Genomic DNA, 72,089 nt, shown 5'->3' with positions numbered 1-72,089 from the left:
TGTCATACAGCCGGGACAGTGCGTCTGCCTTCACATTCTGGGAACCTGGTTTGTAGGACAGGGTAAACACAAAACGGGTAAAGAACATGGCCCACCTTGCCTGACGAGGATTCATTCTCCTCGCTGCCCGGATGTACTCCAGGTTGCGGTGGTCAGTCCAGATGAGGAAAGTGTGTTTAGCCCCCTCAAGCCAATGTCTCCACACCTTCAAAGCTTTAACCACAGCCAACAGCTCCTGGTCCCCCACGTCATAGTTCGCTCCGCCGGGCTGAGCTTCTTCGAAAAGAAAGCACAGGGGCGGAGCTTTGGTGAAGTGCCCGAGCGCTGAGAGAGCATGGTTCCTATCCCAGCCTCGGACTCATCCACCTCGACTATGAACGCCAAAGAGAGATCCGGATGGGCCAGCACGGGAGCCGAGGTAAACAGAACTCTTAGGTGTCCAAAAGCACAACCGTCTGACGTACAGGACCCCCCCTTCAGCAGTGAGGTAATGGGAGCAAGCCACCTGGCCAAAACCCCGGATAAATCTCAGGTAGTAATTGGCAAACCCTAAAAACCGCTTCACCTCCTTTACCGTGGTGGGAGTGTAAAGAATTGCTATTATGCAGGAGACCAATCTATTGCTAAATACATGGCTATTGCATTGTTATAACTGAGGTAACACATAGCAACGTATTTTCACAGTAAAGCCTGTGGGGTCCCCTACAGGATAGCTCCCACATTACACACATAATCTCCCTTTTAAACGAACACTGTGTGCCCGAAGAAGATTCTACGATGACGGACAGACAACTGAGCCAATGGCGGAAGACTACAACCAGCTGAACCAATCCGGAGATCCGATCTTCCTAGAGTCAACCTACTTTCTGTGACGTATATAAGGGCTGTGCTGACTGTTTACATTTACATTTAAGTCATTTAGCAGACGCTCTTATCCAGAGCGACTTACAAATTGTTTACACGCTCTCTGCCTGCTGTTCCAACACGAACTAACGGAAGAGCCGTAATTACGCTGTACTACATATTTTCACTCTGAATAAACTGTTTACTTGTCATAAAATTTACCACTTAGTCTGAATCGATCCTTGACCGGCTCACCCATCTACATATCCAATTGCTAACAGGAGTCGGCCAATTACGCACGGCTGAAATGCAGTCACTGACCATCTCCACCCCTGATATGGAAATGCGATACCCTAGGAAGGAGACGGCCTGCTGAAAGAACAAGCATTTCTCAGCCTTGACTTACAGGTCATGCTCCAACAGTCGTCCAAGTACCCTGCGCACCAAGGACACATGCTCGGCGCGTGTAGCGGAGTATATCAGAATGTCATCGATATACACCATTACACCCTGCCCTTGCAGGTCCCTGAAAATCTTGTCTACAAAGGATTGGGAGACTGATGGTGAATTCATCAACCCGAATGGCATAAACGCAGTCTTCCACTCGTCTCCCTCCCGGATACGCACCAGGCTGTACGCGCTCCTGAGATCCAATTTAGTGAAGAAGCTCGCCTGGTGCATTGACTCAATCGCCGTGGCGATAAGAGGTAGCGGGTAACTGTACCTCACCGTGATCTGGTTCAGACCTTGATAGTCAACGCACGGGCGCAGAACTCCATCCTTCTTTAAAGTATACAACTTTATAGTGGGCCATTAAACATAGGATGTGATGCATACATGTATGGGGGATCGGTTGTATTTTATTGTTGTTTGCAGTGATTTGCAGAATGATGCCAGTATTCACCATTCACTTGTAGCCGTTTAAGCCAAAAATCAGGCCTCTCAGGCAGGCAGACTCTGCTACTGTCTGAGCTGGTCAGGCCAACCCAGAGTTCATGGATCCCCACTGCCCCAGAGTGTGAGCACCTCCACTTTCACTGTGTAAAATCACATTACCCTAATGAGAAGCCAAATAATGAAAGCATAGTGCTGTGGAATGGCCATAGACAAATGAGTTGTCAACCAGTTATATTTGCTGCGATAAAGAGAGAGAAGAGTGTTGGGGGAGAGAGGAGGAAGGAGAAAGAGAGAGAAGAGAGTGGGGGGTGAGAGGAGGAAGGAGAAAGAGAGAGAAGAGAGTGGGGGGAGAGAGGAGGAAGGAGAAAGAGAGAGAAGAGAGTGGGGGGAGAGAGGAGGAAGGAGAAAGAGAGAGAAGAGAGTGGGGGGAGAGAGGAGGAAGGAGAAAGAGAGAGGGGGGGTTAAAAGGAGAGAGAGTTCTCTACAAAGTAATGCTTTCTGTGTTATCTTCCTGTTATAGTGGCTGGGTGCCAGCGATGAAGCCATCTTGCCTCTACTATGTGTCACTCTATTGTGATCGCTGCTTCTCAGTTAAAGTCTGAAGTGTGTGTTTCTCAACCATTGCAACTCACTGACTACACACACGACAGTAAAAACAACAGAGACCATCCTGATGTTGTATCCTAATTATACTGACTGACAAAATGAGCCCATCTTTACACACAGATCTCTCTCTCTCGTTGAACCTCCTCTGTTGCTTTAAAGTGAGGACGGAAAATGTGAAGTGAAATCTGCATGTGTGTATGGTGAGGATGATTCAAATTGCCACTCGGCTGTGTGAGGACAGCCTTTATACATACACTCATCACACAGTGATGTTGTTGTCATGTCCCTCACCCTTGTTGTGTGCTAAGTGGTGTCGCCAAGCACCATCAAATACATATAACTGTAGGCTACACCCACTAACATTCATTTCTACTCCTCCTCTTCACCTAGCGAAGCTAGGCAGAGGAAAAGTAGATATTTGAATGTGAGGGTTTTCTGTGGCCGCACAGTTGAGTCAACATTCTAATAGCAGAGATAGTGATTCTGGGATAATGCTATGTCAACACATACACAGTATACAAATCATATATGACTACATTTTAGATGATAGTCAAAAACCATGGCTTAGACGTTTCATTTGACTAAGCTTTAAGTTCCATTCTGAGACAGTTATATTACAGTGCTTGGCGTTATTGCAGTCCCTGTTTAGGTCACTAGTCCATTAAGGCTGTCTCCAGTAGTTACAATGGAGCCAGTGAAGACATGGCAGCCCCATTACAGCTTTAGTCCCTCCATCCCCCAAATATCTCTTCTCATTACCTGATCGACCTGGAGGGACCGAGGGAGTGCATTCGTTACACAAAAAGCCTGGCCAGGGCTCCCTGCAGAGTAGTTCAGATAGATTTCCCATTTGAGATCAGAGCAAACTGAAGTCAGCTTCGATTGCACCAGACAACTAGGAGTTCTTCGGGGCAAACCAGCTGTGACTGGGCTGATGTGTAGCTGTCACCGCGCCGTGACATGAAATAATATGAAATGATATTGAACAACACCAGTTTGGCACTAAATTGTTAGCAGGGCTTTAGCTCTGACAGCAGTCAGTTTACGACTTTAATTCCATTCCATTTTAACCTTGGTTGACATAAATTGAGTTTGGCTTTTGGAGAGAGAAAAAAGAAATGACAGGAAACAATTGATGTCTTTCTTCGCTTTTGCCTCAGCTAAAAACGTTTTTTTCCTGATCCAGTAATGTACTTTGTTTTGTTCTTGTCTGAGCCAAGAAATGAGATTGAGATGTAAATGCGTGTGTGTGTGTGAGCGCGTGTGTGTGTGAGCGCGTGCATGCGTGTCCATGTGTACATCAGAAGAGGCTGGTGGGAGGACCTATAGGAGGATGTGCTCATTGTAATGGAATTAATGGAACGGTAATAAACACAACAAACATATGGAAACCACGTTTGACTCCGTACCATCAATTCCATTCCAGGCATTTTCAATGAGCCCTTCCTCCTATAGCTCCTCCCACCAGCCCTCTCTGGTGTATATGCATGTGTATATGGTGCGTGTACATATACAGTATGTTTGTGTGTCTACTAGACCATATGCATGCATGACAGAGAGCTCAAGTCAGATCAAGTGTCGCCATCTGAATGTACTATAGCAGGACCTCAGTGTCACATCGCACACCTCTACCACCCCTAGAGAGTCGTGTGTAGCTGAACCAGCCCAGCCAGCCCCATCCCACTGTGATCTATGATTGATCTGCTATGTAAAGCGTCAATGGAAGCCCCTGAACACAGATCAGAAGGAACATTCACCATGAATAATGTCCCTGCTGACAGGGAAAGATAAGAGTCATCCCTCAACTCACCCAAACCCATTTCTCAGCACTAACGCTTCATAATGTAGGGCTCCCGGCCAGGTCGTTATTGTGTGAATAATTTAAATGGTGATTTAAGTTATTGGGGGCTGAGATGAGGTCAGAGTCAAAACACCTCAATGAGATGAGATATCGCTTCATTCTGAAAGACGTCGGACTAGGTGGAAATGTATCTAGAGTTACAGTACAGAGAGAGACAAAATAGCACAGACCAAAGAGCTCCAAAACATGGTATGTTACTTAGCAAGATGTTCTGGTGGCATCTGTTTTGAAAGGGAAACTATAACTACTGCACATGAATTCACAATGAGTAAGGTGTCAGACAAAGATTCAGGCCCTGAATTCAGAAAGAGGAAAGTATGTCTGCTGTGTGTACAGATATAGGATCTTAATTTGATCACCCTGTTGCAGGATAACCTTTTTTATTGACTTGTTATTAGAGGTTTAAAAGGCTTCTGAAGTTTGTAACTTCCCCTTTGAAATTTCAGACTTGATCTTCCCTTAAGAAAAATATGTCAACCCCTACATAAATGTCCATGAATTATAATCCACATAATAATTCACATTTCCTGTTGCTGCATAGTTTTCCTGCTGTAGCAAACGGGCTCAAATTAAGATCTGTGATGCTGTGATGCTTTCCCATCTGTTTGGCAGAAATGCTGCATGCTCCTCAGGTACAAGAAGAGAAGAGGGATTCAAAATGGCTTAATGCTGATTGGTATGTCTCTGAAGAGGAAAATGGAACCAAGATGGAGTGGACATTACACCACTGAATCTTAGTTAAGGACGCCTCAAAAGTGGGTGACAGTGTCATTAATCTCATGATATGAACAAAGAATCCAATACAATTGAATCCGGGGACTAATAGAATGCAGTCCTCTATGTGCACTGCAAAAATACCCAGTGAAAAACATCATGTGAGCATCAGGTTTTATTTCAGTATTACTATAGCCTTTGGGCAATGTAACATAAACACAGCCTTCTCTGTTTCTGTCTGACTAGATGAAGAGGGCCTCAGCCAGCATTTCCAGCCTGTGTGGCACTGAAGTCCAAGGAGACCACTTGGCATATGGAGTGACTGCATGTCATCAGCGTGTTAAGATGGAAATCTGAATTATGTTCACTCACTGATAATAAGTGATGGGAGAAAAAAAATCGATACAGTTACGTATCGGGATATTATTTTCAACGATATATTGCATCATTTTGACAATATCGCAGTATTCTTTTTGTACTAAACACCAGTATTTCTCCCTCAAAGATCCCTCTTCTTTTTAAATAGGGAGCCAGTTGGTTTTCAGCACTTTTATTTCCATGACTGATCAAAACTCGTTTTATCATGGCTCTCTCTTGTCCCTCTGACGCAGACATACAGTATGGTGAGAAATATGTTTGGAACATCGAAACGCAATAAAATCACAGTATTGAATCGCAGTACATACGTGATAATTGCAATACACATCGTAACACCACCTAAGTATCGTGACAATATTGTATCGTGAGGTCCCTGGCAATTTCCATCCCTACTGATAATGACAGGTGATATACGATACGGGCCACATACAGAGTGGTTTATGACACATGGCAAAGTCAAGGGGAAAACTTTCCAATCCCAGAAAATGGAGTCAGTATGAAAGATGAGGTTGGTACAATTGGCCTCCATGATCTGTATGTATTAACAGGCAGCTTTGCCCTCAGATTTCTGGCTGATGAGATATTTTCAACAACAAATCCCTCTCTTAAACTATCTTTCCTTTCTATCTTCACACCTTTCTAAGCCCAGGAAGATCAAAGGGTAATTGGTGAATATGATAAGAAATACGAAGGGGTATTAAATACTTTTTGGAGGGTGTGAATTTATGAGATTATTTCCAAGATTGTTCAACCAGCATGCTTTTGCCTAAAACTCTGAAAAACTCAACTTGTCAAGGTACTGTACTTATCAAGGAGTTCCTGATTGGCGCAGCGGTCTAAGGCACTGCATCTCAGTGCTAGAGGTATCACTTCAGATCCTGGTTCGATCCCGGGCTGTATCACAACTGGCCGTGATCGGGAGTCCCATAGGGTGGCGCACAATTGGCCCAGCGTCGTACAGATCATGGGAGGGTTTGGCCGGGGTAGGCCGTCATTGATAAAAATAAGAATTTGTTCTTAACTGACTTGCCTAGTTAAATAATGATGTAGATGTATGCTGTGGATGCCATGTAGGCCTATTCAATGTCAAATAACAGCTGATGTATTTTATCATGCAAACTTTAACCGTATCCATACCTATGTGATTGTGAGTGGGAAGAAAGTACACTTTTTACACCTTCAAACATCACAGCTTTTAAATGACAGAAGTCATAGAAATCAGTCATTGATTGAAATGGTAACTGTAATGGCCTCCCTACCCCTCTGTCACCCTCTCTCCTTCTCTGCTTCCCTGTCTTCTGGATCCATCACCCTCTCTCTGGAGGAGTGATGATGCTGTCTGTTGTCTCAGCTCTGATTCCCCGGCCTCAACCCGACATCTCGACACGTGGAAAAAGAATGTTCCTGTCTCGTCACATCACAGATGTCCTGACTCCACTCCCTCTCTCCCACCCGACACTGTGATTCTTTTATTTTCAAATCTGCCTGTCCATCATAAACATGTTCTCTGTTATGTTCCCCACCTGTCTCAGACAGGAAGAAGAAGAGAGAAACCTGACGTCTCACAATGTCCAAACTGACAGCAATGGCTAACAGTAGACTGATATCTGAACTGATGCCTGTTTTATATAGTGTGTTGTCATTAAACAACACCACACAATTTTTCTGAAATGCTATTAATATACATCCTAGTCCTTTAATCAGTCTCCTCCCAAAGGATCTGAGCAATAGTGCCCTGAACCTAAATTAAATCCTTCACCTTGACTCTCCATATAAATGTAATTCTGTCAATATAAGAGATATAAATAGATAGGCATGTAACCATTCATAATCTGCCTGAATATTTAATGGGATCTTTGGGCGACGAGAGAGAGAAAAGACTTGATCAATCGTCTGAGTTCCACCTCCACAATCAGAAACGTGCTAATTAGAACTGTGGTATCATCTATTCTACCACATGTTAACACCATGTAGTAATGATGAGACTCAGTTCAGTAGATTTAACATTACAGTAGTAGCATGATAGCCTGGGCACCAGTCTGTTTCTGCTCTCTTGTCAACTCCTTATGAAATTGTCTTGCCAAACATGTGAGCAGTCCAAAGGCTAGTAGCAACGCACATGAGGCTAAATCTAAAAGCTACTCTCCTATTACAAATACCTCTAATAATCTGTCCGGGAATTGATAGAGACATTGATTGAGACAGTTAGCTGTTGTTGTCTAGGGAGGATTTTTCTGCACTGAGAAATATTAGGGAGACCTTTTAACTGTCACACTCAGCACAGTGTGTGAATGTTAATGTTCCTAATGAAGACATTAGCAGAAGTCTCTGAACTATACAACCTCATGAAAAACAAAACAGGGAAGAAACGGGACAGGGAAGAATAATTTGATGAATACTGTAGCTACTGGAAAAATGACCAAAAACAGTTGATGAAAAATAAATGAATATGGGATAGTAAAGTATGGGAATATGATAGGATGGGATATGATAGGATGGGAATATGATAGGATGGGATATGATAGGATGGGAATATGATAGGATGGGAATATGATAGGATGAGATATGATAAGATGGGATATGATAGGATGGGATATGATAGGATGAGATATGATAGGATGGGATAGTAACGTATGGGAATATTATAGGATGGGATATGATAGGATGGGATATGATACGATGGGATATGATAGGATGGGATATGATAGGATGGGATATGATAGGATGAGATATGATAAGATGGGATATGATAGGATGGGATATGATAGGATGAGATATGATAGGATGGGATAGTAACGTATGGGAATATTATAGGATGGGATATGATAGGATGGGATATGATACGATGGGATATGATAGGATGGGATATGATAGGATGAGATATGATAAGATGGGATATGATAGGATGGGATATGATAGGATGAGATATGATAGGATGGGATATGATAGGATGGGCTATGATAGGATAAGATATGATAGGATGGGAATCTGATAGGACGGGATAGGATAGGATGGGAATCTGATAGGACGGGATAGGATAGGATGGGATATGATAGGATGGGATAGTAAAGTATGGGAATATGATATGATGGGATATGATAGGATGAGAATATGAGAGGATGGGATATGATAGGATGGGATATGATAGGATGGGATAGTAAAGTATGGGAATATGATAGGATGGGATATGATAGGATGGGATAGTAAATTATGGGAATATGATAGGATGGGATACGATAGGATAGGATATAATAGGATGGGAATATGATAGGATGGGATATGATAGGATGGGAATATGATAGGATGGGATATGATAGGATGGGATAGTAAAGTATGGGAATATGATAGGATGGGAATATGATAGGATGGGAATATGATATGATGGGATATGATAGGACGGGAATATGATAGGATGGGAATATGATAGGTTGGGATAGTAAAGTATGGGAATATGATAGGATGGGATAGGATGGGAATATGATAGGATGGGATATGATAGGATGGGAATATGATAGGATGGGATAGTAAAGTATGGGACTATTATAGGATGGGATATGATAAGATGGGATATGATAGGATGAGACATGATAGGAAGGGATAGTAAAGTATGGGAATATTATAGGATGGGATATGATAGGATGAGATATGATAAGATGGGATATGATATGATAAGATATGATAGGATGAGATATGATAGGATGGGAATCTGATAGGACGGGATAGGATGGGAATCTGATAGGACGGGATAGGATAGGATAGGATATGATAGGATGGGATAGTAAAGTATGGGAATATGATATGATGGGATATGATAGGATGAGAATATGAGAGGATGGGATATGATAGGATGGGATATGATAGGATGGGATAGTAAAGTATGGGAATATGATAGGATGGGATATGATAGGATGGGATAGTAAATTATGGGAATATGATAGGATGGGATACGATAGGATGGAATATAATAGGATGGGAATATGATAGGATGGGATATGATAGGATGGGAATATGATAGGATGGGATATGATAGGATGGGATAGTAAAGTATGGGAATATGATAGGATGGAAATATGATAGGATGGGATATGATGGGATATGATAGGACGGGAATATGATAGGATGGGAATATGATAGGTTGGGATAGTAAAGTATGGGAATATGATAGGATGGGATAGGATGGGAATATGATAGGATGGGATATGATAGGATGGGAATATGATAGGATGGGATAGTAAAGTATGGGACTATTATAGGATGGGATATGATAAGATGGGATATGATAGGATATGATAGGATGAGACATGATAGGAAGGGATAGTAAAGTATGGGAATATTATAGGATGGGATATGATAGGATGGGATATGATAAGATGGGATATGATAGGATGAGATATGATAAGATGGGATATGATATGATAAGATATGATAGGATGAGATATGATAGGATATGATGGGAATATGATAGGATGGGATAGGATAGGATGGGATATGATAGGATGGGATAGTAAAGTATGGGAATATGATAGGATGGGATATGATAGGATGAGAATATGAGAGGATGGGATATGATAGGATGGGATAGTAAAGTATGAGAATATGATAGGATGGGATATGATAGGATGGGATAGTAAATTATGGGAATATGATAGGATGGGATACGATAGGATGGGATATAATAGGATGGGAATATGATAGGATGGGATATGATAGGATGGGAATATGATAGGATGGGATATGATAGGATGGGATAGTAAAGTATGGGAATATGATAGGATGGGAATATGATAGGATGGGAATATGATATGATGGGATATGATAGGACGGGAATATGATAGGATGGGAATATGATAGGTTGGGATAGTAAAGTATGGGAATATGATAGGATGGGATAGGATGGGAATATGATAGGATGGGATATGATAGGATGGGAATATGATAGGATGGGATAGTAAAGTATGGGACTATTATAGGATGGGATATGATAAGATGGGATATGATAGGATGAGACATGATAGGAAGGGATAGTAAAGTATGGGAATATTATAGGATGGGATATGATAGGATGGGATATGATAAGATGGGATATGATAGGATGAGATATGATAAGATGGGATATGATATGATAAGATATGATAGGATGAGATATGATAGGATGGGAATCTGATAGGACGGGATAGGATGGGAATCTGATAGGACGGGATAGGATAGGATGGGATATGATAGGATGGGATAGTAAAGTATGGGAATATGATATGATGGGATATGATAGGATGAGAATATGAGAGGATGGGATATGATAGGATGGGATATGATAGGATGGGATAGTAAAGTATGGGAATATGATAGGATGGGATATGATAGGATGGGATAGTAAATTATGGGAATATGATAGGATGGGATACGATAGGATGGGATATAATAGGATGGGAATATGATAGGATGGGATATGATAGGATGGGAATATGATAGGATGGGATATGATAGGATGGGATAGTAAAGTATGGGAATATGATAGGATGGGAATATGATAGGATGGGATATGATGGGATATGATAGGACGGGAATATGATAGGATGGGAATATGATAGGTTGGGATAGTAAAGTATGGGAATATGATAGGATGGGAATATGATAGGATGGGAATATGATAGGATGGGATAGGATGGGAATATGATAGGATGGGATATGATAGGATGGGAATATGATAGGATGGGATAGTAAAGTATGGGACTATTATAGGATGGGATATGATAAGATGGGATATGATAGGATATGATAGGATGAGACATGATAGGAAGGGATAGTAAAGTATGGGAATATTATAGGATGGGATATGATAGGATGGGATATGATAAGATGGGATATGATAGGATGAGATATGATAAGATGGGATATGATATGATAAGATATGATAGGATGAGATATGATAGGATATGATGGGAATATGATAGGATGGGATAGGATAGGATGGGATATGATAGGATGGGATAGTAAAGTATGGGAATATGATAGGATGGGATATGATAGGATGAGAATATGAGAGGATGGGAATATGATAGGATGGGATATGATAGGATGGGATAGTAAAGTATGGGAATATGATAGGACGGGATATGATAGGATGGGATATGATAGGATGGGATAGTAAAGTATGGGAATATGATAGGACGGGATATGATAGGATGGGATATGATAGGATAGTAAAGTATGGGAATATGATAGGATGGGATATGATAGGATGGGGTATGATAGGATGGGATAGTAAAGCATGGGAATATGATAGGGTGGGATTTGATAGGATGGGATATGATAGGATGGGATATGATAGGATGGGATATGATAGGATGAGATATGATAGGATGGGATAGGATAGGATGAGATATGATAAGATGGGATATGATAGGATGAGATATGATAGGATGGGATAGTAAAGTATGGGAATATTATAGGATGGGATATGATAGGATGGGATATGATAAGATGGGATATGATATGATGGGATATGATAGGATGGGATAGTAAAGTCCACACTGGGATAGTAAAGTATGGGAATATGATAAGATGGGATATGATAGGATGGGATATGATAGGATGGGATATGATAGGATGGGATATGATAGGATGAGATATAATAGGATGGGATATGATATGATGGGATATGATAGGATGAGATATGATGAGATATGATAGGATGGGATATGATAGGATGGGACTGGATTGGATAGGTTAACAAATTCTGAATCCTCATCAGGTTTTCCCAAGCTTTTCTATTTTGAGTGTGAAACTAATGAATCTGGTTCTGGAAATGTTCCTCTGCAGGCTTACAATGAGCAATGATGAGAGATTATTTTAGCAAAAAGATCAATGACAACGCCTGAAAGGTAAGTGTGACTGTGAAAGCTAAGGAATGAAAGGAGATACGTAACCCAAGGCAAGACAGTCATCTCATGCTCCCTCTACCAGTTAGTAAAAATACCCCACGTCATACACCGCCGATTTATGACCATCAAGTTATTAATAGTTAGAAATGCATATATTAAACAAAATGAGTAAAGGTAGCTTTAATTATGTATGTATTATGAAACGTGTTTAACTTCAGTGACTGCTAGGCTATGGGACTGGTTGTTTTGGGCCATTCATTATTACTCACCCACAACAACACTAGGGTTGGCAAGCAGACATAAAAGTCTGTTTTCCCAAGTTACTGATCTTGTGATTCCAATGATCTGATGGTCAGATGCACCCTGAAATGTATGTCTATTTCAAATCATGCCTTTTTTCACTATATTGAAAACAAATTTAGAAATGTGTGCATTTTATTTTAGGCCAATTTTCTTGCCATTCTGTTTTCTTTCAATGTTATCATAATTCAAAACATTAAAAAACTATTTTAAACAATAACAGATTGAATTTATGTTAAAATAAATTGAACAGTGATACCGGTGTAGTACAGTTTGGGGACAGTAGGCCCTACCAGATGACTAGAATGGCCCCCTCTGGTGTTTGAGAGGGACATTGCATTGACCATGGCGTCACCTATCCCCTGGGGGATACCGCCATGTGATTTGTGGTGCTGCAAGACTGATGAAGTGCTGTTGCCACCCTGCTTCTTTAATAGATCAATTCTACATGTAGGAGTGGGCTTTATGAATGATGGAGACCTCCTCAAGTCATCCATACAGCTGCCCAAAGACACAGCCCTGGCCCCTGTAGCCCTCAAAGGCCAGAATAAAGCAATCACTCTTCTCTACAGGACGATGCATTACACAGTACACACCCACACAATGATACACACACACACTTCTGTATGTATGTCATTGAGATACAGTGTGAATATATCTCCTGAATATTTATCTAATTCAGTATTTCCAATCACATTGCTGAAAATAACCAGATAATTGTTTACAATAACGAATATACAATCTATTTTTCTTCGACTACTTTAGTTTAATTCTACTTTTTTAGTTATATCCAGTTGGGACTGATGTGCCTTCTTCTTATGAGAGAAGAGCACAGTCATAGTGCAGTACACTCTGGTATGTCTGGACGGGCCCACAACTGGGTGCAAATGCATTAAGAGAGATCTGATGGTATTGAGGGATCACTGGCAACACTCCTCTGAAGGCTGAATAGCATCTTGAAACAGAGCGGCATGCATACAGTAGAATGTCATAAGTCCTGCCTCCTGTGGAGAGGTTGAAAGAGAAAAGTAGAGCGCAATGAATACTTGAGTGTTCTGGAGGCTATGGAATTGAAAGGCCTCTCCCCATTTTGTTTCAGAAGATTTCAATAGAAGAAAGAAGCAGCGCATGCTTTTTAATCACAACTTTTAGATTGATTGGTTGAACTTATGTGTGCAAATCAATGCAACTCTGACAGACGTCCTCTTTTATGGTAATCCTCGTGTCGAGAACAAGGAGGAGAGAACAGAAAGGCTACCTCACGCACAAAGAGGAGCACACGGGCCTTCTACAAAAATAACTAAGAAATGATCATCTCTAAATCAGAAAAACCTGCCATGATGTAAATTATATTGTTTGACACAATGTGAAACAGAGTTAAAATGAAAAGTGTTGTTTGTGCCTTATCAAAGAAACAAATGGATTTTCCATGCTTTTTATTTTACAACTATCAGAGCATATGTTTTATTTCATAATTCATCATGTTTTATGCCCATGATTCAAGGACATTTACAGAATTTGTAACACAATATGTAAATGTAATGTGTCCCCCCATTGGGGTACAGTGTAGGTTATCTATAAGGTTGTATATAGGCTAGAAGGTATTTTATGTGCAGGTGTTCTACAGTCTCCCCCAACAAGACATAAGGCGCAAATATTGGAGGAAAAGTGCATAGGATGCTGCAGTATTTATGGGTTAATCGATACACCTTCGAGATGACACCATGTTCCTGTTACTTTCTGTCACCATGATGACTCACTAATTTTGGAGAGGATGCTTTCCCCGCCTCCGACAGGCCCTGAGCCAGTTTAATTTGGCCATAAAAATGCCAATCAGCCAGTTACTTGTTTTTCCTTGGGAAGGTCATGATGAGGGTGAATCCATGGGAGAAAATATATTCACATACTGCAACAAGACAACTCTAACCTCTGACGTCCCTTTTGGGTTGTAATTTCATGTTGTTAAAGTGACACTAAGGCTGAGACTGCAGCCACGGTGCTGTTAGAAGGGGGCACGGCCAGATCAGGGGCTTAATGCTTTTTAATGCTTTAATCATTTGTGTGTGTGTGTGTGTTTGTTTCAATTTGTGTGTATGTTTGGGCAATAATTGTGTGTGTGTGTGTGTGTGTATTGTTGACATGGGTCACCATTGGTCAAAGGCGAAAAGGGGAATCCAAGGACCTTACCCCCCTTGAAGGGTAGGGGAAATTAACATGGCCATGTAATCATTATCCTAGTCCAACACTAAAAATGCATCCTTCCATTTTCAGTTGCATCCTTCCAGTGCCATAACTGGTAGTTGACTAGAAAAAAACGCAGCACCATACTTTCTTTTAGTTTTCAAATGCACTTTGATTATTATGACCTTATTATAAAGAGGAGCATGCAATATTGTCACCTCTGACCACTTGCATATCTAGTAAATTGACTTCTATTCTATCTGAAAATTATGTGTTATTGTAGTTATTTTATTCTATTATTTTCTACTCTTGTGGTGGGAACTCTGAAGAAAAAAAACACAGACACTCCATTGAATAGCAGGTTAGCGTTAGTGGTTTCTTTGCAACACTTGCAGTTAGCCACTGATTCCTTCCAAATGAGTCATTGTTGAATTTCTGATTTCCAACTTGTTGTGTAACCTTTATGTCCAATGGCCAATGAGCACCGATATGTTTTATCTATAATTTCTCTTCATATGACAGGGATTAAAAAGGATTTGTAAGTAGATTGTCGACTTGATGACAACTGATGATGACTGCTAGCTAAGACTTTGAAAGTAAGATGTTGATATGATCATCCCAATTAAAACGACTGTAGACATAATGTGATTTGAAATCATTTTATCTGTGTCCAATGAGCCTTCTTGGAAGGGCACTTCTATTCTAAATCTATGGCAGAACCCAAAGGGCTCACATTCTTGATGTCTACCCTTACTAAAGGCGGGTGATGTAGTGTCCCCATGAGTGACAGAACACTGAGCCAATCATGGTGCAATGCTGAGCCAATCACAGTGCAATGCTCCTATTTTCTGCTGGCCTGCCTCACCACCACTGAAAGCACTGAGCTAGGCTGAAACACCTGCATTTTGGAGCTGCCTGTTTGTATGCGGCTTTATTAAATGCCCCACCTGACCTAAATGATGGGTCGCCACTGTAAAAGTGAATCGATTCTCAATTCCGGTGTGGTTCTAGAAACATAAATCCCTCTACTTTCATATCACATCAAAATAATTTCACAAATACAAAATACACAATTACTTTCCACTATTTCAACACAGTTGCAGCCGAGAGTATTTCAGTGTCTCTACGTTTGTTGCGTCCTTCTTTCGTTTACACACAGGTACGCAAATAGCTAATTAGCACAGGTAAGTCGGTCCACTATTGTCTTCCATCTGTTTTCTGTAAACAATCACTGTAACATGAAAATATGTGGCAATGTGGGAACCCTAAAAGGTGTATCAATTTAAAATATATATATTTTTTTGTATTATCTCGCTGACATGAAAGATAAGGTCCTTATACTTCCAAAACCATACAGCAAGCAATGTGTGTTAGGCTAACGTCGCGGCTCTTCACAAAACTTCATCCAATGATTTATGTGTAATGGAACTGAGAGTTATGGTCAAGTGTAAAGAACATTGTAAACTTTCATTTGTATTGAATTTTTTTATTTCACCTTTATTTAACCAGGTAGGCCAGTTGAGAACAAGTTCTCATTTACAACTGCGACCTGGCCAAGATAAAGCAAAGCAGTGCGACACAAACAACACAGCGTTACACATAGGATAAACAAACGCACAGTCAATAACACAATAGAAAAGTTTATATACAATGTGTGCAAATGTAGTAAGATTAGGGAGTGAAGGCAATAAATAGGCCATAGTGGCAAAATAATTACAATTTAGCAATTAAACACTGGAGTGATAGATGTGCAGAAGATGAATGTGCAAGTAGAGATACTGGGGTGCAAAGGAAAGAAGAAAAAAAACAATACGAGGATGAGGTAGTTGGGTGGGCTATTTACAGATAGGCTATGTACAGGTTCAAAATCAGTAAGATGCTCTGACAGCTGATGCTTAAAGTTAGTGAGGGAGATATAAGTCTCCAGCTTCAGTGATTTTTGCATTTCGTTCCAGTCACTAGCAGCAGAGAACTGGAAGGAAAGGCGGCCAAAGGTCGGAATTGGCTTTGGGGATAACCAGTGAAATATACCTGCTGGAGCACGTGTTACGGGTGGGTGCTGCTATGGTGACCAGTGATGACCTGGAGCCAGTGGGTCTGGCTATGAATTTGAAGCTAGGGCCAGCCAACGAGAGCATACAGGTCGCTGTGGTGGGTAGTATATGTGGCTTTGGTGACAAAACGGATGGCACTGTGATGAACTACATCCCATTTGCTAGAGTGTTGGAGGCTATTTTGTAAATGACATCCCGAAGTCAAGGATAGTCAGTTTTACTAGGGTATGTTTGGCAGCATGAGTTAAGGATGCTTTGTTGCGAAATAGGAAGCCGATTCTAGATTTAATTTTGGATTAGAGATGCTTAATGTGGGTCTGGAAGGAGAGTTTACAGTCTAACCAGACACCTAGGTATTTATAGTTGTCCACATATTCTAAATCAGAACCGTCCAGAATCGTGATCATGAAGGTATAGGCCTAATGTAGACTAAACTAAAATGATGTCCCTATCAAAACATAAACTGTTCTAATTTACTAGTCGTGTTCCCCATGTCAACATACGTAACGTTAGCCCACACATTATTGACAGTAAAGAGAATAAAACAGACAGGCTCGTGTTATAATGTCCCTCCCCTCTCGAGGTGTAAAGTGGGTTTGCCCAGTCTCATGCTTTGAATGACGCTATCGTCTCGCTTTCGCTGAAGTTTGCCTGTTGCCTCGACAAGAGAGGATCCGAGGTGATCGCGTTTAACGCTGTTGATCATTACCTGTGGTCGCGCATAGGGGGACGAAAGACAGATAATTCGCAGTTTTGACCCGACTTACTTCGTTTTTCTGTGCTATTTGGAAAAACAATGCTCTTAGCTTTTTTTTTTACGGATAACACTCACTGTTTCGTGTATGAAGGCGTAATCGTTGTGTAGTGGAGTAGCTCTGATTCTGTGAGGCCAAAGATAACTCTTCTTTGGGAAACCAAACATGCCGCGGAGGAAGCAAGAAGCGCCCAAGCGCGCTGCAGGTACGTAGGCTACTACGACGGGAATGGTTTTATATGTAGTTATAGCAGCTGAAAGATTTGTTCTCAAACCTCTGGATTTCCGTTTCCAGTATTTTTTTTAATAGGATTGCTAGTGCTTTCACTCGATGTATAGGCTAACTTGATTTGTAACACTAATGCGAGCCTACTATCCCAGGAGTAGCACGCTACTGTAACTATCCCTCGAATGTTGCCATTTGTTTCCCCATGTTACAAAGTAGCCTTACTATTTTTCTCAGTAGTACTCACATCCGATAGCTACAGTCAACTTTCCTCTTCCCATTGTTCCCATGGATAGCTGACTTTCCCGGTAAACGTTAACTTGCCGTGGTGGAGGAATTAGAATATGGGGAAACGGTACTCAGTCTGCTATAACGGAATGCCCAAGGCGGTGCCAGAGCCTACTGTCTCTGTAGTAGGGTCTTTGTGAACATTTGAGCCAAGCGGCTAACTTTGGAATTGGGAGGTGGAAGAATGACCTCTCTTTTTTTTGATAAAATAAACAATTGGGTACAGACAAAGGGATTATGTGGACTGGAAGAAGCTATAATCGACAGTTGCCATGTCTGATTTGACGGTTGATTGATTGGCTGTCATCCGGCTTTGATCTGTTCCTTCCCGATCTACATCAGGAATTCACTCCACCATGTGATGCAGCCCCTTGACGTCACATTAAAACCACTTTGAAAGCATTGTGTACTTTTTCCTCCCTCTCCTCTGCAATGGTCAAGTGACTCACGAATAAGCAAAGGGGTAAAGTGGTTTCACAGTCAGACATCACCGGCTCTATAACACACACACACACACACACACACACACACACACACACACTGGGAGGGGGTTGTAAAAGGAGACGTGCGCTATGTAATGGAAGGGAGGAATGGTTTGCTCTGTCAGACTGGCCGTCAGGACGGCTTTGTTTCATGTTTGATTTAATTCTCTCCTCTGACAGCCCCATTCATCAATGGCTTTAATGGTCAATCAGAGACAGGCTGAGTGAGTGCTCCCATTCTGTTTAGCCATACGCTGGCCCGGGCTTTTATTTCATCAGAATGCCCCTGCCTAATGTACACCCTCAATCTCTCCCAGCGAGAGAGAGGTTGGGGGGAGCACATAAAGAATGACTGAAAGCTTTCTGATTTGAGATCAGTGGAATATCTTGTTTCTCCTTTTTTTTTTTCCTATCTGCTTGTATTGTTGTCTCTGACGCAGGATCATGGCACGTTGTAATATAGACCCATTCTGTGTTAGTTGTGGAAATGTTAGGAAACTTTATTTTATTTCTTTGTTCATTCATCCATTGATTCTCTTTGTTTTTTTACCTCTTAGTCAGTGGGTCCCTTGCAGCTGCAAGTTATAAAGTTGTCAACTGTTCAGTTGCACACAAAGGGTGATGATGAATTGATTGCAGCACAGAAAATAGGGATGGAGAGAGAAAAGGATGACCGATGGTGGGTCTTGATTAGGGACTTCGGGAGAGAGCCGGCCCAAAGCAACCTTGAGACTTCCATGAAAAACCTCTCTCTCTCTCTCTCCCCCACTCCTTTCTCGGCCCCACTTTTCTCTCTGCCTTGTTCTTGGCTGGTAGAAAAAGCTAAGTTATTTCGCTAGCTTAATTAGAGTTAACCTAATTAGTTGGAAGGACTGATGGAGTCTTGACGGGCTTAATGATTGGAGATGACAAGCCTTGGTGTGCCCGGCCCCAACCAACTAGGATTTGCCACCACTTTGATGTAATCAAGTTGATATTACACAGTGCCTCGGTTCCCGGCGCAGCACTCACATTTGGTCGTGCTGTAACTCAATTTTCCGCTGCAGGTGACAAATGGTCCAGTGTACCTGCATGGGTCAGGTTGAGTGCTCTGAAGACAGCCTAACGGGAGAAACTCAAACAGCTGGGGAGGAAACTCGGGATGCATTAAAATGGCTTGTGATTGGCTTAGACTATAGGCCCAGGGGCTATGCTTTTTGCTTTTAAAGCATTGTAGTGAGTGTACTCTGTGTAGTGACTGGAGCTGGAGCCTAACAGGATGGCCCCTAGGTTAGCCTCCTCACAGTTAGTGGCTATATTTGGTGTGTGTGGGTGTTTCTATGGATGTGAGAGTTACTCTGTCCCAGCCAGGTATCGAGTCTCATACTCAGGCCAGCATAGTGAAATCCAGGCCATTGCTCAAATCCGGCCTGTGCTCCAGTCGTGTGTGAGCAGAGCTAGTGACAGGAGGTGGGGTTTTGGTTTAGACTGGGCTCTATGGCTAGAGGTCTCCTGTTTCTGCAGGGTCAGGCCTATGGCTTCCAGGTCAGCTGTGCCAGAGTGGCAGCAATCAGTCTTGTGTGCAGTTTGGATGGCAGGGGTAATGAAAGGAATGGCAGCCATAAAGTCTGCAGTGAGGAGGGTCAGTCATAGGTAGAGGTCGACCGATTAATCGGAATGGCCGATTTAATTAGGGCCGATTTCAAGTTTTCATAACAATCAGACATTTTTGGGCGCCTATATATATATATATATATTTTATTTATTTATTTTTAAATTTATTTTATTAACTAGGCAAGTCAGTTAAGAACACATTCTTATTTCCAATGACGGCCTAGGAACGGTGGGTTAACTGCCCTGTTCAGGGGCAGAACGACAGATTTTCACCTTGTCAGCTCGGGGGATCCAATATTGCAACCTTACCGTTAACTAGTCCAACGCTCTAACCACCTGCCTCTCATTGCACTCCACGAGGAGCCTGCCTGTTACGAGAATGCAGTAGACGCCAAGGTAAGTTGCTAGCTAGCATTAAACTTATCTTATAAAAAACACTCAATCAATCATAATTACTAGTTATAACTACACATGGTTGATGATATTACTCGTTTATCTAGCGTGTCCTGCGTTGCATATAATCGTTGCGGTGCGTATCGTTGCTCCAATGTGTACCTAACCATAAACACCAATGCCTTTAAAATCAATACACAGAAGTATATATTTTTAAACCTGCATATTTAGCTAAAAGAAATCCAGGTTAACAGGCAATATTAACCAGCTGAAATTGTGTCACTTCTCTTGCGTTCATTGCACGCAGAGTCAGGGTATATGCAACAGTTTGGGCAGCCTGGCTCGTTGCGAACTAATTTGCCAGAATTTTACATACTTATGACATAACATTGAAGGTTGTGCAATATAACAAGAATATTTAGACTTAGGGATACCACCCTTTAGAAAAAATACAGAACAGTTCCGTATTTCACTGAAATAATAAACATTTTGTTTTCAAAATTATAGTTTCCGGATTCGACCATATTAATGACCAAAGGCTCGTATTTCTGTGTGTTGTGTTATAATTAAGTCTATGATTTGATAGAGCAGTCTGACTGAGCGATGGTAGGCAGCAGCAGGCTCGTAAGTATTCATTCAAACAGCACTTTCATACGTTTTGCCAGCAGCTCTTCGCAAGCACAGCGCTGTTTATGACTTCAAGCCTATCAGCCTAATGGCTAGTGTAACCGATGTGAAATGGCTAGCTAGTTAGTGGGGTGCGCGCTAATAGCGTTTCAAACGTCACTCGCTCTGAGACTTGGAGTAGTTATTCCCCTTGCTCAGCAAGGCCTGCGGCTTTTGTGGAGCGATGGGTAACGTTGCTTCGAGTGTGGCTGTTGTCGGTGTTCCTGGTTCGAGCCCAGGTAGGGGCAAGGAGAGAGACGGAAGCCATATTGTTACACTGGCAATACTATAGTGCCTATAATAACATCCAATAGTCAAAGGTATATGAAATACAAATGGTATAGAAGAAATAGTCCTATAAAAATACTATATTAACTACAACCTAAAACCTCTTACCTTGGAATATTGAAGTCTCATGTTAAAAGTAACCACCAACTTTCATATGTTCTCATGTTCTGAGCAAGGAACTCAAACGTTAGCTTTTTTACATGGCACATATTGCACTTTTACTTCTCCAACACTTTGTTTTTGCATTATTTAAACCAAATTGAACATGTTTCATTATTTATTTGAGGCTAAATAGATTTTTATTGATGTATTATATTAAGTTAAAATAAGTGTTCATTCAGTATTGTTGTAATTGTCATTATTACAAATAAAATTAATTGGTTTTGACTTTTTTTGGTCCTCCAATAATCGGTATTGGCGTTGAAAAATCATAATCTGTCGTCCTCTAGTCATAGGCCATGGTTTCTCTGAACCCTTTTCGCCCTCTATCCCTCTTCTCTTGCTCCTCCCCCCTCATGCCTCCTCCTCACCCCATCCTCATCGTCACTCAACCATTGTCGTCATTGCAGAATCTCTTATACTTAGACAGATATGTGCTCAGATACTGTAGATTATCATTAGCGCACATTACACAAATAACTAAAATGTACATTGAAAATGAAAACTCATGCGCTCACTTACAAACTTGCTTAGAGACATATGGATTACAGAGACCAACAGCTATTGTAGACAGACACATTTATATAGTGTCTGGATTGGAAATCACACCAAAACAAAACATTGTTTTTCTCTGTGGGTGACTGGGTGTTGTTTGTATGTGTGTGTTCTGTATATGTCATTATGGGGGATATGGGCTCGTAATTGTTCCACTAAACAATAGATAGGGCTAGACGGTGCAGGTCCGAGTCTTGAGGAAGTCTTGTTTTTTACACCACTCAGCCCATTGCTAATGAACGTTACTGTGGTTAGATTCCGGCGAGGTTGAGTCATGTCTGTGATCTATGTGTCTGATAAGTGCATACCTAATGAGTGCTCCACGCCTGTCTGCCAGGCCATGGAGGGGTGGGTGACAGAGTGCTTCCCACTGGTATTGACAGATGCCTTTTTGTTTTTGCCATAGGGCCTGACTCCATAAATCCACCCAGTGTAATGATAACAATGCCACCCTGAACTGCCAGTGAAAGAGGGAGGAGAGGTGGAACGGGCTCCTCTCCCTTTTAAACCCCACTTGACATATGTCAGACCATAGGGCCGGGCTCCAGAAAAGAAAAGCCAACCTTGTCACAGAAATAAACAACTTTCACCATCCTCATCTGTATGTCAGAGACCTCTGTCTGGACTGGAGTAGGCCTATGTAGGTACTTTATAAAAAAAACTTTAGCCATCCTCATCTGTATGTGAGAGACCTCTGTCTGGACTGGAGTAGGCCTACGTAGGTACTTTATAAAAAACGTCCCACCGTTTGTTGTTGTTATAGATGCAGCTGTGCTATGGTGACAATTGGAGCAGGTTCGCTCACTCAAACCCCCCCCCGGGGGTAACGCGTCAGAGCCTAGTGGGATGTGTGCTCTTTTCAGGAAACTGAGCCCGCTCTGGTCTTTAGGGGTCCTGAAACCGAATCCAGGAGGAGAATAGACTGGCCGTGCCAAAAAGCCGATTTTCCTTTTCAACAGAGTCATTTATCACTGGCCCACCCTTCGCTCCTGACAAACTGACATGTGTCATTTATCATACTGGCTTTAGCAGACACACAGGGAGGGGGTGAGGGAGATAATGAAAGAGGAGAGAAATAGACAGAGAGGACTGAGAGAAACAAAAAGAAAGAAGGAATGGAGAAAGAGGGGAAGGGTGAGTAGTGAGAAAGGGAGGAGCAAGAAGGAAAGAGACAGAAGAGAGCACTTTTAAAAGTTTTTCACAACAGTGTGGGACTGTACAAAGCACTAGAGGGGATGGGGGAGGAGGACACGGAGGTGTTTTTGGATGACAGAGGATGGGGTTACATGATTTATGTTTTGATGAGTGACAATGTTTTTCCATGACGATCTCTGGATGTTTGTACAAATCTGAACAATATCTGGTTCTTGGATATGTGTGTTATCTGTGTGTAATTACACCTTGTGTAATGTGTGCTGTGTAATGGGAGTATGTGTGTGTATCTGTGGCTGTGCGTGAGAGAGGGAGATGGTGTATCTGTAGCCTAACTCTCTGATGAGCAGGCTGACGGGTATCACTCATGCTAGGCTGGCCTCAAAATGAACCCAAGCTGCTCTGCTCTCCTGTGGTCCTAACCGGGGATGCTTCTTTAAAAGGCAGATTAATGATGGATCCCAGGCTTATAGTGCCATTTATCATGGAGAATATTATTTAGGCTGGCCGTGTAGGGCGGTAACTGGAGAGCAGGACGAGCAGAGGCAGGGTGGAAAGCCTTAGACAGACACTCACTGTGTGATGGATGACCATGCTCTCTGCCTGAGTGTAACTAGACACCCGTGCCACAGCAGTTGGGCCGAATCAGATGGCCCAGCTATAGTGGATGATATGATGTTTATCCTTCAACTACACTACCCAGGTTTCTTTGCTTTGCCAGGTGGGTTCTTCCCTTTTGAAAGAGTAGATCCCAGTCTTTTAAACGAACAATGTGCTTGCAAAGCTAACAATGTGCTTGCAAAGCTAACAATGTGCTTGCAAAGCTAACAATGTGCTTGCAAAGCTAACAATGTGCTTGCAAAGCTAACAATGTGCTTGCAAAGCTAACATTAAGTGTCAGACCAAAACCCTTTTTGACTCTTTCCTGAGGAGGTCGTCAGGCGTCTGACCAATCGTGCTCCGTGCAGTTACACCACTATCACCAATAAGAGCTCCATTAGAGGTCAAGGCAAGGCCAGCACCACTACCTCTTCCATTCTCTTCCACAAAGAGAGAAAAGGTTATTTTGTTTTTGTCCGTCTTTCTTTAGTTTCTCTCTCTTCTCTTCCCCCCCCCCCCCCCCCCCCCCCCACACACACACACACACACACACACACACACACACTGGTGTTGTGTGATTTATGGTGGGCATCCATCTTAGGGTCGTCCATCACCACCTCGTTGCTAGGCGATCATCGCAACAGCTGTTTGTTGGGAGTGAAGTTGGCCCTATGTCCTGGCAGAGGCTTAGGTACAGGCTAAGTCAGAGACAAGTGACCTGTGCTGGAGTCACACCATCAGAACATTCATCTAAAGAGCAGTTAACAAATGACCTATGGAGCTAGCTATAGTGGGGTGGACAAGAGAGATGAGAACAAACACAAGGAAGTAGGGGTTATGTGGGTAGAGCAACTGTAAGACAAGTGTACTGGAGTGGATAATATATCATCCTATCATACATGGTAGATCTTGAAGGATATATGATTGATGTAGAGCTGAAAGGAATAACTGGGTGATATGGGTAGAAAACTCTACAAGTACTGGATAATATGTGACCCTATGTTATAGTGCTTGGTCTTGGCTGATAGGTTTGGGGTAGATCTGAGAGCACAGCTTTCCCGTAAAGTAGAATTCTTCCACTCTGATGTTTGAACTTGTGAACCCATTGCCACTTGATTCTGAACCTGTGTAAGCTGTTTATGTAGTGTTCATTAGTTTGTTTCCATTTATCCATCAGTTATTGTGACTGGGTCTAGTTCTAAACAATTTGACAGGGCGAGAACATAACATCTGAAACGGTCTCTCTCTCCCTTCCAATCTTTTTGTGTGTGGAAGATTGTAATGTTTTAACTGTACCCATTTGAAACCAATATAGCTCAGGTCTGTATATACAGCTGCCTGTTGGAGGTACAGTCATAAAACAACAATGCAGCTTTCTGGGAGCTCAGTACAGTTTCATATATATGCCTGCTCAGCCTCCCTCTCTCTTCCCCTGCTTTGACATGGTACAGCCCTAAGGCTTGCCTGGAGCAGGAGGGATATCTCTGATTTTTCCCCTCTCCCAGAGTACACATCCTGCACTACAATCAGCGGACAATGTGTATTACCTCGTTCATTAGGGGCTAAAAAATAGGAACAGAGATCTACAGTTACAATACACTGTCGTGAGCATCTCTTTCTGAGCGACCAGGCGCAGGCACATATTAGTAGTGATGGGGGAAAAAATCTATAGTTAGATATCGGCAAATAATTTTGGACGATATTATATAGATACTTTGACTCCCAAGTATCGATTTGTAAAATGACAATAATAATTGCTAGGTAGTGATAGCTAGCGCTAGTCTGCTGTACATGTGCCAAAACTATAGGATGAAAAACAGTTTTTTCTCCTTATTTTTAAATGGTGAGCCAAGCTGTTTTCAGCACTTTTATTTCTGACTGATCAAAACAAATTTTCTCATGCTCTCTCTTGTCTCTGCAGCAGCCATATAATGAGCAATATGTTTGGAACATCCGATCACAATAAGATTGCAGTATTGAATCGCAATTCATATAGAATCATGAGAATCGCAATACATATCGTGATAGTATACATATCGTGATAGCACCTAGGTATCGTGATAGTATCGTATCATGCGGTCCCTGGCAATTCCCATGCCTACAAATAGTAAATCTTTCTCTTGAGGGTATGACTTATGACACCTGTAGCCTATTTGTTCTGACAGTGAGTGTCATTTCACCTCATCCTGCTTCCTCCTTCCTAGCAACAGAGACCACGAGGGGAGCACCACTGCTGGAGCAAGGAGTGGTTAGCCTAGCATGACAAATGCTAATGGAATAAAGACATTTCAATGAGTATAATACTCTCCTCCTTTACCCACTAATCTCGGGACAGTTTAACAGAACCAAACAAGGCTGTTGTATGAAATTATTCCCCTCTTCTAAAGCCTCTACTCAGTCGACTGCTGGGAAACGAGCTAGTGGAAGTCAGTGGCTTGCGGTTGTGTGATTGAGGCAGAAGTGATTTCCTGCCTGGAGGTTCTAAGTGTTTTAAGGCATCTTCCTGTCAGTAAGCCCCCCACCCCCCACCACCGAGGGGCTGTGTTGCTTTAAGGGCAAGAGGTCCCAGTTAAAGAACACATCAGGAATAAGAAACTACTCCGCTGTGTAGTGAGGCCCTGTTTAACACTGCGCTCTCAGTACCCTCCCTGTGATCTAGCTATAATCATAACTCTACCGTAGAGTGTTGTTCCTTACCACCTCAGGATCCTCAAAAGATTTTTCCTTTTTAAATAACCTATTTTTTCACACCTACCTCTTTTTCCAGTTACCCTGAAAGCAGTATATGGTGCAGAATAGGTTAATCTACAGTTTGGATTTGTTTAAATAGCTACTCCTAACTCGACTTAGCATTAGCCAATTCTAACCGGACAACCCTAGCCTCCTTGTTGTGGAGCTGTTGTTGTTATGTGGTACAGTTGCAGAATGAGAGCATTTAGTGATGGCATCCCTTTCCTATGAATATTCATGACCCACATTTTGCTGCGATGCTAGATGATGATCTACGTCTGCAGCTCTAGGCTAGGCGGTGGTTGGACCACCAATAATACTCCTCTTCTCCCTCCTCCCACATTTCAGCTGCTCTCTGCTCAGCTCCTGTAACTAGCTGTAAGCTGTTACAGTATGTCATGAAGTGGTTGTAGTGCAGACTTGGGTAGTAGTGTCTTGATTGCACATCCTGTTTACCCCGGTTTTGTGTGTGTGATTTGGCTCCCAGCTCTACTGTTTCCCCAGCTGTGTAGGATGACTGAGGAGGTTAGTTGTGGAGGGAGCAGGGGACTGAGGGGCAACAGAGATCCTCCAACACCCTTACCATTCTTACAAATTGATAACTTAATTTTGCATGTTTTGTTTTGTTTCAACATCAACAAAAATCTGGTCGTAGACTAAATCGTGTCTTGCTTCCTTCTCTCGACAAGCTTTCCCGTCCAGACTGTGCCTATATGATTACTGATGATGAACTAGGGTGTGTGCCTCTTACTTTGAGACATGCTCTGCTTTGATTATACCATCTACCGTCAGAGAGGGCCTGGTTTTGGTTCTTTTACTGTTGTTGTAGCTTTTTACCCCATGTCTCTGCAACATTTCTATCAAATTATCTATCCTTCCGCGTCTGCGCCCCTAATGTTTATGAAATTGATACTCCACAGGAATGCCGTGAGCACGCCAAAGATGTCACTGTCTTTTCTCATCGCCTGTATGTGTGTGTGTTGCAACCGACCACAGACTATATTTGTAGGGTTGAGTTTGTGTTCGTGCAGGATGTGTTTCTCTACATGTGAAAGATTTGTGTGTGTGTCTTCTGGTCTTGCTATTTCTGTGTTCTGGTCTTGCTATTTCTGTGTGAAGCGTGACTGAGATGTGAAACTCTCTCCCACACTAAGTCCAAAGTGCAGCGTTTGGCAGATTTAATCATGATGAAGCCCACACAACCACTATTAGCAAATACACCACCCAGATACTTTAGAAAAAGCAGGTGTTAGCTAGAACCATAAAGGGTTCCTCAGATGACAAAGCTTCCATGTAGAACCCTACCCCACCACAAATAACATTTTTAAGAACCCATGAGTGTGTAGCTATCTTAATTATCCATCCAGGTGTATTCTTATTTCTTAATAATCCATTCTGTTTCTCAGAATGAACCCACAAAACCCATCATATTTTATTAGTGTGATAAATCACCTCTGTTGTCAGTCAAGCCAGGGAGAATAATTGGATGGTGGTTGTCACCCACAGTGATGGATGATCAGTCATTGGGGATCAAATTAACAGATAGTGCTCAGATGTAATGGCTGTTTGGCATTTTAAATTGCCTGGGACCGTTGACTGCTGGTCGGCCGTTTTTGGGAGGCCCTTTGGGCCACCTTTTAGTCTTGCTTTCTTTGACTGTCTAGACTTACCACTTATGAACAGTAACCTACAGTAGGTTGTATGTGTCTGTATTTAAAAAAACATTTGTAAAAAATTTAAGGACCTTGAAATTGGGATATTTTTATTTTATTTTTATGCAACAGTAAGAAATAATGGCTAGATGACTGGTTCACTTTCACCAAAAGTGGTCATATAAAGATAGAACAGAGATTTGAAGAAATACGTGAGACATGTTCATGATCGGTCAAGACTATAAGAGCGACTTAAGGACTCGTTCAACCTGCCTGCTAATGCCAGAGTCATAACCTCAGTGATTAAACCTGACATCTGTGACCAGATGCTCTGTATACATTAACATAGCTACCTCATCCTGACTGTATTTCCTCCTTCAAATGAGACACTCGCACAAACATCATCCGGAAGAGGAGAGGGGAAAAAACGGCCGAGATATCTTCCCTGCCGGTTTGCCTGCCGAGCGGTGAGCGATTTACCTCCTCCTTTCACATTATCATAATTGTGTCCAGGACATGGGAGGCCAGGGAAGTGATCATGTCATCTTATTTACAGCCTGTTTGGCTCTCTTTACGAGCGCTGTGCCAGGCCCTGCCAGGCGCACGGCGCCCGGTGACATCTTTTGATCAGAGCTGTCGCAGGCGATCAGCAGAGACTGGCAGTTAATGGATACCCAGTGACAAACCAAATCTACGGGCAGGATGGGAGACTAGGCCACACCTGTCAGGTCCCCATTAGACTGGCCCTCTGTGGGGCTGCCTGCCTGCTGACACTCACCACCCCCAGGGCCCACATCAGACCAGCACCACCCGCTTCCTGCCCTGAGATTGGCTGTTAGCACTGGAAATGGGAGTTATTTCAGCAATTACTTTTTTTGTTTAGACTGGATGTTTTTGTGTGTAGGGGATGTTGGATTCGAAGTGGATAGTATGGGTGGGCTGGTGATTGGTGGGTTGGTGGTTGGATGTGTGGTTGGATGGTTGTGCTGGTGGTTGGTTGGATGGTTGGGCTGGTGGATGGATGGATGGGTGGGTGGATGGATGGATGGGCGGGTGGGTGGATGGATGGATGGATGGATGGTTGGGTTGGTGGTTGGTTGGATGGTTGGGTTGGTGGTTGGTTGGATGGATGGGCTGGTGGTTGGGTGGATGGCTGGATGGCTGGATGGATTTGCTGGGTGGGTGGGTGGTTTTGCTGGTGGTTGGTTTGGATGGATGGATGGATGGATGGATGGGCTGGCTGGTGGTTGGTTGGGTGGGCTGGTGGTTGGATGGGTGGATGGATGGGTGGGCTGGTGGTTGGTTAGATGGGTGGGCTGTTGGATGGATGGATGGATTTGCTGGGTGGGTGGATGGTTTTGCTGGTGGTTGGTTGGTTGGTTGGGTGGGCTGGTGGTTGGATGGGTGGATGGTGGTTGGTTGGTTGGATGGGTGGGCTGTTGGTTGGCTGGGCTGGTGTGTGGATGGATGGGTGGGTTGGATTGGCGGTTGGTTGGTTGGTTGGCTGGGCTGTTGTGTGGGTGGATGGATGGATGGATAGATGGGCTGGTGGTTGGTTGGATGGATGGATGGATGAGGACTGAGGGAGGGGTCGGTGTCTGTGTCCTCTGTGATTTGTCAGGGCCAGGCACCCATCTCTCTCTCACACACACACACACACACACACACACACTAACAAGTCACCTGTCTAAGTTGAGCTGAAGGCACACACATGCAAAGTGACCTGTCCCTTATGTGTTGCCGCTGTCTCCTCCTCAACCTCACACTCTTCTTCCCTCTGTCTTTCTCCCTCCCGCTCTTTCTCTCTGAGGAGATGTCCTGATACTGTGTTTGCCTAACACCATCACCTGTTAGGGACATACAGGGAGACTGCTACAAAAACCATTCCTGCCCTGTCTGCAATATGGATGGGCTGTTGGTTGGATGGATGGTCGGTTGGTTGGTTGGTTGGGCGGTTGGTTGGATGGGTGGGTGGGTGGGTGGGTGGGCAGTTGGTTGGATGGATGGGCAGTTGGTTGGATGGATGGGCAGTTGGTTGGATGGATGGGCTGTTGGTTGGATGGATGGGCGGTTGGTTGGTTGGTTGGATGGATGGATGGATGGGCGGTTGGTTGGTTGGTGGGCTGTTGGTTGATTGGATGGGTGGGCGGTTGGTTGGGTGGGTGGGTGGGTGGGCAGTTGGTTGGATGGATGGGCTGTTGGTTGGATGGATGGGCTGTTGGTTGGTTGGTTGGATGGATGGGCTGTTGATTGGATGGATGGGCGGTTGGTTGGTTGGTTGGTTGGATGGATGGGCGGTTGGTTGGTTGGTTGGTTGGATGGATTGCTGTTGATTGGATGGATGGGCGGTTGGTTGGTTGGTTGGTTGGATGGATGGGCAGTTGGTTGGTTGGTGGGCTGTTGGTTGATTGGATGGGTGTTGGTTGGTTGGTTGGATGGATGGGCTGTTGGTTGGATGGATGGGCTGTTGGTTGGTTGGTTGGATGGATGGGCTGGTTGGTTGGTTGGATGGATGGGCTGTTGGTTGGTTGGTTGGATGGATGGGCTGTTGGTTGGTTGGTTGGATGGATGGGCTGTTGGTTGGTTGGTTGGGGATGGATGGGCGGTTGGTTGGTTGGGTGGATGGTGGGTGGGCAGTTGGTTGGATGGATGGGCTGTTGGTTGATGGATGGGCTGTTGGTTGGATGGATGGGCGGTTGGTTGGTTGGTTGGATGGATGGATGGATGGGCGGTTGGTTGGTTGGTGGGCTGTTGGTTGATTGGATGGGTGGGCGGTTGGTTGGGTGGGTGGGTGGGTGGGCAGTTGGTTGGATGGATGGGCAGTTGGTTGGATGGATGGGCAGTTGGTTGGATGGATGGGCTGTTGGTTGGATGGATGGGCGGTTGGTTGGTTGGTTGGATGGATGGATGGATGGGCGGTTGGTTGGTTGGTGGGCTGTTGGTTGATTGGATGGGTGGGCGGTTGGTTGGGTGGGTGGGTGGGTGGTGGGTGGGCAGTTGGTTGGATGGATGGGCAGTTGGTTGGATGGATGGGCTGTTGGTTGGATGGATGGGCGGTTGGTTGGTTGGTTGGATGGATGGATGGATGGGCGGTTGGTTGGTTGGTGGGCTGTTGGTTGATTGGATGGGTGGGCGGTTGGTTGGGTGGGCAGTTGGTTGGATGGATGGGCAGTTGGTTGGATGGATGGGCTGTTGGTTGGTTGGTTGGATGGATGGGCTGTTGATTGGATGGATGGGCGGTTGGTTGGTTGGTTGGATGGATGGATGGGCGGTTGGTTGGTTGGTGGGCTGTTGGTTGATTGGATGGGTGGGCGGTTGGTGGGTGGGTGGGTGGGCGGTTGGTGGGTGGGTGGGTGGGCAGTTGGTTGGATGGATGGGCAGTTGGTTGGATGGATGGGCTGTTGGTTGGATGGATGGGCGGTTGGTTGGTTGGTTGGATGGATGGATGGATGGGCGGTTGGTTGGTTGGTGGGCTGTTGGTTGATTGGATGGGTGGGCGGTTGGTTGGGTGGGCAGTTGGTTGGATGGATGGGCAGTTGGTTGGATGGATGGGCTGTTGTTGGTTGGTTGGATGGATGGGCTGTTGATTGGATGGATGGGCGGTTGGTTGGTTGGTTGGATGGATGGATGGGCGGTTGGTTGGTTGGTGGGCTGTTGGTTGATTGGATGGGTGGGCGGTTGGTTGGGTGGGTGGGTGGGCAGTTGGTTGGATGGATGGGCAGTTGGTTGGATGGATGGGCTGTTGGTTGGTTGGTTGGATGGATGGGCTGTCGGTTTGGTTGGTTGGGCGATTGGTGGGCGGTTGGTTGGATGGGTGGGTGGGTGGGCAGTTGGTTGGATGGATGGGCAGTTGGTTGGATGGATGGGCAGTTGGTTGGATGGATGGGCTGTTGGTTGGATGGATGGGCGGTTGGTTGGTTGGATGGATGGATGGATGGATGGGCGGTTGGTTGGTTGGTGGGCTGTTGGTTGATTGGATGGGTGGGCGGTTGGTTGGTTGGGTGGGTGGGTGGGCAGTTGGTTGGATGGATGGGCAGTTGGTTGGATGGATGGGCTGTTGGTTGTTGCATGGATGGGCTGTTGATTGGATGGATGGGCGGTTGGTTGGTTGGTTGGTTGGATGGATGGATGGGCGGTTGGTTGGTTGGTGGGCTGTTGGTTGATTGGATGGGTGGGCGGTTGGTTGGGTGGGTGGGTGGGCAGTTGGTTGGATGGATGGGCAGTTGGTTGGATGGATGGGCTGTTGGTTGGTTGGTTGGATGGATGGGCTGTTGGTTGGATGGATGGGCTGTTGGTTGGTTGGTTGGATGGATGGGCTGTTGGTTGGTTGGATGGATGGGCTGTTGGTTGGATGGATGGATGGGCTGTTGGTTGGTTGGTTGGATGGGCTGTTGGATGGATGAGCGGTTGGTTGGTTGGATGGATGGGTTGGTTGGTTGGATGGATGAGGGTTGGTTGGTTGGATGGATGGGCTGTTGGTTGGTTGGTTGGATGGGTGGGCTGTTGGTTGGATGGATGGGCTGTTGGTTGGTTGTTGGATGGATGGGCTGTTGGTTGGATGGATGGGCGGTTGGTTGGTTGGTGGGCTGTTGGTTGATTGGATGGGTGGGCGGTTGGTTGGGTGGGTGGGTGGGCAGTTGGTTGGATGGATGGGCAGTTGGTTGGATGGATGGGCAGTTGGTTGGATGGATGGGCAGTTGGTTGGATGGATGGGCTGTTGGTTGGATGGATGGGCTGTTGGTTGGATGGATGGGCTGTTGGTTGGTTGGTTGGATGGATGGGCTGTTGGTTGGTTGGTTGGATGGATGGGCTGTTGGTTGGATGGATGGGCTGTTGGTTGGATGGATGGGCTGTTGATTGGATGGATGGGCGGTTGGTTGGTTGGTTGGATGGATGGATGGATGGGCGGTTGGTTGGTTGGTGGGCTGTTGGTTGATTGGATGGGTGGGCGGTTGGTTGGGTGGGTGGGTGGGAGTTGGTTGGATGGATGGGCAGTTGGTTGGATGGATGGGCTGTTGTTGGTTGGTTGGTTGGATGGATGGGCTGTTGGTTGGATGGATGGGCTGTTGGTTGGTTGGTTGGATGGATGGGCTGTTGGTTGGTTGGATGGATGGGCTGTTGGTTGGATGGATGGATGGGCTGTTGGTTGGTTGGTTGGATGGGCTGTTGGATGGATGAGCGGTTGGTTGGTTGGATGGATGGCGGTTGGTTGGTTGGATGGATGAGCGGTTGGTTGGTTGGATGGATGGCGGTTGGTTGGTTGGATGGATGGGCGGTTGGTTGGTTGGATGGGTGGGCTGTTGGTTGGATGGATGGGCTGTTGGTTGGTTGGTTGGATGGATGGGCTGTTGGTTGGATGGATGGGCGGTTGGTTGGTTGGTGGGCTGTTGGTTGATTGGATGGGTGGGCGGTTGGTTGGTGGGTGGATGGATGGGCAGTTGGTTGGATGGATGGGCAGTTGGTTGGATGGATGGGCAGTTGGTTGGATGGATGGGCTGTTGGTTGGATGGATGGGCTGTTGGTTGGTTGGTTGGATGGGGCTGTTGGTTGGATGGATGGGCTGTTGGTTGGTTGGTTGGATGGATGGGCTGTTGGTTGGTTGGTTGGATGGATGGGCTGTTGGTTGGTTGGTTGGATGGATGGGCTGTTGGTTGGATGGATGGATGGGCTGTTGGTTGGTTGGTTGGATGGATGGGCTGTTGGTTGGATGGATGGGCTGTTGGTTGGATGGATGGGCTGTTGGTTGGATGGATGGGCTGTTGGTTGGATGGATGGATGGGCTGTTGGTTGGTTGGTTGGATGGGCTGTTGGATGGATGAGCGGTTGGTTGGTTGGATGGATGAGCGGTTGGTTGGTTGGATGGATGGGCGGTTGGTTGGTTGGATGGATGGGCGGTTGGTTGGTTGGATGGATGGGCGGTTGGTTGGTTGGATGGATGGGCGGTTGGTTGGTTGGATGGATGGGTGGGTTGGTTGGTTGGATGGATGGGCGGTTGGTTGGTTGGTTGGATGGGCTGTTGGTTGGATGGATGGGCAGTTGGTTGGATGGATGGGCTGTTGGTTGGTTGGTTGGATGGATGGGCTGTTGGTTGGATGGATGGGCTGTTGGTTGGTTGGTTGGATGGATGGGCTGTTGGTTGGTTGGTTGGATGGATGGGCTGTTGGATGGATGGGCTGTTGGTTGGATGGATGGATGGGCTGTTGGTTGGTTGGTTGGATGGGCTGTTGGATGGATGAGCGGTTGGTTGGTTGGATGGATGAGCGGTTGGTTGGTTGGATGGATGAGCGGTTGGTTGGGCGGTTGGATGGATGAGCGGTTGGTTGGGCTGTTGGATGGATGAGCGGTTGGTTGGTTGGATGGGCAGTTGGTTGGATGGATGGGCAGTTGGTTGGATGGATGGGCAGTTGGTTGGATGGATGGATGGATGGGCTGTTGGTTGGATGGATGGATGGGCTGTTGGTTGGTTGGTTGGATGGGCTGTTGGATGGATGAGCGGTTGGATGGGCTGTTGGATGGATGAGCGGTTGGTTGGGCTGTTGGATGGATGAGCGGTTGGTTGGTTGGATGGATGAGCGGATGGTTGGTTGGATGGATGGGCGGTTGGTTGGATGGATGGGCGGTTGGTTGGTTAGATGGGTGGGCTGTTGGATGGGTGGGCTGTTGGTTGGATGGATGGGCTGTTGGTTGGTTGGATGGATGGGCTGTTGGTTGGTTGGATGGATGGGCTGTTGGTTGGTTGGTTGGATGGGCTGTTGGATGGATGAGCGGTTGGTTGGTTGGATGGATGAGCGGTTGGTTGGTTGGATGGATGAGCGGTTGGTTGGTTGGATGGATGGGCGGTTGGTTGGATGGATGGATGGGCGGTTGGTTGGTTGGATGGGTGGGCTGTTGGTTGGTTGGTTGGATGGTCTGTTGGTTGGATGGATGGGCAGTTGGTTGGATGGATGGGCTGTTGGTTGGTTGGTTGGTTGGATGGATGGGCTGTTGGTTGGATGGATGGGCTGTTGGTTGGTTGGTTGGATGGATGGGCTGTTGGTTGGTTGGTTGGATGGATGGGCTGTTGGATGGATGGGCTGTTGGTTGGATGGATGGATGGGCTGTTGGTTGGTTGGTTGGATGGGCTGTTGGATGGATGAGCGGTTGGTTGGTTGGATGGATGAGCGGTTGGTTGGGCTGTTGGATGGATGAGCGGTTGGTTGGTTGGATGGATGAGCGGTTGGTTGGTTGGATGGGCAGTTGGTTGGATGGATGGGCAGTTGGTTGGATGGATGGGCAGTTGGTTGGATGGATGGGCAGTTGGTTGGATGGATGGGCAGTTGGTTGGATGGATGGATGGATGGGCTGTTGGTTGGTTGGTTGGTTGGATGGGCTGTTGGATGGATGAGTGGTTGGATGGGCTGTTGGATGGATGAGCGGTTGGTTGGGCTGTTGGATGGATGAGCGGTTGGGCTGTTGGATGGATGAGCGGTTGGTTGGTTGGATGGATGAGCGGTTGGTTGGTTGGATGGATGGGCGGTTGGTTGGATGGATGGGCGGTTGGTTGGTTAGATGGGTGGGCTGTTGGATGGGTGGGCTGTTGGTTGGATGGATGGGCAGTTGGTTGGATGGATGGGCTGTTGGTTGGTTGGTTGGATGGGCTGTTGGTTGGTTGGTTGGATGGGCTGTTGGTTGGTTGGATGGATGGGCTGTTGGTTGGTTGGATGGATGGGCTGTTGGTTGGATGGATGGATGGCCTGTTGGTTGGTTGGTTGGATGGGCTGTTGGATGGATGAGCGGTTGGATGGGCTGTTGGATGGATGAGCGGTTGGTTGGTTGGTTGGATGGATGGGCGGTTGGTTGGTTGGATGGGTGGGCTGTTGGTTGGTTGGATGGGTGGGCTGTTGGTTGGTTGGATGGGTGGGCTGTTGGTTGGTTGGATGGGCTGTTGGTTGGATGGATGGATGGGCAGTTGGTTGGATGGATGGATGGGCTGTTGGTTGGTTGGTTGGATGGATGGGCTGTTGGTTGGTTGGTTGGATGGATGGGCTGTTGGTTGGATGGATGGATGGGCTGTTGGTTGGTTGGTTGGATGGGCTGTTGGATGGATGAGCGGTTGGTTGGGCTGTTGGATGGATGAGCGGTTGGTTGGTTGCATGGATGAGCGGTTGGTTGGTTGCATGGATGAGCGGTTGGTTGGTTGGATGGATGAGCGGTTGGATGGATGGGCTGTTGGTTGGTTGGGTGGGCTGTTGGTTGGTTGGATGGGTGGGCTGTTGGTTGGTTGGATGGGTGGGCTGTTGGTTGGATGGATGGGCAGTTGGTTGGATGGATGGGCTGTTGGTTGGTTGGTTGGATGGATGGGCTGTTGGTTGGATGGATGGGCTGTTGGTTGGTTGGATGGATGGGCTGTTGGTTGGATGGATGGATGGGCTGTTGGTTGTTGGTTGGATGGGCTGTTGGATGGATGAGGGTTGGTTGGGCTGTTGGATGGATGAGCGGTTGGTTGGGCTGTTGGATGGATGGCTGTTGGTTGGCTGTTGGATGGATGGCGGTTGGTTGGTTGGATGGATGGGCGGTTGGTTGGTTGGATGGATGGGCGGTTGGTTGGTTGGGTGGGCTGTTGGTTGGATGGATGGGCAGTTGGTTGGTTGGTGGGCTGTTGGTTGATTGGATGGGTGGGCGGTTGGTTGGGTGGGTGGGTGGGCGGTTGGTTTGGGTGGGTGGTTAGTTGGTTGGATGGATGGGCAGTTGGTTGGATGGATGGGCTGTTGGTTGGTTGGTTGGATGGATGGGCTGTTGGTTGGATGGATGGATGGGCTGTTGGTTGGTGGGCTGTTGTTGATTGAATGGGTGGGCGGTTGGTTGGTGGGTGGGTGGGCAGTTGGTTGGATGGATGGGCAGATGGATGGGCTGTTGGATGGATGGGCTGTTGGTTGGTTGGATGGATGGGCTGTTGGTTGGATGGATGGATGCAGTTGGTTGGATGGATGGGCTGTTGGTTGGTTGGATGGATGGGCTGTTGGTTGGATGGATGGATGGGCTGTTGGTTGGATGGATGGATGGGCTGTTGGTTGGTTGGTTGGATGGGCTGTTGGATGGATGGCGGTTGGTTGGTTGGATGGATGGGCGGTTGGTTGGTTGGATGGATGGGCGGTTGGTTGGTTGGATGGATGGGCGGTTGGTTGGTTGGATGGGTGGGCTGTTGGTTGGATGGTGGGTGGGCAGTTGGTTGGATGGATGGGCTGTTGGTTGGTGGGTGGGCGGTTGGTTGGTTGATGGGTGGGCGGTTGGTTGGATGGGTGGGTGGGTGGGTGGTTGGTTGGATGGGTGGGTGGGTGGGCAGTTGGTTGGATGGATGGGCAGTTGGTTGGTTGGATGGATGGGCTGTTGGTTGGATGGATGGATGGGCTGTTGGTTGGTTGGTTGGATGGGTGGGTGGGTGGGTGGGCAGTTGGTTGGATGGATGGGCAGTTGGTTGGATGGATGGGCAGTTGGTTGGATAGATGGATGGATGGGCAGTTGGTTGGTTGTTGCTGTTGGTTGATTGGATGGATGGGCTGTTGGTTGGTTGGTTGGATGGATGAGCGGTTGGTTGGTTGGATGGATGAGCGGTTGATTGGATGGGTGGGTGGGTGGGTGGGTGGGCAGTTGGTTGGATGGATGGGCAGTTGGTTGGATGGATGGGCAGTTGGTTGGATAGATGGATGGGCAGTTGGTTGGTTGGTGGGCTGTTGGTTGATTGGATGGATGGGCAGTTGATTGGATGGATGGGCTGTTGGTTGGTTGGTTGGTTGGATGGATGGGCTGTTGGTTGGATGGATGGATGGGCTGTTGGTTGGATGGGCTGTTGGATGGATGGGCAGTTGGTTGGTTGGTGGGCTGTTGGTTGATTGGATGGATGGGCTGTTGGTTGGTTGGTTGGATGGATGGATGGGCTGTTGGTTGGATGGATGGATGGGCTGTTGGTTGGTTGGTTGGATGGGCTGTTGGATGGATGGCTGTTGGTTGGTTGGATGGATGGGTTGGTTGGTTGGATGGATGAGCGGTTGATTGGATGGGTGGGTGGGTGGGTGGGCAGTTGGTTGGATGGATGGGCAGTTGGTTGGATGGATGGGCAGTTGGTTGGATAGATGGATGGATGGGCAGTTGGTTGGTTGGTGGGCTGTTGGTTGATTGGATGGATGGGCTGTTGGTTGGTTGGTTGGTTGGATGGGCTGTTGGATGGATGAGCGGTTGGTTGGTTGGATGGATGAGCGGTTGGATGGATGGGCTGTTGGTTGGTTGGATGGGTGGGCTGTTGGTTGGTTGGATGGGTGGGCTGTTGGTTGGTTGATGGTTGGTTGGATGGGTTGTTGGTTGGATGGTTGGTTGGATGGGCGGTTGGTTGGTTGGGCTGGATGGGCTGTTGGTTGGATGGATGGATGGGCTGTTGGCAGTTGGTTTGGATGGATGGGCTGTTGGTCGGTTGGTTGGTTGGATGGATGGGCTGTTGGTTGGTTGGGTGGGCTGTTGGTTGTTTGCTGTTGATTGGATGGATGGGTGGTTGGTTGGTTGATTGGATGGATGGGCTGTTGGTTGGTTGGTTGGATGGATGGGCTGTTGGTTGGTTGGATGGATGGGCTGTTGTTGGTTTGTTGGATGGATGAGCGGTTGGTTGGATGGGCTGTTGGTTGGTTGGATGGTTGGATGCGTGGGCTGTTGGTTGGTTGGTGGGCTGTTGGTTGATTGGATGGATGGGCTGTTGGTTGGTTGGTTGGATGGATGGGCTGTTGGTTGGATGGATGGATGGGCTGTTGGTTGGTTGGTTGGATGGGCTGTTGGATGGATGAGCGGTTGGTTGGTTGGATGGATGAGCGGTTGGTTGGTTGGATGGATGAGCGGTTGATTGGATGGGTGGGTGGGTGGGTGGGCAGTTGGTTGGATGGATGGGCAGTTGGTTGGATGGATGGGCAGTTGGTTGGATAGATGGATGGATGGGCAGTTGGTTGGTTGGTGGGCTGTTGGTTGATTGGATGGATGGGCTGTTGGTTGGTTGGTTGGATGGGCTGTTGGATGGATGAGCGGTTGGTTGGTTGGATGGATGAGCGGTTGGTTGGTTGGATGGATGGGCTGTTGGTTGGTTGGATGGGTGGGCTGTTGGTTGGTTGGATGGGTGGGCTGTTGGTTGGTTGGATGGTTGGTTGGATGGGTTGTTGGTTGGATGGTTGGTTGGATGGGCGGTTGGTTGGTTGGATAGCTGGATGGGCTGTTGGTTGGATGGATGGATGGGCTGTTGGTCGGTTGGTTGGATGGATGGATGGGCTGTTGGTCGGTTGGTTGGTTGGATGGATGGGCTGTTGGTTGGTTGGGTGGGCTGTTGGTTGGTTGGGTGGGCTGTTGGTTGGATGGATGGGTGGTTGGTTGGTTGGTTGGATGGATGGGCTGTTGGTTGGTTGGTTGGATGGATGGGCTGTTGGTTGGTTGGATGGATGGGCTGTTGGTTTGTTGGATGGATGAGCGGTTGGTTGGATGGGCTGTTGGTTGGTTGGATGGTTGGATGCGTGGGCTGTTGGTTGGTTGGATGGGTGGGCTGTTGGTTGGTTGGATGGGTGGGCGGTTGGTTGGGCGGTTGGATGGGTGGATGGGCGGTTGGATGGGTGGATGGGCGGTTGGGTGGATGGATGGGCGGTTGGTTGGATGGATGGGCGGTTGGTTGGTTGGATGGGCGGTTGGGTGGATGGGCGGTTGGTTGTTGGATGGGCGGTTGGTTGGTTGGATGGGCGGTTGGTTGGTTGGATGGGCGGTTGGTTGGTTGGATGGTTGGTTGGATGGATGGATGGGCGGTTGGTTGGATGGATGGGTGGGCTGTTGGATGGGTGGGCTGGTGGTTGGTTGGATGGATGGATGGATGGGCGGGTTTGGTTGGATGGGCTGTTGGTTGGATGGATGGGATGTTGGTTGGATGGATGGATGGATGGGCGGTTGGTTGGATGGATGGGCGGTTGGATGGGTGGGTTGGTTGGTTGGGTGGGCTGGTTGGTTGGTTGGTTGGATGGGTGGGTGGGTGTTTGGGATGGTGGATCAGTGTGTGCCGAGTCAGTATGCTCATCTGCATCTATATCTGTCATAGGTATACAAGATGTTCCAAGTATCTTTGCTCATTGTTTTGGAGATTTTTTGGGGGTGGGGGAGTTGAGTCCAGAATGAAGTGGACAGAAAGGGAAGGGGCACAGGGAGGAGACTGGTGACGCGGTCTGTCACTACAGGGGACCGTCTATCTCTGAGGACGGGAGGGGGGCACTGCGGGAGGGATCTGTGTCCCCTGTGATCTGTCAGGGCCAAGCACCCATCACACACACTAACAAGTCACCTGTCTATGTTGAGCTGAAGGCACACACATGCAAAGTGACCTGTCCCTTATGTGTTGCCGCTGTCTCCTCCTCAACCTCACACTCTTCTTCCCTCTGTCTTTCTCCCTCCCGCTCTTTCTCTCTGAGGAAATGTCTCTGATGTCCTGATACTGTTTTTGCCTAACACCAGCACCTGTTAGGGACATACAGGGAGACTGCTACAAAAACCATTCCTGCCCTGTCTGCAATACTCATAATCCACTTCACTCTTGATGATAATCTGTTGTGAATGGCTTCAATCTAGATGACATTGAAAAATGTCATTCTAACATTTACCTAGTCAGTAACACTTTATTTTAATGGTCCATAATAAAACATTTATAAGACATTTACAAACCGTGTACACACCATGTAATAAGCATTACTCCCACATTTGTAAATGTTAGTAAGATAGTTATTCACACGTGTGTGTGTGTATATATATGTATATATATATATATATATATATATATATATATATATTATATATTTCCTTAAACATCCTGTGTTGACAGGAATGTCTACCAATGGCATGCCCATTTTTTTGTGAGAAATTAGTGGCCATTCAAAACATTTATAAACCATAAATGGCACTCACTTTAGGGACTGCAAAAATGCTTTACTAATGATTAGTAAATAGTTTCTTAATGTGGGAGTAATTATGAACAAATAGTGAACACAGAATTCATAAATGCTTTTTAAATGGTTTATTGCGGACCCATATAGTCTTATCGTCATAAATCCGGCTTCCCTTTTTTAGTAATGAGTGATACTTCCTTGTTAATGTGGATGGCATGTGCATGTAAGGAGACAGAGGCAGATGAAGAGGCGTCACACATATTAACTGACAGATGGAGGTTGATCCAACTCATTTATTACCCCAGAGGAGAATGCCACGGCGCGATTGGGCTTCATTAATTTCAGATTCAGCTTTCATTTCAAGCTGTTGTGCCCTGAGATAAATAAAATGGCACATTATGTTTTTGCCAAGATTACTTTTTCCCCCGCCATAAACAAAGTAAAGGTGAAAGGAGCATCAGTAAGTTATCCATGTGGCTGGGGTAGTATATAAACACTGGCTTGCCTTTGGAGGAAAATAACACCTTAATGGTTGATGAGGTGAAATGGGATGACTGTCATTTCTCAACTTGGCTTTAACTCGGATCCCTCACAGATGGCTCATTTATTCCTGCGAGACCTCAGGCACCTGTAGAAGATAAACTTTCTCTACAGTAGTTCTACTAACACTGTGTTCATTGGCCTTAATATAACTCGCTCTCTTTTCTGTTTTCCCTCCAGCCTACTCTCCAGAGGAGATGAAGGAGGAGGTGGACTTTCCAGAGGAGGTAGAGCACTCAGAAAATGACCTTCTCACCAAAGAACCACTGGGTGACCAGGACTCCATTGCTGGGGCTGAGATCTCTGCTCAGGAGATGGACAGTGAATCACACGTGAGCGAGGCCAGCGACCCCCTGTCAGACTTTGAGACCGCCTCAGTCAAATCTGAGGGGCCTGCCAAAGAGCCTCTGAACGGCGCAGGGGTGAGGGTAGGGACCCCCTCAGGCCTGGACACTCCCTTGGCGCAGGACACCCTGGAACAGATGAAGGCAATCTACTCCAGCTTCCTGACAAACTCCTATTGGTCACCCCTGAACTTTAGCTCAACCCTGACACAGACACAGACACCTGTGGAGAAGCCACCGCGGACTAGCAGCACTAGCAGTAGCTGCAGCAGCAGTAGTTATGACTGGCACCAGTCCGCAGTGGCTAAATCCCTGCAGCAGCAGGCCTCTCAGAGCCTCCACAACCCTTCTCCCTCAGAGCCCAGTATCTTCAGCACAGTGCAGCTCCACAGGCAGAACCCCAGACTGTACGGCAACATCTTCACCGGGGCCAGCAAATTTCGCTGCAAGGGTTGCAGCGCTGCTTACGACACCCTGGTGGACCTCACTGTGCACATGAATGATACGGGTCACTACCGCGATGACAATCACGATAGGGGAGCCAATGGGGCCAGGGGGAGCTGGTCCAAGCCTCGCAAGCGCTCCCTGCTGGAGATGGAGGGCAAGGAGGATGCCGCGAAGGTGCTGAAGTGCATGTACTGTGGCCACTCCTTCGAGTCCCTGCAGGACCTGAGCGTTCACATGATCAAGACCAAACACTACCAGAAAGTGCCTCTGAAGGAACCCTTGGCCCCTGTGGCAGCCAAAATGATCTCAAGGAAGAGAGGCCCACTCTCTGGGAGCCTGGACCTCCCTGGCTCCCCACGCTCAAGAGAGGTGACCCCCAAACCCAAAGCCTTTGTAGGTAGTGACCACAACATCCCATCCAACAAGGCTTCCAACCCCTACATCACCCCCAACAACCGCTTTGGCCACCAGAACGGAGCCAGCTATGCATGGCAGTTCGAATCTCGCAAGTCCCAGATCCTCAAGTGCATAGAGTGCGGGAGTTCCCACAATACACTGCAGGAGCTGACCGCCCACATGATGGTGACAGGTCACTTCCTCAGGGTCACCAACGGCAACCCCCCTAGTAAGAGAGGTAGGCCAGTCCCGGAGTCCACGTCCCCCAGCCCTGTACAGGCCACGCCCACCAATGAGGAGCAGGTTCAATCTATCCCATTAGCTCCTTCTACATTCTCCCCTCCTCCACCCTCTGCTGTATCACCCCCGGCTATCTCCGCTCCTCTCAAAGACATTAAGAAAGAGGAGATGGAGGAAGAGTTTACCCAGGACATGGTTAGCCATGACAAGCAGGTGTTGAACGGGGACGATGGTGATGAGGTGGAGGAGAAGTTTGACATCTCCACCAAGTATAACTATCTGACTGAGGAGGACCTGAAAGAAAGCCCCAAAGGTGGCTTCGACATCCTCAAGTCCCTGGAGAACACCGTGACATCAGCGATCAACAAAGCCCAGAGTGGTAACCCCAGCTGGGGGGGATACCCCAGTATCCACGCTGCCTATCAGTTCCCCAACTCCCTGAATATGCCCCAGGGTAGCCCTGAGAAGAGCTCCCCTGTCAAGTACCTGTTCAATGGAGGGGAGGGGGGGCTTTCCTCCCTCAGCATGTCCCAGTCCCCGATCTTCCCACCCGATAGTCAGAGCTCTGCCCTCCCCCACCTCAACAACTTCCAGGCCATGGAGGAGCTGGTGAAGAAGGTGACAGAGAAAGTGGCCAAAGTGGAGAGGAGGGTAAAGAGCGAGTTGTCCCCCAAGAAAGAGGTGAACCTCTCACCCTGTAGCAGTGAGGGGTGGGAATCCACTGGAGCAGACTCACCCCGAGAGTGGAGGTCAGTGACCCTGGCTAGCAGCGACAGAGGTAGCCATAGCGACAGGGTCTCACCGTCCGAGAGAGAGCGCATGAGAGAAATGGTCCAATCGCCTGCCTCCGCTTTGAGCTGCAGCACAGCCTTCATAACAGGCCACAACCCTCTGGAGCAGCCCTTTGTTAACCCTTTAAGTGCCCTTCAGTCTGTGATGAATATCCACCTAGGGAAAGCAGCCAAGCCCACCCTGCCCAGCCAGGACCCTCTCAGTCTGATGTCCAGGCTGAGCCAGAGTATGGCCGAGAGGGCCGCCGTGGCCGCTCCCCCCACGCACAACAAAAAACACCCAGTGCCCGTGGCTCGTAGTAGTGTCTGTCAGTCCAGTGATGACCAGCCCATGGACCTGACCAAAGGGAAGAGTGATCGAGGTGGCTCTATTGGCTCTGCTCCTCTGACTCCCTCTTCAACAGCCTCCTCCATCTCCCCTTCCTCAATGGTGACCCCTGCTAAAATGACCGTGGTCTCCCCCTTCACATCCAGCAGCCCTCACCATGAAAACGCCCTGTCGGACATCTCCGACATGTTGAGGAACCTGACACAATCATCACACCACATCTCCATGCCTCCCTCACGGACCAGGATCACGGAGCGGGTCACAGACATGGTGGGCTCCACCACCGCAGAGGATGCTGAGGGGTCCATGGCCAATAAGAGGAAGGGGCGTCAGTCCAATTGGAACCCCCAGCACCTGATCCTCCTGCAGGCCCAGTTCTCCTCCAGCCTCAGGCAGACGTCCGAGGGGAAGTACATCATGTCTGACCTGAGCCCCCAGGAGAGGATGCACGTGTCCCGTTTCACTGGCCTTTCCATGACTACCATCAGCCACTGGCTGGCCAATGTCAAGTACCAGCTGAGGAGGACTGGCCGGACCAAGTTCCTTAAGAACCTGGACTCGGGCCACCCAGTGTTCTTCTGCAGTGAGTGCGCTTCACAGATCCGGACCTCCGCTGCCTACATTTGCCACCTGGAGGCCCACCTGGGCTTCAGACTGAAGGACCTGGCCAAGCTCTCCCCCAAACAGACCCTGAGGGACTCCTTGAAGGGTGGGTCTGATAAACTGCCCCAACCAGACCCCTTCCTCCTCTCTTCTCCACCCTCCTCCCAGTCACTGGAGGAGGGCAGTGGGACTGTGTACCGGTGCCAGCTGTGTATCCGTAAGTTTGCCAGTAAGCATGCCATCAAGCTCCACCTCAGCAAGAGCCACGGGATGTCCCCGGAGGACCACCTGCTGTATGTCTCTGAGATAGAGAAACACTAGAAGTAGAATTGTCATTACATTATAGAAACACTTGAGTGCTGCCAGCATTGGACATACTGGAATATACGCTGTATAAAAAAGAGAATTTACAAAGGAAAAAAGAAAACAAATGAAGTGTGTGACAAAAATGCACAATGATGCCATTAACTAGTGTTGTGTCAGCACATGGTATTTACTTCCATGGCCTTTGCTTGTCTGTATTTTCCTCTATTTCAAAAGACATTCATTTCATATGTTGAAGATATAGGTCATGAATATTCAGCTTTCAAAGGGATAGTTTCCTCAAATTGCAAAGTTCCATGTTTCCTGACCTTTTACCGTAAGTTGTCTATTGACCAGGAAGGACCACGATACACACTTAAGATTTGTTTTCTTCGCTGAAGGTTAGGAAACATTTAAGTCATTTTGTGTTTTGGGTAAACTCTCCCTTTGGAAAGTGTAGTAATTTCAGTTTTATGACAATGTATTTATTTTGTGAAGTTTCTATACATTTGTTGAACTGCATGTATGCATTGACAAGTTAACAGTTCAAAACAAATTTGGTGCGTCAGTTTTTAGTTGGTCCATTTTTACTGTAAGATATCTGGCAAGAATGTGGGAGTGCTCTTTCTGACAATTTGCCAAATGAATTGACAACATAGTAAGTAGTCTGTTACATCACATTTTATATGATTTTTATATACAGTTTGTGTTGCAGATCTGTCAAATCTGCCACATTGCTTATCATCAAGTCAGGGGACCTCAAAATCCAGGTCTATGTAGAAATGTACATACAGTATATAGGCTTACCACTTGCTGTTATGCATACTTGTTATATTTCCTCATTTAAGAGGACTATGACTATCCACTGGTGCAGAGCCTTTGAAGAAGACTAACATGAGTATGTTTTGCACAATAGTTTTCTAAATGTTATTTGATAAAACAAAAGATATAAAATGGAACGTTGTTCATGCCCTGTTGCTTCTATTATTAAATTGACTTAAATTGCTTCACGCAACTGTTGTTTCTTCAAATATCACAAATGCTTTTAACACCTTCATTTATTCTCTTACCCAGTCCCAAAACGCACTACAGAAACTAGAGTCTGCATCCACAACAACACTGTTAGTTACTGCAGGCAGAGCCTTCAGATCTGTGTAGTAGACTGTATTGTCTGCGCAGGCCAACCAAGCGGCATGTGCGAGCTAAGAGCAGGGTGTGTTGCACTGAGGAGTCTGCCAGGTGCTGCATGTCAACCACCAGATGTTCCTGAAACAAGCCACTGGAGGAGAGCGCAACAGCAGGCTGAGTGGGCTGATTACCACCAGGCGTCAATGTCATTACCATGAGGCAGCTAGGGACACAGGAGCTGGGACATCACTGGTTAATGGTCATGGCAGACATATAGATGATCCTCACAGCCAGACTTACACTTAGCAGTTGCATCCCTAAACAGCTAAGACATGAAACAAACTCCTATTCTGTCTCATGAGGTACTGTAATTTACAACAGACTAACTGCTAGGTCACACTGCATCCTTGAGGCCATGAATAAAGTGAATATACACACACTGTTACCAAATGAATGCAGAGTTCGTTATTATGGTATCAAAACAATGTCACATGCGCAGAATACAACAGGTAGGCCTTACCGTGAACCGCTTACTCAAAAAAATATCAAAAAGTAACAAGAAAATTACATAACGAGGCTATATACAGGGGGTACCGGAACACAAGTCAATGTGCGGGGGTACAGGTTAGTTGAGGTAATTTGTCAAGTGACTATGCATAGATAATAAACCGCAAGTAGCAGCAGTGTAAAAACAAGGGGGGTCAATGTAAATAGTCCGGGCGGCATTTGATAAATTGTTCAGCAGTGTTATGGCCTGGGGGTAGAAGCTGTTAAGGAGCCTTTTGGTCCTAGACTTGGTGCTCCGGTACTGCTTGCCGTGCGGTAGCAGAGAGAACAGTCTATGACTTGGGTGACTGGAGTGTTTCACCATTTTTTTTTGGGCCTTCCTCAAATGCCTTGTGTATTATTTTTTTACATATATTTTTTAATTCCGATACAATGCTACATTGACAAGCCACAACATATTTCTTTATTGGTCTAAACTGAGTGATCTGGCTTTGAGTTGGCTTGGTTACTATGGTGAGTGATGCAGTTGCCCAGACTAAACCCCCTGTTCTCTCTCCTCACTCACAGAGGACAGTCTGCTCAAGCAACACACCATTTACTCTTTTAAATCTCCTCTCGCTTCAGTTCCTCTCATCCGGGAACACATTAATTAACACACACAGTCCTGAACCTGTCTTCTCACACAAACTCATTACCGCCTCAGACTTTTGGAATATGTTGTGATAACGTTGCATGGGGACCTTGTGAGCGGTCACTTCAGACTAGCTGAGTAAAGCCTCTAGCTAATAAAGACCATTGAAAGATGGGGTAACACGTCATTGATTATAGTATAGTTCAGCTGACAACACTGTTGTGCAGAACATACGACTGAGGACATGAACATGTATACAGTATTCTGTGACATAAAGGTATAGCCCTGAATCTAAGTGTTTGTTGCTAATGCCTTAGGAATTGATGGGTGAGTGAATCGTATTGACTTCTTGGGGAACACGGCTAAGATTTTGGGGCGAAGATAAGATAGTTGACACTATGGGGGTTAATGAAGGGCTTGAGGAGAAAGTCCTAAATTATTGGACTTCTGTTTGAATGAGCATTAATACAGACCGTTAGGTAGGCTAAGCAACTGCCTTAGCCCTTGAAAAGTGACATTTCAGGAGATGTCAGGAGAATGATTCTAGATGGTTTTATATTGTAGAAAGTAATTCAGATGAGATGTCTCTTCTTTGTCTCGAGGATACCCGAGCCGAGGAAAGGGATAGCCGATGCCACGCCTCACTGATCCCAAAGCAAAGTCACTCAGCGTCGTGCAGGCGGGTGGAGAGATAGAGAGGGAGAAATGAGTCCCCTCTCCTCCTCCAGAGAGGCCCATCAGCTCTTGTCATCCCTCTAATGAATATCAGTTAAATTGCTCTGTGTGTATCTGACGAGTTAGGATGTCAATGTGATTTGTGTTAGTGTGGCGGACGGACAGGCCCAGACTAATGAAAGAAGAGCATCAGAGCCATCACACCAATCTGAACAGAGAGGCTGACAGGGCAGACAGCTCAGTGTTTTAGGAAAACAAAATGGCTGCCATTGTTTCAGGGGGTTGATTTGGATCGAGCCATGGATACACTGCACCGGTCTCAAAATGCTAGTGATAGTGTAAAATACTTGTATATTTCTGTATATATGCATGTCTAAATCCATAGAGATAAAACTATGTCTAAATCATTCTTGAAACCAATTACATTGTGGGCCATTGATTCAATGAATGTGTTATTATCTGGGGCAAGTAACAATAAAATATTTATATCAGTCCCTTCAGGATTTTGCAGGGATCTTTTGTGAGATTTGCAAGCAAAAATGCTAAGAACCTTGGCGTGATCCTGGACAACACCCTGTCGTTCTCAACTAACATCAAGGCGGTGGCCCGTTCCTGTAGGTTCATGCTCTACAACATCCGCAGAGTACGACCCTGCCTCACACAGGAAGCGGCGCAGGTCCTAATCCAGGCACTTGTCATCTCCCGTCTGGATTACTGCAACTCGCTGTTGGCTGGGCTCCCTGCCTGTGCCATTAAACCCCTACAACTCATCCAGAACGCCGCAGCCCGTCTGGTGTTCAACCTTCCCAAGTTCTCTCACGTCACCCCGCTCCTCCGCTCTCTCCACTGGCTTCCAGTTGAAGCTCGCATCCGCTACAAGACCATGGTGCTTGCCTACGGAGCTGTGAGGGGAACGGCACCTCAGTACCTCCAGGCTCTGATCAGGCCCTACACCCAAACAAGGGCACTGCGTTCATCCACCTCTGGCCTGCTCGCCTCCCTACCACTGAGGAAGTACAGTTCCCGCGCAGCCCAGTCAAAACTGTTCGCTGCTCTGGCCCCCCAATGGTGGAACAAACTCCCTCACAACGCCAGGACAGCGGAGTCAATCACCACCTTCCGGAGACACCTGAAACCCCACCTCTTTCAGGAATACCTAGGATAGGATAAAGTAATCCTTCTCACCCCCCTTAAAAGATTTAGATGCACTATTGTAAAGTGGCTGTTCCACTGGATGTCTTAAGGTGAACGCACCAATTTGTAAGTCGCTCTGGATAAGAGCGTCTGCTAAATGACTTAAATGTAATGTAAATGTAATGCTTGATGTTACTGGGCAATTCTGACATTTTGCATGGCAATATGCAATGATTTTGTCAAATTCAACGCGAAAAGGCGCTGACTGTAAATGTGAGGTGGTTGGTTGAAATTGCAAGCCCTCTGTTTGTATTGCGGAGATGGGTCCGTTTTATGTGATAACATTGCGATGATTTGACTGTTTTATGCAGAAATAGTGCAGTGATTGGTCAAATTTGCAAACCGTCACAATATGGAGTGGACTGTTGGTAAAAACAAGGAGTCCTGGAGGGACTGATATAAATCAAATCAAACTTTATTTGTCAAATGTGTAGTGAAATGCTTACTTACAAGCCCTTAACCAACAGAGCAGTTCAAGAAGAGTTAAGAAGATATTTACAAAGTATCCTGAAATAAAAAGTAATAATTAAAATTAACACAATAAGAATAACAAGAGCGAGGCTATATACAGGGGGCACCTGTACCAAGTCAGTGGGCGGGGGTACAGGCTAGTTGAGGTAATCTGTACATGAAGATGGGGGAGAAGTGCCTATGCATAGCTAACAAACAAACAGCGAGTAGCAGCAGTGTACAAAAAGGGGAGGTCAATGTTAATTGTCCGGCTATTTTAGGAGTTGTTCAGCAGTCTTATGGCTTGGGGGTAGAAGCTGTTGAGGAGCCTTTTGGTCGTAGACTTGGCGCTCCGGTACCACTTGCCGTGAGGTAGCAGAGAGTACAGTCTATAACTTGGGTGACTGGAGTCTCTGACAATTTTATGGGCTTTCCTCTGACACTGCTTATTATATAGGTCCTGGGTGGCAGGAAGCTTGGCCCTAGTGATGTACTGGGCCATTCACATCACCATCTGTAGCGCCTTACGGTCAGATGCCGAACAGTTGCCATACCAGGCGGTGATGCAACCGTTTGAGGATCTGGGGACCCATGCCAAATATTTTCAGTCTCCTGAGGAGGAAAAGGTTTTGTCATGCCCTCTTCACGACTGTCTTGGTATGTTTGGACCATGATAGTTTGTTGGTGATGTGGACACCAAGGTACTTAAATCTGTTCGACCCACTCCACTACAGCCCCGTCGATGTTAATGGGGGCCTGTTCGGCCCGCTTTTTCCTGTAGTCCACGACCAGCTCCTTTGTCTTGCTCACATTGAGGGAGAGGTTGTTGTCCTGGCACCACACTGCCAGTTCTCTGACCTCCTCCGTATAGGCTGTCGCATCGTTGTCGGTGATCAGGCCTACCACTCTTGTGTCGTCAGCAAACTGAATGATGGTGTTGGAGTCGTGTTTGGCCACGCAGTCGTGGGTGAACAGGGAATACAGGAGGGGACTAAGTACACACCCCTGAGACGCCCCAGTATTAAGGATCAGCGTGGCAGACATGATGTTGGCCACTTGGGGGCGGCCCGTCAGGAAGTTCAGGATCCAGTTGCAGAGGGAGGTGTTTAGTCCCAGGGTCCTTAGCTTAGTAATGAGCTATAGTGGGCACTATGGTGTTGAACGCTCAGCTGTAGTCAATGAACAGCATTCTCACATAGGTGTTCCTTTTGTCCAGGTAAGAAAGGGCAGTGTGGAGTGTGATTGAGATTGCGTCATCTGTGGATCTGTTGGGGTGGTATGCGAATTGGAGTGGGTCTATGGTGTCCGGGAGGATGCTGTTGATGTGAGCCATGACCAGCCTTTAAAAGAACTTCATGGCTACCGACATGAGTGCAACGGGGTGGTAATCATTTTAACAGGTTAACTTAGCTTCCTTGGGCACAGAGACTATGGTGGTCTGCTTGAAACATGTAGGTATTACAGACTCGGTCAGAGAGAGGTTGAAAATGTCAGATAAGACACTTGCCAGTTGGTCCGTGCATGCTTTGAGTACACGTCCTGGTAATCCGTCTGGCCAAGCGGCTTTGTGAATGTTGACCTATTTAAAGGTTTTGTTCACATCGGCTACCGAGAGCGTTATCACACAGTCATCCAGAACAGCTGGTGCTCTCATGCATGCTTCAGTGTTAATAAAAGGCATTTAGCTCATCTGGTAGGCTCTCGTCACTGGGCGGCTAGTAAGATTCAATCTTAAACATGTAATGACGCTTTGCTTGTTTGATGGTTAGTCTGAGGGCATAGCGGGAATTCTTATGAGCGTCCGGATTAGTGTCCCGCTCCTTGAAAGTGGCAGCTCTAGTATTTAGCTCGATGCGGGTGTTGCCTGTAATCCATGGCTTCTGGTTGGGATATGTACGTACAGTCACTGTGGGGGCGATGTCGTCAATGCACTTATTGATGAAGCCGATGACTGAGGTGGTGTTCTCCTCAATGCCATCTGTGGTAGCACAACAGTCCTGTAGTGTAGTATCCGCGTCATCTGACAACTTCCGTATTGAGCGAGTCACTGCTACTTCCTGCTGTTGTTTTTGCTTGTTAGCAGGAATCAGGAGGTTATAATTATGGTCAGATTTTCCAAATGGGGGGTGGGGGAGAACTTTGTATGCATCTCTGTTTGTGGAGTAAAGGTGGTCTAGGATCCCCCCCTCCCCCCCCCGGCTGCACATGTGACATGCTGGTAAAAATGAGGTAAAACTGATTTAAGTTTGCCTGCATTAAAGTCCCCGGCCACTAGGAGCGCCGCTTCTGGGAAAGCATTTTCTTCTTTGCTTATGGCCTTATAGAGTTGGTTGAGAGCGGTCTTAGTGCCATCTTCGTTCTGTTGTGGTAAATAGATGGCTACAAATAATACAGATGAGAACTCTCTTGGTAGGTAGTGTGGTCTACAGCTTATCATAAGGTACTCTACCTCAGACAAGCAATACCTCAAGACTTCTTTAATATTAGACATTGTGCACCAGCCGTTATTGACAAATAGACACACACCACCACCCCTGGTCTTACCAGAGGTAGCGTCTCTGTTCTGCCGGTGCATGGAAAATCTCGCTAGCTGTATATTGCCCGTATCTTCGTTCAGCCATGTCTCAAAGGGAACATGTTACAGTTTTTAATGTCCCGTTGGTAGGATGGTCTGGGCCTGTTCCAGTGAAAGCAGGATATCCTTCTCGTCGGACTCGTTAAAGGAAAAAGTTTCTTCCAGTCCGTGGTGAGTAAACGCTTTTACTGGAACAGGCCCAGATCCTTTGGCATGAAGAAAAGACGCCGGAAAAGGGGCTGCAGATCGGGCAGCCTCCTGAGAATCCGGAGGCGAGTGAGAAACTCCCACTGCCATTCGTTCTTCTTGCTAACGTGCAATCATTGGAAAATAAAATTGATGACCTACGATTACTTGGTGACAAGAACAATGGATTTACGAGAAAGACACAACAACTCATATGTCCAATCTGATTACGGATTACTTTGATTATCAACTGTATCGCATACTCCACTCTGACCTTTGAGTTTCTTAGAACCCTTGCGTGCTTCTTAGGATGGTGTCTCTTCCCACTGCGGCCGCTTCATCCGAGGTGACATGATGCTTAATGACAGTACAGAGGGAATCATGGGTAGTGCTGAGATGGCTTTACCTTTGACCCTTGACCTCTGTGTCCTCTGAAAGAAAGGGGATCAACACATCCTATGATGACAGCCGGTGTCATGGTCAATGGCCTGTCCCTTACTCCACATAACCCTTTGTAACACCTAACCCTTTGCTTTACCTGAAAATGTTAAAAAGTCCAGATTTAGCGTATTACATGAGTTATCCTAAAGGACAAGCCAAGGAGATGAACGAAAAAGGAGAATGCTGAAAAGAGACAAAGAGGAGAAAAAAAATCAGATGTAACACATTTCCTGTGACTGGCGGGAAGGGTTTCATGCTGCTGAGTTGCAGTGAGGCCCGGCACAACACCTCCATCCTGAGATAGCTGTCAGAAGTGTTTTGCTCTGATATCTGACAGATTTACTAAAGACACTCTTCTCAGGGCACTACTCTTTAAATCGTTAGTTTAATGCACAATGACATTACCAATTATAGTGAGCTCCATGCTCAAATAGCATGTCAAAACCTGTGTATCAATCCATTAGATCCTGTCTCCTAGCACATTAAGTGGTACCTTAAGAAATCTCTCCAGCAGTACAGAAGTGCTGACTGAATGGAAAATCTACCTCAGCTCACCATGCTGTCTTTTTTAGAGAGGCACTGGAAGAAACATGAACAATACATCTAGATAATGGCTGGCATTGTTTACTTCGCACTGGAAAGTAAACAATGTGCGAAAGCCTAGAATGCATTTAAGGCATATAAGTCACTCGATTTAAAGCTTTGTTGATACTCTGAGCTTTCAAAAACTGGAGAGGTGTCATGACACCATCATATCTGACGAGTCCACTGACTCACCCTGCACATTGCTCTGTAGCTCTCCCTCCCTCCATGCATCCCAATAATCTGTCCTTTCTGAAGCGTCCTCTTGTACACTGCTTACCACAACTTTAAAAATAGTTACAGTAGGGACTTTCCACCATATTACTTATACCAGTCATTTCTTTTCAAATCCACGAAGGGAAGTAAACACTGAGAAATGACAGATTATTGGGATGCAGGCTCTGTCTTTGTGTTCTCCTGCCCTGTCGACTATGACAGTCAGTGGGCCTGTGGGGGGTGATTTAGTACAGCTGGTCCTAACGACCTCCCTGTCCTTGTGATGAGGACACCCCCTCAGGGCGCTGGCATGGAGGATACATCTCGGACCGCCTGGCACCTCGCCTGGCTGGCACCACGCTGCCCACATGGCACCACGTCCACACTCTGCCACCCCTCTGATAGATACCTCTTTGATGCCACCTTTATTAAACTATCTGGTAAATCACTTTTGATTTGTTATCATGTTTTTCTGATGAGTTTTTCGTGGATAAAAATACCCTCCAGCTAAGGCATAGGAATAATTGCATTACCCTTCCATAAATCAGCTTAATGCAAGCGCACCTGTTTGTGTGTGTGTGTGTGTGTGTGTGTGTGTGCGTGCGTGCGTGCGTGCGTGCGTGCGTGCGTGCGTTTGTGCGTGTGTAAAACAATTATTGCAACAGGTCCACATTACAGAATAGAATTGAATGTCCAGTGACATGGCCACTATATGAAACTGCTGCCTGTAGTGGTGACTGCTTTTTCCAATGTGCCATTTCAGAGCAACCACATCAATAAGGTATGATTACAAGGCTGACAAATGAATGAATCTCAACTGTCATTATGGTTTGGACAGGCTCTGATCAAGTTACATTAGTGTGAAAGCAAATGAATGATTTGGCCCAAATCTAAATCAGTTTAGGCCACACTATATTTGGATAGTCAGGATTATCCATCTGCAGATGGTCATACTATCAACAAACTATCTGTTTATATGCAACTGCTTGCTAAAGTTACATTTAGGGTTAAGTTTAAAATAAAGGTTAGGACTAGGGTTAAGTTTAGGGTTAGGAGAAGGGTTAAAGGCTATGGTTAGGGTTCGTAGATAGTTAGTTGACATGTTACTAGAGATAGTCTGTAGAGCATCTACAGATGGACTATCCTAATAAAGCGTTAATTGAATTTATCAAGCCTTCTATTTGCCAAGGGATTATTACGTTCAAGAATCATACGCTGTTTGAGACCATTTACACATGGAGCTGTGAATTTTAAATCCTCATTCTTGAGCCTCTGTATTATGAAGCATTTTAGCAGGTAACAGTTTGGGTTACAGTTCAACAATGGGATGCTGTTGGCATGTGTTTACAGTATGTTGTGGCTTTTGTTCCCTCCACACACACATTGTAGCCTACTGCACAGATGCATACAAGATTTATATGGGTCAAAGATAGACATGTATAAACAAAAGAGGCCTTGCAAATTCTGTAAAATGAACATTTACAGTATCTTGACATGAATGTATACCAGAGACAGAGAGAGCAGACAGAGACCAATATTTGGATCAAGTCAAGTCACTCCTTAAAGCTAAAAAGGCTTTTTTTTTTTAGCTAAACTGACAATGTATTTTTTCCATCTGAAAATGTCTTAAACGTCCTTTAGGATGAGGATTCAGCTTCTGGACAGAGAAGGTAAGAAGGCCAGCTCAGGACATCCTTTCCTCTCCTCTGCAATCCAGACACAGTGGTTAGACACGGCAGACATTTTGACACAGTGCGTCAGGCTAATCCAACAAGACATCCTCATGTTTTATCAGAGCTTTCAAAAATGGGCCGTCGGTCTCCCTCTGCGTCTTCCGTATGTCAGTCTGTCTCCTCCCGAATGCGTGGTGTCGTGTAGGTGGCGTTGCCAACCTCTCGAGGAGACGGAGCGCCTGAAAGAAGCAGCAAGAGAGCGGAGCCAGCGCCGTGACCTCCTCGGCCATGCGACGTGTCTGGAGTTGGCAGCGGACGCAATTGAGAGTGACACTCCTGGTTGGAGCTGCCAAACTGCCACTTCCTGTCCTCTTTATTCACACGTAGTGGGAGTTTAGAGTGGACGTTTGAAGAGCCCAGAACAGACATGTGTCTCCGCATCCAGCCGTCCCTTCTGACTGTCATTACTGTAATGCAGAGCCATTCAGTCCACATCAGTACCAGGGCTAGTGCCTGTCTGGGTGAGAGATGGCTAGAAAAAGCCATTCACACGAACCCAATGCCTACTTATCATCAGAGTGTGAAGGGAATACTGCATGTATGTATACTTGTTGATTTGTCATGTTAACTCCATGTTATGCCTCCACAGTCATTGTGTATTATCTGGACATGGTTATATGTTATCTACTTGGCCTAATGTATCTCTTTATTTGTCATGTTAACTCCATGTTATGCCTCCACAGTCATTGTGTATTATCTGGACATGGTTATATGTTATCTACTTGGCCTAATTTATCTCTTGATTTGAGAGATGATAGTGAGTCAATAAAGGGAGGACTCTCACATCATTGCCTTTCAATTACATACCAAATAATGTATGTTTTATGTATTTTTACCCAGATCGCCTCCTAGATAAACAAGAGGCCCACCTGAGTAGGTCGCAGCTTTTAAGTAGGCAAATTGAACACATAGACTGTCTTAAGAAGTATTCATACCTGTCACGCCCTGATCTGTTCAACCTGTCCTTGTGATTGTCTCCACCCCTTCTAGGTGTCACTCATTTTCCCCGGTGTATTTATCTCTGTGTTTCCTGTCTCTCTTTGCCAGTTTGTCTTGTATGTTCAAGTCAACCAGCGTGTTTTCCCCGTGCTCCTGCCTTTTCTATCTTCTTTTTTCTAGTCCTCCCGGTTTTGACCCTTGCCTGTTTCTGGAATCTGTACCCACCTGCCTGACCATTCTGCCTGCCTGACCATTCTGCCTGCCTTGACCACGAGCCTTTCTGCCACTCTGTACCTCCTGGACTCTGAACTGGTTTTGACCATTTGTCTGTCCACTAACATTCTCTTGCCTACCCTTTCGGATTATAATAAATATCGAAGACTCAAACCATCTGCCTCCCGTGTCTGCATCTGGGCCTTGCCTTGTACCCTTATAATACCTCTTGACTTATTCCACATTTTGTTGTGTTACAGCTAGAGTTTACCTTACCCATCTACACACAATAACCCCATGAAGTGAAAACATTTTTTTAGACATTTTTGAAAATGTATTGAAAATTAAATAGCGAAATATCTCATTTACATAAGTATTCAACCCCCTGAGTCAACACTTTGTAGAAGCACCTTTGCCAGTGAATACAGCTGTGAGTCTTTCTGGGTAAGTCTCTAAGAGCTTTCCATAGCTGGATTGTGCCACATTTGCCCATTATTCTATTCAAAATTCTTCAAGCTCTGTCAAATTGGTCGTTTATCATTGCTAGACAACAATTTTCAGGTCTTGCCGTATATTCTTAAGTAGATTTAAGTCAGTCTGTAACTTGTCCACTCAGGAACATTCACTCTCTTCTTGGTAAGCAACTCCAGTGTAGATTTGGCCTTGTGTTTTATGTTACCGTCCCGATGAAATGTGAATTAATCTCCCAGTGTCTGGTGAAAAGCTGACAGAACCAGGCTTTCCACTAGGATTTTGCCTCTGCTTAGCTCCATATCGTTTGTTTTTTCCCCTGAAAAACTTCCCAGTCCTAAAGGATTAGAAGCATACCATTAACATGATGCAGCCATCACTATGCTTGAAAATATGGAGAGTTGTGCTTAGTAATGTTGTATTGGATTTGTAATCATTACAAAAAGTGCATTGCTTTGTCAAATTCTTTGCAGTATTACTTCAGTGCCTTATTGCAACCAGGGTCCATTGGCCTCATGGTGAAACCCTGAACGGTTTCCTTCCTCTCCGGCAACTGAGTTAGGACAGACGCCTCTATCTTTGTGTATTGATACACCATCCAAAGTGTAATTAATAACTTTACCACGCTCAAAGGGATAGTCAATGTCAGATTTTTTATTTTACCCGTCTTTCCAATAGGTGCCCTTCATTCCGAGGCATTGGTCTTTGTGGTTGAATCTGTGTTTGAAATTCACTGCTCGACTGAGGGACCTTACAGATAATTGTATAATTTTTAAAGAAGGCAATCAAAAATCATGTTAAACACTATTATTGCACACAGAGTGAGTCCATGCAACTTATGTGACTTGTTAAGCACATTTTTACTCCTGAACTTATTTAGGCTTGCCATAACAAAGAGGTTGAATACTTATTGACTCAATACGTTTCAGCTTTTAATCTTTAATAAATGATTCCACTTCGACAAAAATGGGTATTGTGTGTAGGCCAGTGATAAAAAAAAATCTCAATTGAATCAATTTCAAATTCAGGCTGTAACACAACAACATGTGGAATAAATCAAGGGGTATGAATACTTTATGAAGGCTCTGTTTATTTTAATGTTTGTGTTGACAAGGCTTTTAACTTTAGAGGGGATCAAGTTTGTCACTCCCCCTCCTCCCTTCTCTGCTTTAATGTCTTTGTTTTCTCCTTCTGAGTATCCCTAATAACACTTCAGCTGGCCATGAGTCACTTTCACCAATACAAATCAGATTCAAAGTGATATGTGTCCAGACTCTGGTTTCCATTCAACTCTGTCCCCTCAGGTCAAGTTTGCTATCTCTCTCTCTCTCTCTCTATCTCTCTCTCTCTCTCTCTCATATATATATATATCGCCTCAAGCTATTACCAGAATAAGCCAATTTTATTCACTCAGACCAATGGAAATGTAATATATTCTGAAGTAGCCACATGAAGATAGAATGGCTTCAAGCTACTTTCTCAGGTCATTGCATCCAGTCATTCTGAGTTTACAAATCAATACAATTATAGATCTATAGACCTATCTGTTGTTTTAAATGTCACTCTAAAGAACAGCTTTATACATGTTTGTGCTTTTTGGCATAATGTCTTCTATTCATTGTTGAGTCACAGAGAGCTGCCAGTAAATGTAAAGAATGACTGCTGTGACTTAGAGGGCAGCAGGGAGGGAAAAAGTGAGATGTTACAGTGAGTGGAGGGAGGCAGGCACACAGAGCAGAGAAAGTTGGAGCTGGGACAAAAATGTGTCTATTCATGCCAACTGGTGTCCTGACCCTCCTCCAGGCAACTATTGCCTTCTGTCAGGGAGAGAAATTACAGGGATTGGGGAAGAGGACAACACATAGCTAGACAAAGGAACCAAATTACTGTTCGTTCATCTTTACAGGTAGTTGTTTCAATCCCAATCCTTAAACAGGGTTCAAGCTGATTAAAAAACGGAGTGTAGAGAAAATAGGTTTCTGTCACTTTAAGGTAAAACACTGAGGTGCCAAATAGTGAACTGTTCCTTCCAGAGGAGAGAAGGGGAAGGTCACGCAGAGTTCAGCAGTGAGAGAGGATGAGTGATGGCTATAGTGAAAGGCTCTGGTGTCCGCTCTCCTCTGCCATGTTCACTCTGCTGCAACTCTCCCAGGCAGAGAATGCACATGCACGCGCACACACACACACACACACACACACACACACACACACACACACACACACACACACACACACACACACACACACACACACACACAGTGAGTGAGATGCTCCCCCACAGCTGTGCCTGCAGTCCCCCAGGCGATGTGACCAAAGAGAGGGGGTATGTATGTAGGTAGGCAGTATCACAAGGTAAGGTCAGGACATCCTGTGGTGTCTGATGTGTTACCGCTTAGTGCTTTACCATTGCAAGCTGTAGCCTAGGCTAAACCAGGCCTGGGCGACCAACACACACACATATATATATATATATATAGAGAGAGAGAGAGACAACAGTTGTATGGAAAGTTTGGAATCTGAATCCCCCCTCCTTTTCCTCCTCTAGCGTTTTCAGCAACCCAAGTGGTCATGTTCTCAGACTGCTCCTCTGTGAAGTGGCCCTTGCCATAAAACAACAGTGACGTGACTGATTGATCCAGCAATGAGGATGGCAGTGGTGTTCTGCATCAATATGAAGCCGGGCAGGCAGCCTGGGGGACTGGAGGCCTTTCAGACAGCTCTCTGCTTCTCCTCCTCGGAGGGAAAATCCATACACAATTGATGGCAGTTCAAAGGGAGGCTTTATTGTGGGATATCAAATAAAACATCAGAGAAAGAGGGGGAGAGAATTCGAGGGAGAGAGGGATGGAGAGAGAGTGTGTGGGAGATAGAGATGGGAAATGTGCTCTGCATTCTGTGCTGTTGTTTTCACCTGGTAATGAACTGGACTGGCTGAAATAAGAGGACATGTACATGAAACGTCTCACTCTTGGATGTATGTCCTCCTTAATTCATTTGACCTCGATTCAATTTAGTCCAATATAGGTACATACAGTACAGTTGCAGTACAGTAGCATCAGCTAGTAAAATGTAGACAAACAACAAACAATTGTAAATATGAATGAGTGCAATGACCCCTGGATGGGTAAAACCACAGTATTTGTAAGCGCATGACAGGGTGGAGAACAGTGTGACTGACAAGTGACAGAGACATCAGTCCATCCTCTCTGTCCTCTATAGCTGATCCTCCAGCAGGCCCCTACATGCCTGCCATCCTCTCTGTCCTCTATAGCTGATCCTCCAGCAGGCCCCAGCATGCCTGCCATCCTCTCTGTCCTCTATAGCTGATCCTCCAGCAGGCCCCAGCATGCCTGCCATCCTCTCTGTCCTCTATAGCTGATCCTCCAGCAGGCCCCAGCATGCCTGCCATCCTCTCTGTCCTCTATAGCTGATCCTCCAGCAGGCCCCAGCATGCCTGCCATCCTCTCTGTCCTCTATAGCTGATCCTCCAGCAGGCCCCAGCATGCCTGCCATCCTCTCTGTCCTCTATAGCTGATCCTCCAGCAGGCCCCTACAAGCCTGCCATCCTCTCTGTCCTCTATAGCTGATCCTCCAGCAGGCCCCAGCATGCCTGCCATCCTCTCTGTCCTCTATAGCTGATCCTCCAGCAGGCCCCAGCATGCCTGCCATCCTCTCTGTCCTCTATAGCTGATCCTCCAGCAGGCCCCAGCATGCCTGCCATCCTCTCTGTCCTCTATAGCTGATCCTCCAGCAGGCCCCAGCATGCCTGCCATCCTCTCTGTCCTCTATAGCTGATCCTCCAGCAGGCCCCTACATGCCTGCCATCCTCTCTGTCCTCTATAGCTGATCCTCCAGCAGGCCCCAGCATGCCTGCCATCCTCTCTGTCCTCTATAGCTGATCCTCCAGCAGGCCCCAGCATGCCTGCCATCCTCTCTGTCCTCTATAGCTGATCCTCCAGCAGGCCCCAGCATGCCTGCCATCCTCTCTGTCCTCTATAGCTGATCCTCCAGCAGGCCCCAGCATGCCTGCCATCCTCTCTGTCCTCTATAGCTGATCCTCCAGCAGGCCCCAGCATGCCTGCCATCCTCTCTGTCCTCTATAGCTGATCCTCCAGCAGGCCCCTGCATGCCTGCCATCCTCTCTGTCCTCTATAGCTGATCCTCCAGCAGGCCCCAGCATGCCTGCCATCCTCTCTGTCCTCTATAGCTGATCCTCCAGCAGGCCCCAGCATGCCTGCCATCCTCTCTGTCCTCTATAGCTGATCCTCCAGCAGGCCCCTGCATGCCTGCCATCCTCTCTGTCCTATATAGCTGATCCTCCAGCAGGCCCCTGCATGCCTGCCATCCTCTCTGTCCTATATAGCTGATCCTCCAGCAGGCCCCAGCATGCCTGCCATCCTCTCTGTCCTCTATAGCTGATCCTCCAGCAGGCCCCAGCATGCCTGCCATCCTCTCTGTCCTCTATAGCTGATCCTCCAGCAGGCCCCAGCATGCCTGCCATCCTCTCTGTCCTCTATAGCTGATCCTCCAGCAGGCCCCAGCATGCCTGCCATCCTCTCTGTCCTCTATAGCTGATCCTCCAGCAGGCCCCAGCATGCCTGCCATCCTCTCTGTCCTCTATAGCTGATCCTCCAGCAGGCCCCAGCATGCCTGCCATCCTCTCTGTCCTCTATAGCTGATCCTCCAGCAGGCCCCTGCATGCCTGCCATCCTCTCTGTCCTCTATAGCTGATCCTCCAGCAGGCCCCTGCATGCCTGCCATCCTCTCTGTCCTCTATAGCTGATCCTCCAGCAGGCCCCTACATGCCTGCCATCCTCTCTGTCCTCTATAGATGATCCTCCAGCAGGCCCCTACATGCCTGCCATCCTCTCTGTCCTCTATAGCTGATCCTCCAGCAGGCCCCAGCATGCCTGCCATCCTCTCTGTCCTCTATAGCTGATCCTCCAGCAGGCCCCAGCATGCCTGCCATCCTCTCTGTCCTCTATAGCTGATCCTCCAGCAGGCCCCAGCATGCCTGCCATCCTCTCTGTCCTCTATAGCTGATCCTCCAGCAGGCCCCAGCATGCCTGCCATCCTCTCTGTCCTCTATAGCTGATCCTCCAGCAGGCCCCAGCATGCCTGCCATCCTCTCTGTCCTCTATAGCTGATCCTCCAGCAGGCCCCAGCATGCCTGCCATCCTCTCTGTCCTCTATAGCTGATCCTCCAGCAGGCCCCAGCATGCCTGCCATCCTCTCTGTCCTCTATAGCTGATCCTCCAGCAGGCCCCAGCATGCCTGCCATCCTCTCTGTCCTCTATAGCTGATCCTCCAGCAGGCCCCAGCATGCCTGCCATCCTCTCTGTCCTCTATAGCTGATCCTCCAGCAGGCCCCAGCATGCCTGCCATCCTCTCTGTCCTCTATAGCTGATCCTCCAGCAGGCCCCTGCATGCCTGCCATCCTCTCTGTCCTCTATAGCTGATCCTCCAGCAGGCCCCAGCATGCCTGCCATCCTCTCTGTCCTCTATAGCTGATCCTCCAGCAGGCCCCAGCATGCCTGCCATCCTCTCTGTCCTCTATAGCTGATCCTCCAGCAGGCCCCAGCATGCCTGCCATCCTCTCTGTCCTCTATAGCTGATCCTCCAGCAGGCCCCAGCATGCCTGCCATCCTCTCTGTCCTCTATAGCTGATCCTCCAGCAGGCCCCAGCATGCCTGCCATCCTCTCTGTCCTCTATAGCTGATCCTCCAGCAGGCCCCAGCATGCCTGCCATCCTCTCTGTCCTCTATAGCTGATCCTCCAGCAGGCCCCAGCATGCCTGCCATCCTCTCTGTCCTCTATAGCTGATCCTCCAGCAGGCCCCTGCATGCCTGCCATCCTCTCTGTCCTCTATAGCTGTTCCTCCAGCAGGCCCCAGCATGCCTGCCATCCTCTCTGTCCTCTATAGCTGATCCTCCAGCAGGCCCCTGCATGCCTGCCATCCTCTCTGTCCTCTATAGCTGATCCTCCAGCAGGCCCCAGCATGCCTGCCATCCTCTCTGTCCTCTATAGCTGATCCTCCAGCAGGCCCCTGCATGATTTCACCAACACAACCTCTAATCCACTTTGCTTAATGAAATACATGATTAACATAGCCTAATTGCAGTAAGGACAGTTTTGACAGAAATCATTTCCTGTGGTTAACAGCGTGCTAATTGAACGTGTTCCTCGCTCCCTATCAAGACCTTAGAGTGGCGGAAAGTTGTTTATTTTTCCCTTAATATGCTTCTTTCTCTTTTGACTGCTCTCTCCTGGTTTTGACTGATGGGTGTGTCAGATTTTGATGGGGCGTCATGGAAGGCAGAGCGGGTTGGCGGAGAGGTCCAACAGCAGATGGTACAGTGGAGTATTAGACAGGGTTCACCTGCTGTGTGGTCTCCTGCATCCACCCTGAGTTATACAAACATCACTGAGAGATAGGGGGAGGTGGAGGGGTAGAAAGGAAGGAGGGAGAGGGAGTGAAGGAGTGAAGGAGAGGGGCAAGAGAGAAAGGGAGAGGGGGAGGGAAGGAGGGAGAGGAAGAGAGGGCTGATAATTTACACATAGGGAAAGAGATGCAGAGAGAAAAAACTGCTACCCAGATGAACAGTCATATACCTCCTCTCCTCTTTTCTCTTCTCATCACTCCTATTCCCTCTCTCCCCTTTCTCTCAGTATCTAAGAAAGGCCCATAACGGAGATGGTGACTAGGACCCATTAAACACACCTTATAGACCAGAAGTTGGCCATAGATGGCCATGGAAGGCCTGTAAAGAACACAGAGTAGCTATGAGTGATTACTGAGGACTACTCCAGGGAACATCCTCTATGTAATTCTCTTAGAGCAGAGCAGCGTCATTTATCCTCACAAATAGACATAATGACCCTGCAATACCCCTGTGTCACGCAGAGTTCAAGACAGAGTGCAGGAAGAGAGGATCGTGCACACACACATGTGCACGTGTAGGCATTTGCACGAGTTCACACACATTTAAAGATTTATTGTTACATGCACAGGATACAGCAGGTGTAAAACTACAATATGCAATAAAGGTAATAATATACACTCAACAACAATATAAACGCAACATGGAAAGTGTTGGTCTCATGTTTCATGAGCTGAAATTAAAGATCCCAGAAAATGTCAATAGGCACAAAAAGCTTACTTCTCTAAACTGTTGTGCACAAATTTGCTTACATTCCTGTTAGTGAGCATTTCTCCTTTGCAAAGATAATCCATCCACCTGACAGGTGTGGCATATCAAGAAGCTAAACAGAATAATCATTACACAGGTGCACCTTGTGCTGGGGACAATAAATGTGTCGTAACTGACTTCAGTGGGCAAATCTCGGGTTTAAACTGTACCAGGCAGAAGGCAGACAGCGTGTATGGAGTTGTGTGGGGGAGCGGTTTGCTGATGTCAACGTTGTGAACAGAGGGCCCCATGGTAGCGGTGGGGTTATGGTATGGGCAGGCATAAGCTATGTACAACAAACACAATTGTTGTGCCATTCATCCGCCGCCATAACCTCATTTTTCAGCATGATAATGCATCTGGATCTGTACACAATTCCTGAAAGCTGAAAATGTCCCAGTTCTTCCATGGCCTGCATACTCACCAGACATGTCACCCATTGAGCATGTTTGGGAAGCTCTGGATCGACGTGTACGACAGAGCGTTCCAGTTCCCACCAATATCCAGCAAGTTTGCACAGCCATTGAAGAGGAGTGGGACAACATTCCACAAGCCACAATCAGCAGCCTGATCAACTCTATGTGAAGGAGTTGTCACGCTGCATGAGGCAACTTATGGTCACACCAGATACTGACTGGATTTCTGATCCATGCCACTACCTTTTTTTATATCTGTATTCCCAGTCGTGAAATCCATAGATTAGGGCCTAATGAACTTATTTCAATGGACTGAATTCCTTATATGAACTGTAACTTAGTCAAATCTTTGAAATTGTGGCATGTTGCATTTATATGTTTGTTCAGATAAGGAGGAAAAGAAGATGTACAACAAAAGAAAAAAAAGAAAAGAGGAGAAACGTGTGAATGCAGTTATATAGCGGTCAGTGCAGTGCTAGTACTGGTATTACAATGTGTAGGGGTACTGGAGTGATTGAGGAAGGAATGTACACGTAAACAGGGGATAAAGTAGCTGGTAGCAGGATAAATACTAATGGTAATGATAATCGCAATAATCAAAATAGCAGCATCGAATGGTAATGGTCGATGGGTAATGGTCGTTCCATGAAATGTGTGCCTTTTGTGTCCCTTTGATATTTCAAGTAGAAATTGTGCATCAATATTGCATTTTAAAAGCCTGTTATATTAAATTAAGTGACCTTAAATATAGACTACATGGAACATTAAATACATTAGATTTTTTAATATGAATAAACGTTTGTTAAAGTGCCCAAATGAAGCATTTTGTCATGTCTAGTAAGATGTTAACCCACGTAGTCCTTTCCTGCAGTCAATGACCAAAAGCATCCTCTTTGGCCTCATGGTTGGAATGTTGGTAATATTTTTCCTAATTTCATCATGAACCAAGATGGTAATAAAAAAGAAAATCCGGTGTTTCTATGTCAAACAGTTTTGTTATATTTCAAGTTTAGTATTGGGATGAAAACTCAAAATGTAATACATTTCACCTCTATATTTGATATGGTGTCTTTTTTTAAGCCCATAACCATGTGTGTGAGGTGTATACTGTTGTTTCAAAGAAGATTGGTTTAAGACTACCAAGAATCACTCTGTGTGACCCTGATTTAGCCCACTGCAGTAAAAGGTTAATCCCAACATTTCAAAATGTCATTGTAAAGCCGTAGTTATTTTGTTGCTTTGACAAAGTCATTTCTGGAGATGATTATTTATTTCATGTCATTAGTGATTCCTTTACGTCTGTCAGTCATTTTTGGGTCAGCCCTGTTACATGAATTAAATTCATATTTTCTAAATAATCTAATATTCATTTTTTTTTGTAAAATCAGGTGAGCTGGTCCTACTCTTTTTGGCAATTTTCTGGTATTTTGTGGTGGAGCATACACTACATGACCAAAAGTATGTGGACACCTACTCGTCCAACATCTCATTCCAAAATCATGGGCTGATTCAGAGGGGTTGGGTTAAATGCGGAAGAAACATTTCAATTCAGTTGTACAACTGACTAGGTATCCCCTTTTCCCTTTCCCTTAATATGGAGTTGGTCCCCCCTTTTCTGCTATAACAACCAGATGTTGGAACATTGCTGCAAAGACTTGCTTCCATTCAGCCACAAGAGCATTAGTGAGGTCCACCACGGATGTTGGGTGATTAGGCCTGGCTCGCAGTTGGCGTTCCAATTCATCCCAAAGGTGGGGTTGAGGTCAGGGCTTTGTGCAGGCCAGTCAAGTTCTTCCACACCGATCGACAAATCATTTCTGTATGGACCTCGCTTTGTGCATGGGGCTGTTGTCATGCTAAAACAGGGAAGGACCTTTCCCAAACTGTTGCCACAAAGTTGGAAGCACAGAATCGTCTAGAATGTCATAATATGCTGTAGCGTTAAGATTTTCCTTCACTGGAACTAAGGGGCCTAGACTGCACCATGAAAAACAGCCCCAGACCATTATTCCTCCTTCACCAACTTTACAGTTGGCACTATACATTGGGGCAGGTAGTGTTATCCTGGCATCCGCCAAACCCAGATTCGTCCGTCAAACTGCCAGATGGTGAAGCATGATTCATCATTCCAGAGAACGCGTTTCCACTGCTCCAAAGGCCAATGGCGGCGAGCTTTACACCACTCCAGCCGACGCCTGGCAATGCGGATTGTGATCTTAGGCATGTGTGTGGCTGCTCAGCCATGGAAACCCATTTCAAGAAGCTCCCGATGAACAGTTCTTGTGCTGATGTTGCTTCCAGAAGCAGAACTCGGTAGTTGCTACCAAGGACAGACGATTCTGTGAGCTTGTGTGGTTCCATTCTGTGAGCTTGTGTGGCCTACCACTTCGGGGCTGAGCTGTTGTTGCTCCTAGACGTTTCCATTTCACAATAACAGCACTTACAGTTGACTGGGTTAGCTCAAGCAGGGCAGAAATTTGACAAACTGACTTGCTATAAAGGTGGCATTCTATGAATGTACCACGTTGAAAGTCACTGAGCTCTACAATAAAGCCATTCTACGGGCAATCTTTCCCTATGGAGATTGCATGGCTGTGTGCTCGATTTTACACATCTGTCATGGGTGTGGCTGAAATTGCCGAATCCACTGATTTGAAGGGGTGTCCACATACTTCTGTATATATAGTGTAACACGTCAACCCTGTTACCCAAAGACAGACAGGCTAGAAATGTTTTAACCTTTTGGGGGGGGGGGGGGGGGGGGTTGCAACATCACCTACGCCACACTGACCCTCAACATTGGGGCACCACAGGGGTGTGTGCTTAGTCCCCCAATGAGACAGCCTGGAGGGAGGAAGTCATGAGGAGGGAGGAAGTGGCAGAATGGTGAATATGGGTAAAATCAGAGTTTGTTTTGGATCAAGTTACACAAATTGTTGGAACAACCCATTAATCACTCCAATCAACCAATTACAGCAGCAGCATATGTTGCGTGTGCATGGTAATGAGTGAATGTGAGTCTATGTGTGAGGTGTCAATAGTGAGTGTGGGTGCATGAGTGTATGTGTATGTTGGTATGCGTGAGTGTGAAGTGTGTCAGTGTAGGTGTGTGTGGCTGAGTGGTAGAGACCCGAGGATGGGCAGAGAGTCCATGGAGGTAGGCAGTGCAGATAGTCTGTGGGAGAGCAGGAGGGCAGGGGTAGTTAGCTATTCAACAGTCTTATGGCCCGGAGAAAAAAGCTGTCACAGAGCCTGTTGGTCTGAGACACAATGCTCCGGTACTGCCTACCGGACGGGAGCAGATTGAACACTCCGTGGCTTGGGTGGCAATTTTTCGGGGCTTTCTCAGGCACCGCCTGGCATGATTGTCTTGGATGTCTGGGAGCTTGCCCCCAGTGATGTGCTGGGCCGCCAGCACCATCCTATGTAGGGCCTTGCAGTCGAGCATGGAGCAGTGCCATACCAGGCGGTGATACAACCATTCAGGATGCTTCGATGTTGCACCTGTAAAAGTTTCTGAGGATTTGAGGGGCCATGCCAAGTCTCTTCAGCCTCCTGTAGTCCACGATCACCTCCTTCGTCTTGTTGAAATTGAGGGAGTGATTGTTGTCTTGGCACCACACTGCCAGGTCTCTGACTTCCTCCCTGTAGGCTGTCTCATCGGGGGACTAATCACACACCCCTGTGGGGTTCCCTTGTTGAGGGTCAGTTTGACGGAGGTGATGTTGCCTACCCTCACCACCTGGGGTCAGCCATTAGAAAGTCCAGGATCTGGTTGTAGAGGGATGTGTTCAGTCCCAGGGTCCCGAGCTTGGTGACAAGCTTGGAGAGCACAATAGTTTTTATTTATTTATGATTTAACCTTTATTTAACCAGGTAAGCTAGTTGAGAACAAGTTCTCATTAACAACTGCAACCTGGCAGTTGAACGCTGTACTGTAGTCGATGAACAGCATTCTCAAATAGGTATCCCTCTTGTCTAGGTGGGAGAGGGCAGTGGAGTGCAATTGAAATTGTGTCTTCTGTGGATCTTTTGGAGCAGTATGCAAATTGAAGTGGGTCCAGGGTTGATGTGTGCCATGATCAGCCTTTCAAAGCACTTCATGATCACTGATGTGAATGCTACAGGGCGGTAGTCAATGTGGCACATTGACTTAGAGTTCTTGGGAACAGGAATGATGGTTAGTCAGCTTGAAACATGGGAATTACAGACTGAGACAGGGAGAGGTTGAACATTTTCATGAGGATGCCAGCCAGTTGTTCTGCGCATGCTCTGAGGACACGCCCTGGAAAACCGTCTGGCCCTGCGGCCTTTACGAGTGTTGACCCATTTAAAATACTTACTCACGTCGGCCTCAGAGAGTACCTAGGCTCAAGTACAATACAGCCACACCCAACCATCTTGAAGTCAGTCCAACATCCAACAGACACACATCCTGTGCTCCTCCTATCTGCCCTCTACAGACTCTCCAGACTCTAACCAAAGCTGTTAAGGATGAGTAGGATGAGTGGCAGGTGTGTGTAAATGCTGCCGCTGATATGTCACAGGCACCAATCTGCCGTCTCTAGGGAGCGCTCCGGGAGTTCAGGCACAGTATCACACAGAGAAGAAAACTATTTCTGCTGCCAATACTCCCGCGCAGATGAGAAATGTTTTAATATTCGCGGCTGCTTTATGGGGGAGGGTTATGACAGTGATGGGGAAAATGTCAGCTATTTCTCCCCCTCCTTAAATGCCATTCTTTGTCTCAGCCTGTTTCTTTTCATTGATCTCCGCCTTTGGTCGTGAAATCAATAAGGTCAGCCAAACAATGTATTTTCTTTTCGAAGAATGCAATGTTACAATGTCTTCACTCACTGGCGCGTTGTTGCCTTTCAACAATGTCTCAGAATTCTGAAAAGAATGGGTAGTCTTTCTGTTGGCCTAATTAGTCTTCCAATGTCTGTCCTAATGTATAGCATGTTACGAGAAAGGAAATAGTCAGTCTCTACGGCAGTATGTCATTGGCTGACACATTATATTCGATTTGATTTGATTCAATTAAGATTGTCCCTATAGCCTATGGTGTGCTAGATGTCTACTGTTCTGTACTATGTGTAACATTATGTGTGCAGTACTAGTCAAATGTTTGGACACCTACTCATTCAATGGTTTTTCTATATTTTTACTATTTTCTACATTGTAGAATAATAGGCAAGACATCAAAACTATGAAATAACACATATGGAATCATATAGTAACCAGAAAGTAATTTGCTTTGAAAGTTGATGAACTTGTAAACTCACTTTTGAGAAAATGGCCTTTGAATTATTTGGTACTACTATTGGAGAGCCCTTCTTTGTCTACACCCATTCAGCATCGTTCACACCCTCTTAAGCCTTAGCCCCACCCATCTCTTCAGGGGTTGATCTGAATGTACTAACAACAGCAGTCAAGCACCCAAGCTAACTTTATAGCTACTTCCAGACATCTAAGTGAGAGAGAACAGCTGAGCTTAAAGAGGGTGTGTACGATGCTGAATGGGTGTAGACAAAGAAGGGCTCTCCAATAGTTTACTGACACTAGAGAGTGTCGTTAATTAATGAGTTATTCTGCGCTCTCTGGCACACTCAGACGAGAGTGCTCTGAAATCAGAGTAGATGGCCAGACTGAATTTACGAACTCACCCAAAATGGTTTTGTTAAGACATGTAGCTAGCTAGCTAGGTAAACAATGAATCATAATCACAACTCATGACGTTACTACCCTGCATGAATCTGCAGGTAACTAACCAACCAGGTTCAATGTTAGCTTGCCAACATTAGGCTATAGCTAGCTAAGCAAATAGCTCTGAGATATGAATAATAAGGTCATACACATAACATTAGCTAGCTCGCTAGCTAGCTAGGTAAACAATGAATCATAATCACAACTCATGATGTTACTACCCTACATGAATCTGCAGGTAACTAACCAACCAGATTCAATGTTAGCTAGCTAACATTAGGCTATAGCTAGCCAAGTAAATGGCGCTTCCTGTCAAAATTAGAAACATGTCATATCTGATCATGTATTTAGCCAGACTATCGTACCTGTATACATCATTCAGGTTGGACGCGTCTCCTGTCGGATGCCATGGTTGCACTTAGTTTGAAGATGTAATCCCGAAGCTACCATACTCGAATTCCACTGATTTCAAAACTCAGTCCTCCAGAAAGTGGAGAGTAACACTTATGCAGTTTTAATACACGGTACATATAGACAGATTTAACTAGACATACTGACCATCTCAAATAGACAGAAGCCTGCTATATGGCAGACCAATCCAATCTCATGTACAGCCCACTCATTATCTCAGCCAATCATGGCTAACGGGAATGTTGTCACTTTTTCTTTGGCTAAACCAACTAGGCTCGTAATTTGACAATTGTATTGGTATTTACAGATGGCATACAAGTTTGTTATTAAGGCACATGAAAGTTCACATGTTTGAGAAGCATTTCTGCCAAAAAACGCATTTTGATCAAAAAAATATGTTTACGTTCAAACGCCTCTCCTGTCAAGTAGTGAGCCGCGATATACGCCTAGTTTACTGAAACGGGTCACATATGTGGGAACTCCTTCAAGACTGTTGGAAAGGCTACCTCCTGAAGCTGGTTGAATGTAAAGCTGTCATCAAGGCAAAGGGTGGCTACGTAGAAGAAAATATAAAATATTTTGATTTGTTTAACACTTTTTTGGTTACTATGTGTTATTTCATTGTTTTGATGTCTTCATTATTATTCTATAATGTAGAAAATTGTACAAATAAAGAAAAACCCTTGAATGAGTAGGTATGTCCAAACTTTTGACTGGTACTGTATATCTATCCCTATGCCATAGCACCTACCAAATCAGCAGCACCACTAACATGCCACCACTACACTCTCTCTCCGACCCCCATTCCACAGCTCCCCGGATGTGCATGTCACTAGTAACTGATCCAAACTTGCACTCTCTTGGGTGGTTGAATAGTAATTGAGTTAGAGTTGAAGGTGAGAGGAAAGTGGAGTGTATGCAGTACTTCATAGATGGTATACCATGTGTAGCATGATGTACTACAGCTCTGATATTTTAAGTTTTTCTGATTGACCAGCCTAAATTCCCAAAAGCAGATACACTTCCTCATGGATTGTCAAACTGAAGATCTTATTGGAGGGGGGTGTTTTAGACACAAGACAAAGTAGCGTCTGTTTGACAATGATTGTCTGATTGCCTGAGTCCCATATCTGTTTGTGCTGTTTTGACAACTTCATTGCTGTCATGGGATTGGCTAGACAGCACAAACAGATCTGGGACTCAGGCTAACTGTCTGAAGGTTTGAGATTAAAACTTGATACAACAATAGCCCCA

The 72,089-nt window shown here is 46.1% G+C and overlaps 1 protein-coding gene across 1 annotated transcript; it reads left to right on the top strand.

The window, feature by feature from the left end:
• The first annotated feature begins 17,343 nt into the window (after positions 1-17,343).
• Positions 17,344-46,181, top strand: LOC115134085 (teashirt homolog 3-like). Its single transcript, XM_029667714.2, has 2 exons — positions 17,344-17,675; positions 41,900-46,181. The coding sequence occupies exons 1-2, from the start codon at positions 17,636-17,638 to the stop codon at positions 45,187-45,189; spliced, it is 3,330 nt and encodes a 1,109-aa protein (XP_029523574.1). The 5' UTR covers positions 17,344-17,635; the 3' UTR covers positions 45,190-46,181.
• Positions 46,182-72,089: the final 25,908 nt, after the last annotated feature.

Source organism: Oncorhynchus nerka, linkage group LG9a, assembly GCF_034236695.1.
Source record: "Oncorhynchus nerka isolate Pitt River linkage group LG9a, Oner_Uvic_2.0, whole genome shotgun sequence".
Classification (NCBI taxonomy): Eukaryota; Metazoa; Chordata; class Actinopteri; order Salmoniformes; family Salmonidae; genus Oncorhynchus; species Oncorhynchus nerka.
The sequence above is the reverse complement of the archived record's forward strand: the minus strand, read 5'-3'. Positions and strand labels throughout refer to the sequence as shown.

What these genes read in the sequence shown, in the direction of transcription:
- LOC115134085 (XM_029667714.2), top strand. Translation starts at nt 17,636, where the DNA reads ATGCCGCGGAGGAAGCAAGAAGCGCCCAAGCGCGCTGCAG. An exon ending in AGCGCCCAAGCGCGCTGCAG is followed by an intron (nt 17,676 to 41,899) that starts GTACGTAGGCTA and finishes TTTTCCCTCCAG; the next exon opens with CCTACTCTCCAGAGGAGATG.